This window comes from Hyaena hyaena, unplaced genomic scaffold (assembly GCF_003009895.1).
Source record: "Hyaena hyaena isolate Hyena2069 unplaced genomic scaffold, ASM300989v1 scaffold_102, whole genome shotgun sequence".
In the NCBI taxonomy this organism is placed as follows: domain Eukaryota; kingdom Metazoa; phylum Chordata; class Mammalia; order Carnivora; family Hyaenidae; genus Hyaena; species Hyaena hyaena.
The window spans coordinates 1,185,882-1,257,802 of NW_024080734.1; the positions used below are offsets into that span (position 1 = coordinate 1,185,882).

At 46.7% G+C, this 71,921-nt stretch overlaps 1 protein-coding gene across 2 annotated transcripts; it reads left to right on the forward strand.

Annotated features, from left to right (window-relative positions):
- The first annotated feature begins 37,050 nt into the window (after window positions 1-37,050).
- Window positions 37,051-58,830, forward strand: LOC120234074 (gamma-aminobutyric acid type A receptor subunit pi). 2 transcript variants are annotated; one of them, XM_039235718.1, is made up of 10 exons: window positions 37,051-37,181; window positions 41,717-41,813; window positions 42,490-42,608; window positions 46,627-46,694; window positions 47,468-47,685; window positions 49,679-49,761; window positions 53,179-53,316; window positions 54,177-54,329; window positions 54,826-55,013; window positions 56,707-58,830. In XM_039235718.1, exons 2-10 carry the CDS (start codon window positions 41,761-41,763, stop codon window positions 57,007-57,009), a joined length of 1,323 nt encoding a protein of 440 aa, XP_039091649.1. In that variant the 5' UTR covers window positions 37,051-37,181; window positions 41,717-41,760; the 3' UTR covers window positions 57,010-58,830. The 2 variants fall into 2 exon arrangements, with proteins under 2 accessions (XP_039091649.1, XP_039091651.1); XM_039235720.1 differs by lacking the exon at window positions 56,707-58,830 and adding an exon at window positions 55,226-55,365.
- The last annotated feature ends 13,091 nt before the right edge of the window (window positions 58,831-71,921 follow it).

Sequence of the window (71,921 nt, forward strand, 5' to 3'; positions counted from 1 at the left end):
ACCATCCTCTGAGTACAGACTGGCATTACAGGCTCATGAAAATGTGGACATTTGGGAGAACGGGCTACTTACATATGGGCTGAGGACCGTGGGATTCCTATCACTCAGGATGCAATTAAAGAAACTATCTTAAAAAGTCCCCCATGCCAGGTTTGGCATAAACAGGAGGTCCCCCGGCACTATAAAGGACAAATCCAGTGAGGAAAATTCCCAGTGCAAACTTGGCAAATTGATTGCACGGGCCTGTTACCATGGTCCCAATCAGGTCAATATAATTGCATTACTGTTGGTAACTATTCTGGGTATACATGACATGTCATTTTGCACACGCAATTCAACAAAATACCATTAAAACATCTGAAACAATGTTATTATATTATAGCCCTCCAATACAGATCCAGAGTGATAATGGCTCCCATGTTATAGGTAAGCCAGTAAAGGCTTTTGCTGCTTCTTATAACATTGAATGGATTTATCATGTTTCCTACTATCCAGGAGCAGCTGGACTAATAGAACGAATGAATGATATGTTAAAACAACAGCTGAAAGAGCTGAGCAATGGCTCTTTAACAGATTGGAAGCAACACTTAATAGAAGTATGAAAAAATTTAAATAACCGACTCACTGGTCGAAATAAAACTCCATTTGGATGAATGAAAACCCCTAATTTACAAGTGATCAGGGTAAACAAATGCCATAGCTCAGTATCACTTCACTGAAAAATATCAAATGAAGCCAAACTCCCCTCTGGGGCCACACCTGACTCGGTGGGTGTCGGCTTACACACAGTAATAGAAATAAGACTAAGGGCGCCTGGGTGGCTGAGTCAGTTAAAAGTCAGACTTCCGCTCAGGTCATGATCTCACAGTTCATGAGTTCGCGCCCCACATAGGGCTCTCTGATATCAGCGTATAGCCTGCTTCGGATCCTCTGTCCCCCTTTTTCTCAACCCCTCTCTCTCTCCAAAATAAATAAAATTTAGAACATTTTTTAAAAATAAATAAGACTAAATAGTAAGTCAACAAACCAGACCCACAAGCTGCCCACCAAACGCTTCTGGATTAATCACGTGAAGGTCAGAGTTAGCCTCAAAAGGAATACAACTATTAGGGGGAGTCATTGACCCTGATTGTCAGGGAGAAGTAACAATTCGGGGAAACTACCCCTACTAATTCGGACTTAATTCGGACATAATTCCATAATTATGACTGGATTGGACGATTACTCCTATTGCCTATAATCACGGCATGAGCTGAGATGGAACCCTCCCTCTCTGAGCACAGTGAAAGGAGACCAAGGATTTATGCCTAAGGACTCCTGGAATCCAGGACAAAGTCTGGGTAACTAAAGCCCCAGACAGAATTCATACCCCTGCAGAAGTTGTGGCACAGGGAGGAGATGCAACAGTAAAAGTCATGTATCCTGGTGATGAAAATTTATACCGTGTGCCATTGACCTATGTCTGTGCCCCATGTGAATCATGGGAGCTGCTTTTGATGATCCACATCACAGCGGCTTTGACATCCCCTAACTGTGTACTTCAAGTACAGCCCAAGACGATCTCTATTCCAGTGATGATGGTCGTTAACCTTGACTTGCTGGCCTACTGCCCCCTGGCCACAGGACCGGGACACTGGTACCACAGTGGACTGGAACCCTTCTCACAGAACCATGCTGGATGCTTTCAGAATCTGACAGACCAAATGCAATGACAAAATAATAATTTCACCATTTGTCTCAAGGATTCAACTCCAGCTAATGGTGGTGGATACGTATGTATTAAACTGCAAAAGAGGGACTCCACTGAATTTAAAAGGGAATCTATTCTAGTAATTGTGCATAACAACCCCATAACTCCTCTAAAGGAAAATAATTTGTGGTCACATTTAGCGACTAATGTATTGAACATTAGCTCTTTCTGTCTGCATAAGGGAAACAATCCACAAAAAAATAAACATACAGAATAGGGCAACCATAGATTATATGTTAATATTGCACCATTTAGGATGTCAGAAATTTCCTCAAATGTGTTGTTTTAATATTACTGGTATTTCCAAAACCGTTAATGATCTCAAGGATGACATGAAGCATGAAATTGACAAAATTACTACTTCTCCAGGAATGTTTAATTTGTTTCCACATTGGGGAGGTTTCATGAAAGACATCCTGCTCAGGGCAGTCACTGTAGCAGGCCTGACAAGTCAAGGACCAAATGTTCTGTGTAGAACTTGTGTGACCCATCATGCATTTCTGCCCAGAGCTGCACATATACAATCATGGGGGCGGTGGGGAGGGTGCTTAGTTGGCTTGTGCTCCACGCATGGCCTGGGAATCAGAATTGGCCCTTCTGTTCCTGACACCAAGCAGGATTAACTTGCCTCATCTCCTTGAGCCAGACCAGGCTGGCCCCCTGGAGTGGATCAGGGAGAGAAGAGAAATATGCAGATGCCCAGGCTCCTAAGATTGTGCGATATAATAAGAGACACAGAGAAACAACCAGCTTGCTCAGGACTGCACTTAGGTAAACTTAATGACTAACCATAGATCACACATGGGTAGCGCATATATTGCCCTGGCGGGAAGAGTTAGTCAAAGGCCTCACCTGAGGATGCTCGACCCAGGACCCTTAACAAGGTATCCAAACGGGCTATTCATAGAAGGGCTTTCCCAGGTAGGAGGTTGGATGTTGTGAGTACCCATTTTTTTAATATTTCCTTGCCTCTTTTCCATTGGGCCTTTTGTTTATTTGTACCTTGTAAGTATGTATGGTTAAGTCATATTTTAAGTTTATTTGTACCTTGTAAGTATATGGTTAAGTCATATTTTTTTAAGGTTATTTTGAGAAAGAGAGGGAGAGCACAAGCAGGGGAGGGGCAGAGAGAGAGAGAGGAAGAGAGAGAAAATCTCAAGCTGGCTTCGCACTGTCAGCACTGAGCCTGACACGGGGCTGGAAGTCACAAAGTCAAGATCATAACGTGAGCCAAAACCAAGAGGCAGACACTTAATGGACTGAGCCACCCAGGCATCCTGGGAGTACCTGACTTGATGTATTGACCCTTCTTTGATCTTCTCTGTACCTCTTTCCCTCTTTATGTTAACTATAATTGTTTAATTCTATATATTCCCTGTCCCTTATAATTAATATAGTTTCCCCCCACAAAACAGAAAGTGCTGCTGTCGTGAGTTACATTTATTCAGAAATGATAGGAATATAAATAATAACCCCATTTTGCAGAGGAGAAGAGCTCAATGAGGTGAAATCATGTGACCAAGGTCGTTAATAATTAAGGGATACAGAATTATAACAATAATGATTGTAACATTTACTCAGTGCTCATAATGAGCCAGACACCATTCTGAACGCCTAATATAAGTCATTTCATTTAATCTTCATAAATAAAAAAAAAAAAATCATTCTCTGCACACCCCTGACCTGACCGCCTCTGACTCGGACAGTACCTGTTGCACTGCGTGGGCGCCCTGAGGAGTTAGCAGTCCTGGAAGGCTTTCATTCGGAGGTGGGACCTAGAAAGACCGGCAGGCAGGAGGAGGGGACAAGCCCGGAAGCGGTGTCAGGAGGCGAAGACGTGTTCGCAGGACACGGAGCAGCCCAGGACAGGGCAAGTGGAGAATCAGGCCCAGGCCCCAGGGTGGACGGCCTCGATGCCAGGCTAAGGAAATGCGCTTTCCCTGGAGGTGGCAGAGAGCCTCCGTGGGGCTCGGGCCCGGAGGAGATGCTGAGGGGACTGCAGGCTGGAATGGAGGGAGGGAGGGGGGCCTCCAGAGAGGCCTGAGGGGGAACAGCTCCGGGAGGGAGGGCGTGGACCTCAGGGAACCTCCTGGAAAAAACAAACACGGGGAGTGAGTGGGTGGGTGAGTGGGGCCATGTGAGAGACCCGGAGCACGATGCAGAGGACGCGGTGACAGGTTGAAGCGGAAGCACGTGGGGCCCAGAAGCACCCGCAGGCTCCCCGCGGGGCAGGGCCACTGGGTCCCGGAGGCGGGAGGCTGGTGGGCCCGGTGCGAGCGGTGGGTGCTGTTCGCCGTGGTGCCGCTAGATGGCGCAGGCGCCCCGCCGAACGTGCCGCGGGACCCTGGGCTTGGCCAAGCCTCCCGTCCAGGTGGGCCGCAGGGGTGAGCCCCTGCCCAGAAAAGCACTCACCCCGGCGACTCCTAACCCCCAGCCACTGCGGCCCTCGGGAAGTGCCCCCCGCGCTCCCAAGGGCCCAGTGCCTGGTGTCCTGTTCTGTTACTACCGCCTTGAAATTCTTCATAATGTGTGAACAAGAACAGCCGCGTTTTCATCTTTGCACCAGGCCCTGCAAATTATGCACCAGGTCCTACCCAGAACTTTCTGCTTACAACACTTTCACATCCTGACCCATTTATCGGTCCCACGCAGCTGTGAGGTGAGGATATGGTTCCATTTTATAGACCTAGAAGCTGAGGCTCAGAGGGGTCATGAGACCCGTCCAAAATCACACACTGGTTGTGTATGAGCCCGCTGGAAGCGGCTTCTGTGACCTCAAGTGCAGCGCCCCTTCCTGCACACATTGGGAGCTGCCCAGGGCAGTCAGGACCCTGCATAGGTCCAGACAAAAGCCTCTGCCCAGTGCCCCCAGGCGGCCTCCTTCAGCCCCACTCAGTGTTCAGAGATGAGGCTGGGACAGAGGGCAGTTGTGCAGAACCGTCCCCAGAATCTCCATTTCTTCTGGTGACTGAGAAATCCTGGGCAGCCTGGAGGAAGGGTCAGCCCTCCCAGTCCAAACTGTCAAGGCTGGGGTCTGCCTCCTGCAAAGACACGGTCCCCGGGCCATCGGAAGGATGGGCCCATCAGCAGGCTGCGCACATGACAGGGAGGAAGGGGTCTGTCCTGCCAGTGAAGAGACACCCAGAGCTGGAATCCCGTCCCCCCTACCCGGCATGGCCCAAAGCAGGTGGCCTCTCTGAGCCTTGCTTTCATCAAGAGTAAACAGGAAAAAAATTCTCAGCGTTGCTGCAAGGATTAAATACTTCAAGCGCCTGGCAAGTTGCAGGTACTCAGTAAATATTCCTGTTTGCATTTGGTTTTTGTCACAAAGGCAGCTGGGTTATCCACTCTGGAATCTCCCTCTTAGGGGACACGCTGATGGGTGGGAGGTTTGGAGGGCTGGAGGGAGGGGTCGGAGGACTGAGAAATGCAGTCTGACCTGCCAGACCGGGCACCCGAGGGGAGCTGACCAACTATGGGTCTAGAAGGAGGCCTGCTCTGCTGGTAGAGGCCTGGGGAGGGCAGAGGGCAGGAAGAAAACAAGATGATCGTGATCCTTACACTGTGCAGGTGGTACACCCCTAAGCTGGTTTCAAAGTCTTTTCACGTTGCCGGGTACTCCTCCTAGCTCCCCCGAGAAGCCAGGAGGGCACTCATCACCCCCACTTTATAACGAGTGACTTGCCCGCTGTCAAGAGAGTGGCGCAGGGGCTGGACCCAACCCTCTGGGTTTTGATTCAACGTTCACACTGGTACTGCAGCATCAGGCCCACCCCACCCCCACCCCCTGGCCATGGGACGATGGAGCAGAAGAGGCAGAACGAGCCTCTTGTTTCTCCATCTGCCAGACCCACAAAGCTAGGTGTGGGAGCTGTGGTTGGAGACTGGGCACTGGAGAACAGAAGAGTCTCCTGAGGCCAGCCTGTGCCCTCCCCAAAGTCCACACTAAACCAGAATGAGAGGCTGTTCCCGGAGCCTGTGGAGGCAGACAGGCTTGGGCTCAACCCCACTGCTGCTGTGTGCTTGCTGTGTAACCTTAGGTAAGTGACTCCACCTCTCTGAGCCTCTGTTTCCTCATTTTATAAAGCAAAGATGATTATAACTGACCTCACAAGGTTAGCATGGTGTGGGGGAAAGTGAGTGGGTTTTATAGTAGGTCAGACTGGGTTCAGATTCCAGCTCTGCTATTTATTAGCTAAGTGATCTTGGGCAAGAATCTTCACCTCCATTAGCCTCAGTTTCCTCGTCTGAAAAAGGAAGATAAGACCTCCTTCTAAGTCTTAGAACTTGAATGATGTAGGACCATAGACCAGCAGGCACCTTGCCTGGCCTGTAGTCAGGACAATAATGTTAATGTCCCCAGGACAGAAGGAGGGGAGGCTGGGGGTAGCTGCAGCTTCATTTCATTAGGAAGGACACCCCAGGACTGGGCCTGGCACCTGTCCCAGCACCCATCCATCCTGAGCCCGGGGCAACTCCTCTGGTGCCCGCAGCGCAGTCAGCTCAGAAATATTCCTGCTGTCAGCAGGCCATCTTTTGGGAATAATAGTTGACATTCAGAGAGAGCAGGACATTCACCAGGCGACATCAACAATGGACAGACTGTGAGTTATTTGAAACCTGGATCTTAGAGACAGAGCCCTTATAGCCCCAAGAGCTCAGAACCTTTGAGATGCTCACTTGTTTCTCACAACGGTCTGACACCAAACCCTAAGTAAAAACAAAATCTCAGCAGCGAGGCGAGGATGGGAATTGCAGATTGCTGAAATGAGTAGGGCCTCTATCACATTCCCGCGCTTCGTGCAACTGCTTTTCTCCACTAGGCCAAAAGGGTAGCAAACATGTACCCTGGAGTCACGTAGCCTGGGTGCAAGCCAGCCACGTACTGTCTGCCTGTGCCTGAGTTTCCTCACCTGTAAAGCAGAGCTGATAATAACACCCATCACAGCGTTAAATTTAGGAATTAACACATTAACTCAGGGAGAGCCCTTAGAAGACCACCTGGCACGTGGTAAGGGCTCAGTTACAAAAAATAGAATAATAATTATAATACTTATTATACCTAGGTAATAGTAATTGTCATTGTTTTTGATTCTATTCATTTGTGCTCCATAAGAAGGCTGCCACATGATGTATCCAGTATAACCCCAACTACTTAGCAAGGCCAATAAGGCCATTCACAGCCTGCCCCTCCTCCTGCCCACCTCCACCTGCAGACCCTTCTTTCCCAGCAGTCTATATTCAGCTAAACCAAGCTATGGGCAGCATAATTTGCAGTGTTTCCTACGTCCACGCCATTGTGCACACTGGCTCTTTCCACCCAGTCCAAGGGCAAACCTCACCTCACCCTTCAAGACCCCATGTAACTGTCACCTCTTCTGAGAAGGCTTCCCAGCCTTGAGCATGGCTGACCTCTCCTTCACTGCACATTCCACATCCAAGCACCTGCTCCATGTTGCTGTGTCCGTGTCCCCCGGGATTGCAAGCTCCTTGAGGAGAAGGCCCACATCACACACACCCAGTGCCTCATTCAGCACCAGCACATAGCAGGCACTTGGGAATTCTTTGCTAAGTGAGCACCTCTCTCGCCAGGATCACCGAGGTTTTAATAACTTGGAGAGGAGCACTTAACTAGGATGTTACTACCGAGTTGACATGAATGGCCAGTACCTGGCACCTTTTCTTCCTCCATTGGGCTTTCCCTAGAGCCAGGATGCCCCAGGCTTCAAAGTTCATGTGCATGGGGGACAGCAGGAGGCGGGTCTTTGAAAACACCCGGGAGTGCTTCCACTTCCTGCTGGTCATGGCCCTGGGTCCGAGGCTTGGTTCCTTATGGACTCTTGGACTATTGGTAACAATCCAGAAAGCTGGATCTTGACACCCCCACCTCGTGCATGAAAATAAAGCCCTAGGCTGAGACTACATCATGCAAATGGTAATCAGGGAGGAAGCAAAGAGGGGCTAGATTTATAACGAGCCCTTGTGCACTGAGCAGCCCTGACCTGAAGGTGTTGGCCAAAGTGATGGGGACAGACTGGGGAGTTGTTTCTCAGATTCTCTGGGCAGTTCTAGAAAACAGCTCTACTGAGAACACCTCCACCCTATTTTTGGACATCTTTCTGTCCCTGTTTATGTTGTGTGACATCTAGTGGCCTCCCCTGTGGAATGAGAGCAAGTACTGGTTTTTACTGAATACCTTCTCTGCACTAAGCCACTATACCAGGTACTTTACACACTCCAATCCTGATTTTCTCACAGCTAGTACATGCCAGCGGGAGAAGGCACACGCAGGGCTGCCTGCTTCCAATGTTTACACAACGGTACTTTCCCCCGAATGTCAACAAGTGATCTAACAGCCCACAGCATGACCTCGTGGTTAAGAGGATGGATTTAGAACCAAGCCAACGTCGGTGCCAGCTCTGCCACTTATTAGCCATGGGGCCATGGACAAGAAACGTAACCTCTCTGTGCCGCAGTTTCCTCATCTGTAAAATGGAGGTAGGGCGGCCATGGAGATGTGCTGGTCAGACTTCCTTCAAGAGAACTTGCCTGACCACCTCATGCATAAGGGTTCAGAGTCAAGCAATAATGTCGATGGGGCCATCCCACTCCACCCTCAGAGAGAGGGCACCCGGAGGTGGCTGCTGTTGGTCCGGGCCATGCTAAGCCAGCGTCTGAGCATGGAGGGCAGGCGTATTCGTTCCAGCCCATTCCTGCGGGATACCTCATGCTTCTGAGGAGGAACTTTTGCACAGAGACTCCCGTCACGTTGCTGAAAATTTCTCAGGCGGTCAGCCCCGTGCTGCCTAGCCTCTCCTGGCCTCTCACCTTGTTGCAGCCCTCAGACCTACAGCAAGCCTCTCCTCTATGCTTTGCAAATATCCTGCCCTCTAAGTGGCTGCACAGCTAACCCAGTTAGCACCTTGGCCTGTGCTTCTTCAAGGACTGTAACCAGCACAATAGCAACAACAGAGCTGGAAGGGGGCAGTGGGTTACTTCATGCACACTTTTCAGGACAGTGGGCACACCCCAAGTGTGAGCTACGACCATTGCTCCAAACGACATGCACTCACAGGTCTGTCTCATGCTGAGATTTCTGTGGCGTTCCCTTACACACCTAAAGAAAATAATGGAACCTTAGAGATGTGTTTCTCCTTCCTCATAAGCCAATTTCAGCCAGGCTACCCAAATCACCTCCCTCAGACGCACATATGTGCAGGAAGTCACAGAGAATTAATTCAAGGACTAGCTCACACTTTTGACCAAAGGGACATTGGCCCTACTGCTGAATCAACACGTTGGACAACCCAACCTAAGGCTGACCATTTCCCCTCTTGGAACTTGGCCAAGGGGGATTGGTGTAGGTGATCTCCATGGGTGGTCTCACCCAACCGCAGCGTTCTGGAGTGAGAACATCTGCCTGACCACGTCACCACAGACACAGTCCCTGACATTAGCCATGTTTTTTCTTGTCACCCACTCTGTTCTGAGAGGGGTGGCTCTTGGGTGTGTGTGAAGGCCCCCAGGCCAGTCAGGGCTGGGCCCAGCTACCCTTTCTGTCTTATGGGGACAATGACCAACAGACAGAAGAGAGGATAAGGCAAGCCACCCCCACTCACTATGGCCTGAGTCAGACAGAGGCCCAAACAAGGGGCACTGATCAAATAAGCATCCTAAAAAAGGTAAGCTGAGGACTCTCCCAGAGAAAGGGTGCCCTGAGCAAATTCATCTTTCTTTTAAGACATATTAATGCTAATGGAAAGGGTCAAAGTCAAATAACAAGGCTTTAATAAACTTACATTTGTTGCCCATCCACTGGGAACTTCACATGCATTCTCTCATTAAGCCTCACAACAACTCAGTAAGCTGGGTATTATCCCCTCTCACAAATGAGGAAGTGAAGGTCCACTGAGGCAGAGGGATTTATGCAAGTTCACAGGGCTACACGTGGCAGCACCGAGTGAACCCAGTCTGGGTTCTGCCTCCATGCCAGCTCTGCCAAGCGGGAACAGGGTACCCACCCCAGGATCCATCTTTCCTGGCAGCCAGATGTCCCCTGTGCCTACCCTGCCGCCCTCATTGCCACTCACCCCAACCAGGCACTGTAGGGTCATCCCCCTCACCCCAAGGAACAGGCTCACCCACGGACTCAGGCTGCTGTTGGAAATTCCTTGTAGAGAGGCACGGTGTGAGGAAGGCAGACAGACAGACATCTGTGGGGTCACATTCACAGACAGACAGATCATTGCCAGGAGGAAGCCACATGCCTTACCTCCCAGCTCATCTGACTGGCCTCAGACATAGCCAGATGCTGTCACGATTGTATCCCAAAGGCCCTCGGGGGCCCTAACGACAGCTGCTACAGCACAGCCCATCTGGAAGGGCTCTCTTGGCTGAAAGCTTAACCCTCCTGAGGACCCTCAGGGCCAAGGGATGCCATACCCCCATGAGAGAGATGTTTGCGAGAAGAGGGTCCCCTCCGCCGAGGATGAGTCAGGGCGCCCTAGAGGAACCCCCCTTTACCCCACCCCCTTCTGCTTCCCAGGAAGACAGGGGAGGGCGGGCAGCACTGGGAAGACGAGAGGCCAACATTCCCCAAAGGGAGAGACCATGGTCCTCTGGGGTTTCAGGAACTAAGAAAGGAATACCCAAACACCTACCATATACCCCAAAGCAAGAAAAGGGGTTCCTGGATCCCAGGGGCTTGGGTGAAGGCCCAGAAAGTGACCCCACAGAGCTGAAGGGGGAGGCAAGGACGCAGGGGCCAGGCTACCGTGGGTGTGCAGCACCCTCACCCAGCTCCTTGTGGGTTCCCAGGAAATGAACAAAGGCCCACACAGCGATCCGGGAGGCGTCGGTTTGCAGCTGTCTCTGACCGGAGGCCATTCGTGAATTCGGCACAGTCTCTCAGCCCCCCAGACAGCCTGGGGGTGTTGGCAGCTGACAGAGAGACTTTTACCTCAAGATGGGTCTGGGCTTCCCTGGAGAAAAAGAAACTTGAGCCGGCTGGCTCCTGGGGCGCTCTCCTGGTGGCCTCGCCCAGATGAACAAAGCCGTTAGGTCTCAAGTATGGGGGCCACAGCCTGCTATGCTGGAAGCTCCCCAAGAATCAGGGGGGCACTGCCCTGCTCCGGGCACCACCTTTGCAAGAGAGTGCCTCCCACTGCGGGGGCCCTGGCTCTACTGGCTGACTGGCTGCCCCACGTCAACACCTTGGACCTTCCTCAGACTGGAGCACCTCTCCTTCCTGCCTCCCTCCAGATTCAGGTCTGGTGCACGGGACTCCTGCTCGCCCTCCTCTGCCCTGCTCCACCCCCTGGACATGCCAAACAGGGGCGTGCTCCTGAGGCCATGTGAGTGACTGACCTTTCTCCTCTACCTGGGGAGCTGAGTGGAGAACCCATCATCATATCCATCCCCTGTAAGCTCTGTGACCTTGGACAGGATATGAAATTCCCTGAGCTATGGCTTCCTCATCTATACAGTGGGGATCACAATACCTATAGCAAATGGTTGCGGTGAATATAAAGAACAGGCAAACCTGGAGAGGCAGAAAGCAGATTAGTGGTTGCAGGGGGCTGGAGGGAGGAATGGGGAGTGACTGCTTTCATGGATCTGGGGTTTCTGTTTGGGGTGATGAAGATGCTCTGGAACAAGGTAGTGGTGATGGTGGCATGAACTCAATGCCACTGAATTGTATACTTTTACATGGTTACAGTTATGTGATGCATACATCACCACAAGAAAAAATGAAAAAACGGTTAGTATGAGATGAAATGAAATGTTGATCACAGAACCTGGCACATAGTAGGTCCTGAACAGATTTTAATTTTCTTCCTTCAGATCATCACATGGAATTGTACACAAACACTCCTCATGCCCACGGAGGGCAGATCGCCTTGCTCCTTAGACACCTGCTCTGAGACACAAATAGGATGACTCTACATGTTTTCCACTGTCCAGTGGAGAGGGCGCCCGATTCCCCCGCCACCCCCACTCCTGCTGGTAACCTCTTTTACCTGGTCCACCGTGGCCATACCCCACCCCAGGAATGAGTCCTGCCAGAGGGTGAAAGCCTGCTTTGGTACCAAGGCTGAAGACTTCCCTCAGTATCCCCTTCTCTGTTTCCACAAAAACTGTCGTCCCGGAGACATAAAACTGATCATTGTTGGGACCCGGTTTTCCAAAAGTCTCATGTTTCTGCACATCTTGTGAGCAGGGACATCATCTTAGCTATGGAGAATCTTTCCAAGCCTGTTTGCAAAGCAAATGACCTCATAAGATAGATATGGTCCCCCTCCAAAGCTAAGGGCAGATAAGCTTACTGTCCACTATAAAAGAGCCAGGTTCCCTGAGCTCAGGTTTTCTCTCCTATAATGCAACCCATGGTGCGTGCAAGTGACACCTGGCCCTCTTTCTGTCACCCTGAGGAAAGTAGGGGTGGGCATGAAAATGCACAAAGCAAGGCCCAGTTAGCACTTCTAACCATATGACTGACTTGCCTTTCTCTCCCATGAGGTTCTATGCATTTTGAGGGTAGGTGGCATGTTTTATTTATGTTTGTATTTCACAGAACAGGTACTGATAAATGTGTGCTGAATGAATTAATGAGTGGATGGATGAATAAGTGGAGGGATGGAGAGATTTTTCTCTTCCATCATCCTGACGGTCTTACTTTACCCTGCCCTTCCCATTCCCATGGCCTTCCTAGCTCCTGATACTATGTCTGGTATTCCATCCCCTTACCTTGCTAGCCTGAATAAAACCATATGATGAAGATAATAGACTACAAATACTCTGTCTTAGGGCCTATGATCTGAATGTTGGGGGGATCCTGGGATCCTGGATCCTTGCCCAGGCCCAGTTACCAGCCCTGCCCTGCCCTGCCCTGCCCCCACCCTCAGATTTGTCCTATGTTCAGCTCCATTCTCATCTCCATGACCGAGTGGTGACCTGTAGTTCTAATGTGCACAACAAGACATAGGCCGAGGCCACCAAACCACACAATGCCGGTCACCACTGAACCAGCAAACAAGCTGTTTGTTTCTCAGGTTCATTGCTGTTAAGCTGAAAGGGGATTATAGCACTGGGCACATAGCAGGTGCTTTGCTAATATTTATGTTGAATGCATGAGCCTTCCTTCAAACTAAATTAATTGCCTCCTTCTTATATTGTTTAAGTCAGCCTCCTGAGCAACAAAACTCAAAAATATAACCAAAAGGAGAGGAACCTGAAATGTCACTCTGGACATTCCTTTTGGCTCAGTGTCAATGGGACAAACACAATCTCCAGGAAGGAGAACAATGGCATTTATTAATGTGACACCCAGTCCCCACCTACCATAAGAGCCACAGCCTCTATGTATAGCTTCATCACACACTATACACAATGTAGAAGAGATAATTATGAAAGTGACCTGCTCTACATGCACTTGAAATTGCAAACAGCTACTTCCCTTTTCTACAGCAAGGCAGAAGGGTTAGCCATTTGGCATCTTGCCAAGGGAGGCAGGAGTGAATAGTTACTTAATATAAAGGTTTTGGGATCCCTTTTCCAGGGCTCTTGGATTCCTAAGACACAGGAACCTTGCGTTCTATACTGACCAGTTTCCCCCACCTCAGGTCACCTGAAGAAGACTAGCCTTTTTTTTTTTTTTTTAATGTTTTATTTGTTTTTGAGAGAGAAAGCACACTTGAGGGAAAGGCACAGAGAGAGAGAGGGGACAGAGGATCAGAAGCAGGCTCTGCACTGACAGCAGTGAGCCCGATATGGAGGTCGAACTCACCAACCGTGAGATCAAGTGACCTGAGTCAAAGTCATATGCTCAACTGACTGAGCCACCCAGGTGCCCCTAGCCTTTTTTTTTTCTCTTTTTTTAAGAATAGTATTTAACTAGATACTTTCCATTACATCCCTAGCAGTTAAACATGCATTTCTTTATACTCCCTTCACTCCAGAAGAGACCTGTGTCTGTCTATAAGAACTCATACAATAAGGGGCATCTGGGGGCTCAGTCAACTAGGAGTCCTACTTCGGCTCAGGTCATGATTTCACGGGGCCTAAGTTCCTAAGCTCCACATCAGGCTCTCTGCTCTCAGCACAGAGCCTGCTTCAGATCCTCTGACTCCCTCTCTCTCTCTGCCTCTCTCTCTCTCTCTCTCAAAAATAAACAACATTAAAAAACTTTTTGAAGAATTCATACAATAAGATAAAGGCCTCTGGAAAAACACAGGCAGCATTTACAGAAATAAAAGAGAAGCAAGATTGGTGATAAACCACAAAACTGACTGCACATTTGCCCAGGGGTGTTGCAGTTCAAAAAAGCTCCGAGATGTCAGCAGCTGAGCCGCTGAGCTGGGCCCAGGGCGGAGGCCGCGGTGTGGTGGCCACGGTGCGGTGGCTGCGATGTGGCAGCCACGCTCCAAGGCCAGACCTCAGCATCACCAGTCTGGCAACTTGCTCCTGCCAACGCTCTGAGAGACCCCGAGGGGACCAGCTCACACTCCCACGCTCACGAGAGGCTCGCGGACAAACTAGGATTCACCCCACTTTACGAATTCACTCTGAGAAAGAGAACTACAAGAAAAACAAGAAGAAGGAGAACAGGGGCGCCTGGGTGGCTTAGTCGGTTAAGCGTCCGACTTTCGCTTAGGTCATGATCCCACAGTCTGTGGGTTCGAGCCCTGTGTCAGGCTCTGTGCTGACAGCTCAGAGCTTGGAGCCTGCTCTGCTCCTCCACTGCTCGCTCTCTGTCTCTGTCTCTGAAATAAAAGAAAGACATAAAAAAAAAAATTTTTTTTAAAGGGGGAAGCCAAATTATAACAGAACATCCCTTCTTGGTGAAAAGCCAAGAGAAATGAGGTGGTGGCGTGGGGGGCCCCAGGGGCACCCAGCGCCGTGCTGAGGCCTCATGACCTATCCTTTTCCAGCAAGAGACAAATCTTTCCAGTGACCTGAAAACACTTCTGGCAGAGTCCAGCCTCCTTCCCTTGGCAGGTCCCAGATGAACACTGCCAAGTTCTTTGTGTGCGAGCTCCCTTCTTCGAGGCTCCAGGCTGACCCTCCGTCTGGGTAACTCTCATGGTCTTCAGAGAGCACGGGATCCTGCTGCAGTCCCATCAGCGTCCTCCATTACAGCTCCATACCCAGGTCCCTTCTATTGGAGTTCGAGCGTTCTCTGTCAACCTCTCGGATAATGTCTAGAGATGATTTCCTCCATTCATCTTGTGTGGATTGTATTCTGTAACTCTCAAAGGGCTACTGCAGTTCCAAATTACCAGGCAGGGGTAGGGGAGCATCCCCTCTCTCAGGTATGGACAGTTTGTCTGCTCAGTCAGTAAAGACAGGGTTTACAGAGTGAGACAGGCCTTGGCCTCAAGTAGGTATTTTCCACGGCTTACTTGCATATAACCATAATAGTTCCAAACACCAAAACAACCCACTGAAAAGTGAAGGTGCTACCTGGTCTTGGGTAGATACAAGTGACTGGCTTTCTCCCACCACTCTGATCTCGCAGTTCCGTCCAAAGAGGGGGCTGGCCTCAGGCGCAAACACCAGTAATGATGACTCATCAGAGTAGCAATATTTGGATTCGATTTCCCGCCCGCTTCTGGAAGTGCAGACGTCTGAACTCCCCGAGCGCATGTCCATTTTGACCGGTTATTTTAACAAGTTCAAAGCAGATCATCATGGCAAAAACAAATGTATGCAATTGCTCTCTGGTCAGAGAAAACGACCGTGGGGACACTTTCCTTATGGTGGGACTAGAGTTGCCGCATAAAATACAAGACACCCAGTTAGATTTGAATTTTGAAAAAACATCAACTGATGCAATATTGTGGGCATGCTTATGCCATAAAAGTAGCCGTTGTTTGCCTGGAATTCAGATTTAACGGATGCCCCATATTTTCATTTGCCAAAGCTGGGAATGCTATATAGGAACGAAAGAGAAAAGTTTTAATTCATCTTCTTAGTGAGTTACATAGTAAACACAGCTGCAGAGACGGCCCCACAACAGGAGCAAAGGCTCCACACGGAGGCAGCGGAGTGGGGGGTCCCAGCTGTGAGGGGCAAGAATGGCCGCCTCCCTGTTTTGCAAACTTCTCTGACATGAAAGGGCAGCAGAGAGAGAGCCTGGGTTAGTTATTATGCTGCGCTCCACTGAAACCCTGCTAAGGTGCTCTAGGAAGAAGCCTGCCTTTGGGGTCCCGCCCGGGTCCTTGGATGGCGAGGGCAGCAGTGCAAGAAGGAAGATACTTCCTTCCCTCCTCCCACCATCCTGCTGTTGCTTCCTGGGTTCTTTTTTAAAATTTTTTATGTTTATTTATTTTTGAGAAAGAGAGACAGAGTGTGAGTGGGGGAGGGGCTGAGAAAGAGGGAGACACAGAATCTGAAGCAGGCTCCAGACTCTGAGCTGTCAGCATAGACCCTGACGCAGGACTCAAAGTCACAAACAGCAAGATCATGACCTGAGCCAAAGTCAGACACTCAACCAACCGACTGAGCCATCCAGGTGCCCCTCGTTCCTGGGTTCTTGAAGACCGATCTTGAAGAAGCTGGGAAAACATGGGTGGCAAATAGTAGCCTCTCGGGGGAGGGATGTTGCTTGTTTAAAAAAAAAAATTCCCTAACCAATTCTACCAACGCATCCTCATCCATCGGAATCACAGCCTCCTCCCCTTCTCCCGTCCTCAAGAGATCCCGCACTTACTCTGGCATTGACCATGGGTGGGATCTCACTTACATTTTCGGGGTCTCAGTCTTCCCACCTTTAAAACAAAGGATGATCTTTGATCATTAGAAAACTAGGAGGAGGAGGAGGCGGGGGGGGGGGGGCGGGAATCTTTAGTCTTGAAATCCACAAGAAAAATAAAATGTAATGGAAAGATGTATTAGGACCCTCCAGCTCTAAACTTCTATGGATCTATGTCTGCATTTTTGTATTGGCTAGAAAATGTAGGCTCTGTTCTTGTTAATTATTGCACACTGTCCTTCACGAGACAAGATGTACGTTCAGCGCTGCCTTATGTTTCAGCTCCAGGGACTGAAGCTGGTTGAGTCCTCTACACTTTCTTACCCGATCTGTACAGTTGATGAGTGTGGCAGGCAACCACGATTAGTCTGCAGCCCCTGCAGTGAGGGTTTCCTCACCTAAACCCTACTGCCACTTGGCCCCAACCACCAGACCCCAGAGCTCTTCTCTAGTGCAGGGGCCGCATTCCCACGCTCTATACGCCAAGTGGATGGCTCTCTCTCTAACCCTTTGTTGGCCCCCAGTTGTCCACCGGATAAAATCCAAACTTCTTAGCTCCTTTAAATAAGTACCAGCCCCATCGTGTGACACTCCACCTCATGTCCCCCACCTGGTGTTTTCCTGGGACACGCTTTCCCCTTCACAACCACTGGCCTTTTGTATACACTTTTCCCTCCTTCCAGAAGGGCCTTTGCTATCCATCCTTCAAGAACTCGTTCAACTGTTACCTCCATGGTGAAATCTTCCTAGAGTTCCCAGATAGATCCACCCATTCTCTTCCCTTCTCCCAGCACATTGAGCATCTCTCTCTGTAATACTTCCTGCCCTGCACAGAGGGTTGCTTATAACTTTCTTTCCTCCAGCTGACTATGAACCCCTGAAGGGACAGGCCATGTCTTATACATCTTATACATCTTTATCTCCCCAGCACTTCACATGGGGTTTGGCCCAGAGTAGGTGTTAATAATTGTTGCCTGAATCGGAGAATGAAGAAACCAGATATAATTCAAATAGCATTTTTCCTAGCCTGTCAGTTAGTTGCTCTTCATAATCTATGAAGACACACATTATTATCTTTGTAGCTAGAAGAGACAAGGTAGTCATGGCAGGGTGCAAGTGTAGGATGATGTCAGCACTGCCTGAGTGGGGGCAGGGAACCTGCTTTAATTCTGGGCTCAGTCCCAGAGTCCCAGCCTCATACTGGTTACAGGATCCATGGTGTTGGAGTCAATCCTAGTAGAAGCAAGGGAAAGGGGATGAGACCAAGATGTCATTTGATTGTCCTAAAGCTCTGCCTAAGCCTCAACCTGGCTGCTGGGCACAGAAGGCGAGGGAGGGTACTAGCACTGTGTGTATTGTGGTGGCTGTCCCCACCACATGGCCTTTGGCCAGCCCATAGTCCAGTCGTTTTCCCAAAACCCAGAGATGCCTCTCCAGACAACATGTCTCTTGAGTAAATGGAAAATGGAGTTAATTGCCTTTCCCAAGAGCTGGTCAAACAAGAGCCCCTGAGGGGTAGGGAGATGGGGCCCAAATTGTCACATGGAGCCTGCTGAGGTGAAGGAAGATTTACTGCAGCTAATACAATGGCCCAGAGAATCACACTGAACAGGGAGGGCTCAGGTTATGCTCCAGAGAAAATACGCACATACACGCACACACCATCACAACAGCCCTCTCCTTCACAGGAGCATTGGGGCTTTCACTTCAGGGTTCTTTCAGGTCAGCTCACATCTGCCCCTCCATGGTGGTCCCTTTGGGAAAAGTGATCCTGACTGTCCCTACCTCCTGGCCATTTTCGTGAGCTCAGTAACTATTTACAGGTAAAATAATACCTGATAGACACTAAGTAGAGTCTGCCTATAGAGACATCAGTCCTTTCCCAGGGTCGACATAACCTATTCCAAACCTTTCCCTTTCCCAACTGACTTGTCTATTTTTTTAACATTTTATTTATTTTGAGAGAGCACAAGCAGGGGAGGGGCAGAGAGAGGGGGACAGAGGATCTGGAGAAGGCTCTGTGATGTGGGGCTCAAACTTACAAACTGTAAGATCATGATCTGAGCCAAAATTGGACACTCAACCAGTTGAGCCATGCCAGGCCTTGACTTGTCTATTTTTTATCTAAAACCCATCTCCCTGGTACCCGATGGTGCCTGGAGCCATTTACAATGTTCCTGACTATATGTACAACCTTCAGTTACCCCACTTCACTACCTGACAGGACCATTTCCCTCTGCATCTTTCTCCAAGTTCTCTGAGTGTGGGGTAAGGCTTCAAGGAGGGCTGGGGCATTCTCATGTCAAATTTCACCTTGGCCTGGGAACGGCCGTGTCAGCTTGGCTGAGTTCCTTGAACACTGGAACTGTGAACTCACCTATGAAGTGGGGACAATATCACTTAGCAACGAGGAAGTCTGGCACTTGGGAGACCTTTGGTGCCAATCCCCTTTCGTCTCCTCTCAGCAAGTGGCCTGGCTGCTTTTTGTCTTTCTAATTTCCTGACACAGGATCTGTAGGAGGGAAGAGTATGGGAGCAGATGGGGAAGGGTACACATGCCTTTAATGACTACCCACCATCTATAAACAAGAGGAAGCTCCTCTCTTATTAAAACAATCTAGCCCCCACCCTGAGAAGCAGGGAGGTGCCAGGCCCAGTACCCAGCTTCTGTCTTTAATAGCACTCTCCACCCCCACTCCTTAACCCCTTCCTCACCCAACTACACCCAGAGCATGTAAGACACCAACATTACTCTGGGAGGGAAATGACTCAGAATTACTCCATCCACTCAACAAACATTTCCTGAGCCTGTGCCAGACTTTGGGCTTGGCTCCGGAGATTTAGAGATGACACAAGGGTCCCCTGACCTCCCAAATTTCCCAACGAGTGGCTTTATGCACGGGCAGGGATGTATGTGGAAGGGGTGGAGGTGCAGATAAAGAAGTGCCCAAGTGTACGTAAACTGTTACAATGTAATGTGGTGAATGTGGTAATGCGGATGCATACAAAGTCCCATAAAGAGGGGCGGCTGGATGGTTCTGTCTGTTAAGTGTCCAACTTCGGCTCAAGTCATGATCTCATGGTCTGTGAGTTCAATCCCCACGTCAGGCTCTGTGCTGACCCCTGGAACCTGTGTTAGATTCTGTTTCTCTCTCTTCTTCCTGTTCCACCCCCACTTGCTCGTGTGCGCTCTCTTGCTCTCTCTCTCAAAAAAAAAAAAAAAATTAACCCACAAAGTGCCATAAAGGTAGAGTCAGGGGAGCTCCACAGGTGGGTAGGGTGGAGCAGACAAACTCAAGGGGGCTGCCTGGGCTGACACACTGTCTCAGAAGTGATTATCAAAGAGGGCCTCAGTGCCAGGAACTGGGTAGTGAAAGAGGCGGAGCCCAGGAGAGGGGTGTGGGGAGACACAGGGCACACTGGGCCCAGCACAGGATGGCCTGGAGCGCCGTCTCAGAGCCGCCATTTAGAGCGGTGACACCTCAGGCACACACACCAATCCTGGGGCCGCTCATACAAAATGTGTTCCCTCATGTTCACCCAGTAAACGTCCCATCTATAAAACAGGATTGATAATTTTTAGCCCAGCTACCCCAGAAGGCTGTTGGGAGGGCACACTGAGATCACAGAGATGGAAACCTCCACCGACTGTACAACCCTGTACTGACATAAGGGTTACGACGTGGCCTGCTTCAGTCATGGTATCCATTTGAGGAAGCATTTGGTGAAGTGTGGTGACTTCTCCCAGCTGCAGGGGACAGCTCTAACTGAAGCTCTCAAGAAAGTCCCTTCTCTCCAGCATCATGTCACCAGGACTATTATGACAACTATTAGAGACAGCTTCCGCGTCGGGGGAATGTGGGAACAAGCAAGACTCTGAGTGACAGAAACAGCAGCAGGATCGGGTACATAAATAGTCAGGGTGGGAGGGGAAGACCTAAGACCCATTGCGTCTTAGCATTCCACCCGAGAGTTACTGATGACCAAGTCTCTGCCCCTATTATAGAAAAAGGGAAACCGAGGCACAGAGAGGGTGCAGGGTCACAGGGCTCACCCGCACCAAATAAGAATCATAACAGCCACCATTACTGAATGCAGCCCTATAATTGAGCACCTACATATATTAGGTCACTTAATCCATACAGCAATCCTATGATGTAGATACTATAATTATCTCCATTTTATGGATAACAGACTCAAAATGAGCCAAGCGGCTTGTCCAGGTTCACACGGTTACTAAGCAAGGGTTATGACTCGTGTTTCCCTGTTGCCAAGACAACCAGAAGTCCACAGGTAAAGGTATCTTTGTGGGAAGAAATACACTGTTTAATTAATTTGTTGTTTGTTTGTTTATGGGTGGGGAGATTTGACGGAGCACCAAATTTGGACACAGAGCATGGGCCAACCTTTAATGATCTCTGTTTCTTGGGAGTGAAAACGTGTGCTGCTTAGCTGTGGCTCAGCTCAAGCCAGGCCCTAGAGAAAGGAGTTCAGTTAGAGGCGCCCTAATGCCTGAGCCGTCCTGCTCCCTCTCTCTCATTAGCTGACACCATCAATTCAAGGTTAATGCATGCCAGGATTGGGAGCTAATTATTCCACCATTACAGATACAAATTTCCCCTGGAGAACAGCCAGAGATGGAAGTCAGACAGAAGAGGAAGAGGCTTAGAAAGGAAAGAGGCTGCCTGGTCCTCACAAATGGGAAAATGAAATGGCATCAGCTGGAGTGGGCTTCCCCAGCCATTGGAACCTGCTCTCCAGAAAACCTCAGTGTCATCCCTGGGTCGGCTCCCAGCAGACCACGACACCAAGCCCCATGCATGTGGCTGCAGAGGGTTTCCAGCCGTCATGGAGCCCATACCTTCTTCTGCCAGCATCAGTAGTCCCTACAAGAGCCGGTAGGAAACCCTTTAATTCCAGAGCCACAACAATTAATAACACACAGTTCCTGACTTCAAAGAGCTTTCAAGAGATAAACATGCAATCAGTAAACTCTTGCACTTTGCTACATTACAGGGGCCGAGTGCTCTGAGACAGAGATTCAGTCCAACTTGGAGGTTCTTGGAAAGAAAACGCATTTGAGGTCTTAACAGATGTCAGCTTTCAAGAGGGGGAAATGGGCAAGGAAGGGTATCCCAGGTGAAGGTGGCAGCAAAAGCAGAATCGTGGTGTGCAGAAAAGGCAGAACATGATTGGTGTGGCTGGGACACAGGGTACATCATGTTGAAAGTGAGCTTGTTGTGGGAGGAAGGTTAGGGAAGTCATTTGTGAGAGACCACTGGGGGCGTGGAATGGATTAATATGGAATGTAGAACCTTTCTAGAGGCAATAGGGAGCCATTGATAGCTTTTGAGGCAGAGAGTGACATGACCAGAATTGCATTTTAGAAAGAGGGCTGTGGCCATGGGTAGTAGATGGGAGAAAACAGGCAAGAGGATTGGTGGACGCTCTCGAAAGACTCCAAAGGGAGAAGTAGGGATTTGAATTAGTGAGCATGTTGGCAACCTCATAAAGATGACCTTTGAGGATGAGAGATACTTTCACTCATTGATCCAAATTCATTCAGTGTTCCTTTCACCCGAGGACAGGTTGAGCCAAAATATTTCTAGTAAATCATCTTGCCTGGGCACCTCTGTTTTTGCCTTAAAGTATCCTCTGAAATGACCTTCCCACTGGCCAGACAAAGCTCTTGGTTGAGAAGTGAGAACAGGAAATGGACAGCCACAGCCCAGGATGGGGCCTGCTAAAAGAGCCATGCCCAGCATGCTACCGAGCAAGGAGAAGGAGTGGCTAGCTGCTGTGTGTGTCAGAGGACAGCACAGAGGGCACTGGGAGTGTGTGAGCGTGTGTGGGGAAGGTGGGGGTACGTTTGTATGTGAGTGGGGGTATTTGGAAGACAATATGCGTGTGTATATATGTAGGGGAAGGAGATTATGGATATCTTTGTATCTATTAAGGGCATAGATATGAATGTCCATGTGTGAATAGGGTGTGTGGTGTATGTGCATGTATATCTTTGTGTGTGCATGTGTGTGTATATGGAAGGTGTGTATGTATGCATCTGTGTACAGTATATGTGTGTTTGTGTGTGTGTGTGTGTGTGTGGAGGGTCAGCAAGCAGGAAGACCTCCCGGAGAGGCCAGCACTGAGTCTGGAAGAATGAGGAGCAGTTCAGTGGGTGGGACAGCAGGGCAGGTGGTCCAGGAAGAGGCAACGGGGTGTGTGGCGACAGGGAGGCGTGAGCAAACGTGGTATGTTTGGGGCATGGTGACAGCAGAACAAAGAAGGGAAGAAGCAGAAAGGATGGAGCCAGTTTGGTGCCACAGCAGAGGGTCCTTCCTGGAGACCTCAGCACCTCATTGGCGTTCCAGGTTGGTGCCTAGCCTTTTGGTGAAATGGCAGTAGCAAGAGGGTGGTATTTCTTGGGTGGCCCAGGAAGAGGTCTGGCAAGGCCATAGCCACAGCCACACCTGAACTGGCTGCATGGATGTTTACAAAACACATGCATGTTGGAGGGATTAGAAAACCACATCGTGTCCTCAGACTGAGCGTGGAGTGACACAGGTATAATACTCAAGGAGCGAGGGTGGGAACAGGCCGGGGCCTGTGGCTAAAATGGGCTGGGTTGACTTCTCTAACCTCGGAGGTCTGGTCTTTGAGGCACCCCCAGAATTAGCTGCTCCTTGTGAGCCTCACCTCTCTGCCAAATCGCACCCCTTGTCTTCCACCTGCCTCTACTCTCTCCATGACCCTAAGTCAAGTGTCTCTAACATCTACCCCCTTGAGCAGGAGAAAATTCAGCACAATCGACTACCACATCCCCAAAGGAACTTCTTGTTCAAGGCTCTGACTAGGGCAGATCTCCTTAATAAAAGGGTATCCTTCTTCAGTCAGGGGGAGGAGAATGTTGAACAGGACCCTGAGGGTTGCCCATGGGCTGAGGGAGCCCAATCGAGGAAGGGGCAGTGTGACCCAGGAGGTGAGACATTCTCACACAGCCCACTTCAGCTCAGGGCTCAGCCAGGCCTGGTGGAGGGGACGCGGGCTTGGCAGCCAGCCACTCGCTGGCATTCCGGCTCTTTGGCTCTGAGTTTCCTAGGACAGGAACCCTAAGGGGACAACAGTATTGATGTCCTAGGGCTCATTCAGCAAATCTGTCTTCCTACTATGTGCCAGGCCCTGGACAACATCAGGGAACAAAACAGATGAAGACGCCTGCCGAGGGGGAGCTTTCATTCTGTAGTGAAGAGACCAATGGAAAATAGGCAATAAACACAGTAAATGACTGGGCTATGGAGGATGGTAGAAAGAGCTACGATATAGAGGAGAGAGAGGAGCAGGGCAGTGGGGTGGAGAGGCGGGGGTGGAGAGCGGTGAACACCGTGATATGAAACACGGCTGCCAGGGTGGAAGCAGTTAGACAGAACCTGCATGCACCAGGCAGGGGATGGTGCGGCTGAGAGCCGGAGTAGGGGTCTGATGATGCCAGGGGATGGCTGTGCCTGCCACACGCCGGCTTGTCAACCCTTCAGAATGGTGACCAGGCTCCCAGCCACTGGCTCAGTGTCTCAGGGACGGGAGGCGGGTCTCACGGGCCTCATTCTGTCCACTGGAAAGCGTTCAGTGTCTTCTAGCCACCCTGTAACCATCCTGGAGACTGGTGTCCCAGGCATTTTTATGTCTCTGTACTGCCCACTAGAATCATGGTGCTCCTCTAACCTGCCTCTACGGCACTTTGTGTCCTCCCCAGCCAGTACCTTGAGCGCCCCTGCTTCATCCCCATCCCAGGGAAGATGAGTCCTCCTCGGGACCCTGAGCAAAGCAAACAAGCCTTAGAGATCATCTCATTTGACCCCCATCCTTTTACATCTGGAAGAGACAGGCCCAGGCCAACCTCTTCAGTTGAGGCCCGCATCGGCACTCCTCTGGTTCTTGAGTGGGGCCCCTGGCCTTTCGTTTCTCCAACTGCAACCTTTCCACGAGACAGCTGCCAGAGTGATTCTTCTACATTACAGATTTGATCGTGTCGCTTCACTGCTCCCGTAAAACAAAGTCCAAACTCTGGAATATGGCACCCCAGGACGGCCACCAGGCACCCTACCTACTTGCCCACCCTGCCCTTGCCGCACTGAGCCACGGTACCAGGCCCCCTGCCTGTACTCACACTTTCCTGCCTCTGATATCTACTCGCCCTTTGAGATGCCCTGGGGTGTCACCTCTTCTGTAACCTTCGCTGAAGCCCACTTCTCATCTCAGACAGAATCTGGCCGCACTTTTCGCATGTCCCATTGCCTTCACTTCTACCACTCAAACCTCCAGTCTCCATTTTTGGCGGGACTCGATACCATGTTAGTTTTTATCCATCAAGTATACTTTCCTAAGGTTTCATGTTACGTTGTGGTTTGGGGATTTTTGTTTATTTGTTTTTGAGAGACAGAGCAAGAGCAGGGGGAAGGGCAGAGAGAGAGGGAGGCACAGACTCTGAAGCAGGCTCCAGGCTCTGAGCTGCCTGCACAGAACCCGATGTGGGGCTCGAACCCACGAACCATGAGATCATGACCTGAGCCGAAGTCAGATGCTTAACCGACTGAGCCACCCAGGCACCCCTCGTGTTACTTTGTTTTGTTGAGGACTCAGGTACTTCTCAGTTCTCACGTGCTGGAGTCTGACAGAATTGCAGTGTTTAGACAGCACAGTGACGGAGCAGTGCTAAAATGTAGAAGAATCACAGCCGGCAAACCATGGCTTATGGGCCTGATCCTGCCCACTGCCTCCGTTTTATATATAGTGTTATTGGAACACAGCCACGAGCATGTGTGGATGGATTGTCGAGACCTATCTGAATTACAATAGCAGAGTGGAGTAGCTGTGAGAGACCACAAGGCCTGCACAGTTGAAAATGTTTCCTATGTGTCCCTTTTCAGAAGGCATTTGCTGGCCCGGAAGCTCGTAAGGGCAAGGGCCGTGTCTATGTTGTACCTGGAACATGAGAGGCACCTCATAACCACTTTCGAATCCGTATCGAATGTTGAGCGCCAAGTGAGAAACAGGGCACATGTCCCATCATGGGGGTGGCAGCAAGGCAGACCAGGGGGTGTGGGTGTTCGGGAAGGAGGATTTGGAAGCAGCCACTGTGGAGGCGGGACCATGATGGACGCTGGGCTAGCTCCTGCCTCTCTCCTGAGAGAGGAATGGTTGTCCGGCCTCAGAAAGCCCTGGAATCTGTGGCCTGTGAAGAATGGAAGCCTCCTCCCACCCAAGCAGGTTTGGTTTTGCAGCGGACCTTGGGCGGGCCAGTTTTGAGAGAGCCTAGGGGTGAGGTCCGCTGCCCCCGGTTAGGACCCCACTCCAGCAGGAAGTCCTGGGGGCCCCTGCGAGGAGCCGTCTGCAAAATAGGGTAGTGACAACCCTGAGACTCTGCCTCCTCAAGGAGGCAGGGAGATGGTGAAGGAAAGAAATAAGGAAAGTTGATAGGAAGACCTCAGGGAACAAGTCTAATGGAAATTTGTATTTTTTATTTAAAAACAAAATTTTTGGGGGGCACCTGGGTGGCTCAGTCAATTACGCATCTGACTTTGGCTCAGGTCATGATCTCAAGGTTAATGAGTTCAAGGCCTGCATTGGGCTCTGCACTGACAGTGTGGAGCCTGCTTTGGATTCTCTCTCTCTCCCTCTCTCCCTGCCCCTCCCCCACTTGCGTGTGCGCACGCTTTCTCTCTCTCTCTCTATTTCTCTCTCTCAAAAATGAATAAACTTAAAAAAAGTGGAGTGGAGCAGGTCTACAGATGTGCAGGTCTCGGCCCCAGACCCACAGCTGGAGACACAGGCCTGCAGAGGTGAGTCAAGAAGGAGACAGCGCGAAATGGGAGAATGTGGGGGCAACAGTGGAAAGGACTCCTACGCAGGCAGTGGGGAGAAAAAGGGCACTGCTTAGGATAAAGGGACTGGGTGTAGTCTCTTACATAAGACATGCCATGCTGCAATGAGAAAGAATGAAATCTGGCCATGTGTAGCAACATGGATGGACCTTGAGGGTGTTATGCTGAGCGAAATAAGTCAGGCAGAGAAGGACAAATATCATATGTTTGCACGTATAGGAGGATTAGGAGGAACTTAATTGAGGAACAAGGGGGAGAAGAAGGGCGGAAATGGTGGGGGAAAGGGAGAGAGGCAAACCATGAGAGACTCTTGAATGCTGACAAAAACTGAGGACTGATGGATGTGGGGGGGAGAGGGGGATGGGCATGGAGGAGGGCACTTGTGGGGATGAGCACTGGGTGTTATGTGGAAACTAATTTGACAATAAACTATTTGTAAAAAAAAAACAAACAAAAAAAAGAAAAAACATGCCATGCTGGAAACGGCTCACTAAAGTGGTGGAGAATCGGGGCACCTGGGTGGCTCAGTTGGATAAGCGTCCGACTTCAGCTCAGGTCATGATCTCACGGTCCATGAGTTTGAGCCCCACGTCGGGCTCTGTGCTGACAGCTCAGAGCCTGGAGCCTGCTTCGGATTCTGTGTCTCCCTCTCTCTCTGCCCGTCCCTGCTCATGTTCACTCTCTCTGTCTCTCAAAAATAAATAAACATTAAAAAAAATAATAAAGTGGTGGAGAATGAATAGAATGGATTCTTTTCCTTATTCATTAATTCATTCAGCACCTAAGTGCTATGTCCAGTCCTATGCTGAGCATTAAAAATGGATGCCGCTAATTTCCCTAGAAGCTCATCACCTGGCATAAGGGCAGGCAAGGTACAGACCATGTTCTCTATGGTGTCTGGTGCACTGGACACGTGAGTGCAGGCGCTGTGGTGTAGCAGTCAGCAGAGAGGAAGGGGGTAAACCTAGTGGGGACAAGACGTACTCCACGGGATCTGCTGGGATTGGCTCGAGGGATACTAAGAGGGCAAAGGATGTTCCTGGCAGGGAACAGCATGTGCAAAGCTGGGTGGGAGAGGAGAAGGAGGTGAAGGGGAGAGAGTGAGAGAGAAAGAGAAAGAGAGAGAGAGAAAGACTTGGAGAACTGTAAGTGGTTCCATGTGGATTGATAATTGTAGAGTGAAGGAGAGATGGAAGGTGAGTATCTTTGTGGCCAATCCCTGAAGGCTTTGAATGCCATGCCCAAAGGGCTTCGCTTAGAAAAAACACCACTGAAGGATCTTTAAGCAGGGAAGTCACCTGATAGGAGGAGACTTTGAGAAAGACTGTTGACCGAGAATGGGTCTAGAGGAGGGAAGCCAGAATGGGACAGCATCCCTTCCTTTGGGCCTCCCTCTAATGTCGCTGCCTCAGGCAGGCTTTCCATGGCCACCCCATCTGAAACTGAACGCCTACCATTCCCCGTCCCTTTAGCTTTATAATTCTTCATAATGCTTATCTCTACCTGACTCAGCATCTACGTGATATGCATTTATTTATTTTGTTTGCATCTCCTCACTAGAATGTATGTTTCTGGAAAGCAGAAACTGCCTGTTTTGTTCACAGATGTGTCCCCAACACCTAGAAGAGCATCTGACGCATGATAGGCTCTCAAATTCTATCCTAACTTTTTTTTAAGTTTATTTTTGAGAGAGAGAGAGGGAGAGAGAGAGAGGAAGAGAGAGAAAATCCCAAGCATGCTCTGCACCAGTAGTGCAGGGCTCAATGCAGGGTTCGAACCCACAAACCATGAGATCATGACCTGTGCCAAAACCAAGAATTGGACACTTAACCAACTAAGCCACCCCGGCGCCCTAACCTAACTTTCTTAAAGAATAGAAAACTTAGCTGTGGCAGCAGGCGGCTCACACACGGGTTGGCCCTGAGGGTGGCGATGAGCCGCTCTGAAGATCAGTGAAGTGAACCCACACCTGTGACAGTCTGTCTTCCAGGGCTCCGGAGCCCCCTGGTGGGCTGATGGCACTGCAGAACCCTGCCATCCGGGTACTGCAAGGATCCCTTCTGTGTAAGCTGTCCCTAATGCCTTGGGGCCAGCAGCTTTCTGGTGCCGGCGTGTCATGTCAGCATCTTGTAACACAAAATGCTACCCGGGAGCGTGCAACTGGCCACTGGGTCTGAAATCACGGATAAAAGATATTTATTAAGCACCACCTGTGTGTCCTGCATAATGCAAGGTATACTACCTGTGCTGATGCCACAGAGTAGGTATTATTATCCCTGTTGTACAGATGAAAAACTGAAGTTCAAGATGATTAGGTGATATACCAAGATCACAGAGCAGGAATTATCAGAGCCGAGGTATCAGAACCCACTTTTTGACTCCAATGCTTGTGCTCTGTTCAGCTCTGTCACGTAAACTGAAATTGCTCACCTCAAACCAGCCCCAGCTCCCTGGGCTCTGATGGCCTCACCACAGTCTTCTCATTTCCCTGTGGTAAACAGACCCTCGGCCCCTCTCATCCAGAGGGACTCCTGGTCTGAGGAAGAGGCCAGGAATCCTGGGTAGGCAAGGGCAACTTGGTAAATGAGAAGGAGCTGCTGGGGAGAAAAAACTTCTCCTGCATCCTCTTGCGAAGGTGTTTGGGGGCCAGGGAATTAAAGGGACAAAAGACAGATTAACAAGAGAAAAAACAGATTTTTATTTACATTTATACAGGAGTTCACAAAGGAATGTGACTCAAAGAGGCAGTTAGAATTGGGCTTATATGCCATTTTAATAAAGGAAGGGGTGGGGTGAAGGACACTTCTAGAAAAAAAAAGTGGCCTCTTAGAAGTGGGGGGTGGGGAGAGAGAGCATTTACTGGAAAACAAATGACTTTCTGGAAAGAGAAATGAGCCCTGAGGAGAATAAATGGGAGATATGACACTTTTTGTGACCATGCTTATTCAGGTGTGAAGTGGAGGCTTCTTATCTGGGGTGATAAGAATCAATATTTCCTAGCTGTTCTGGGGGAAGGGCTTTGCGACAATTTTGAATTCTTTATGAAGCAGTGCTTTTAGGCAGGTAAGAGATTTCAGGTGCTCAAGTGCCTTCCCGTGATAATAATTTTGATTCCACTGGACCTCTTCAAAGCAGTGAGAGGTCACCCTGGGCGAAGAAGCATAGGTAACCTCCAAGGACCCCTGGAAACTGACCAGTGAAACATTTCAACAAATTAAGGTATCGTCTATAGCCTGACTCGCTGGCAGTGACATAAGGGTTTGTTTTGAGTTTGGTTTTGTGTTTTGAGTACAGGGAATATGGTAAGGCTGGATGTGCCCACATGATCTTTTACACGAAAGTGACAGCAGAGGTTTGGTGAGAGAGCTTGCCCTCTCCTGGCCCCACTGAAGCTCCGTTGCTAGCCTGGCACACACTGTCTGCAACAAACCTTTCCTCCAGCCACCTTCCTGGGAATGGTTTTTCAGGGTACACAGCAGGGGCGTGGATGGTCTGTCCTCATGACACACGGCTTCCCAGCAGTCCAGCCCACCTCTCTCCACCTGCCCGATGGCCAACAGTGCCAGTGATTGTGTTTGTGGCTTGGGAGTGAGCGCTGAGGTCTGTAATACTTCAACACAGCTCTGGCAGCCTTCTAAAGGTTCCAGTGAGAGCAGCTCAAAAGAAGAGGTTGAGAGAAAAAGAACAAAGCAGCCAGGCTTGGAGGGAATGAGTGAAACCTCCCTGGCTTCTGGAATTCGCAGACTGTGGAAGTCTGGCTGAACCCCAGGAGACATGAAAGGTCAAAGTCTAAGCCGGGGTTTATGTTACTGTAGACATGACAGCTTCTAAGTGTTTGAGAGGGCAACGCTCCTGGAGAGGCGCGGGGCCAGCCCTCAGCTTCTCCTCCCCCTCAGGACTCCTTCCCCTAAACCAGGTGGCTCACCCGCAGGTGTCCCCTGGCCCCCTTCTACCTCCCTTGCCTTCCTGACACATGGCCAACTCCTTCCCATCCTCTGGGGATCAGCTTCAATTTCCCATCTCAAAGGGACATTCTAGGGTCACTCTAAGTTGGCCAGCCCTCTCTATAATCCCTGTTGGGATAGTCTGCTTATTTACTTAAGAGATCTTTTTTAAAATGTTTATTTATTTTTGAGGGTGAGGGGAGCTACAGAGAGAGGTGGGGACAGAGGATCTGAAACAGGCTCCAAGCTGACAGCAGAGAGCCTGATGCGGGCTCGAGCTCATGAACCATGAGATCATGACCTGAACCCGAAGTCAGACACTTAACCGACTGAGCCACCCAGCCACCCAAGAGCTCTTATCACAAGTTGTAGTTAAATATGTTTCTTATTTATTGTCTGTCTGCACTTCCAAACTCCGAGCTTCAAAAAAAGGAAGGACCAGGTATGAGTCAGCAGTGTTCCACTGAACTTAGCACCTCTGAAGGGGTAGGTATCCAGAACTGTGAATTCACTGCATCACTGAGTGAATGAAATGGCACCTCTGCCCTACAGCAACAGTCCTCAAATGTTAGAACCAGCAAGAATTACCTGGGGAATCTTATTAAAATTCATATTCCTAGGCCATACTTCTTGAGATTCCAATTCAGTAAGTCAGGAGAGGGACCCAGGAATGAGCATCTTTCAAAAAATTTTCATCTAGAGAGAGTGAGAACAAACGGGGGAAGGAGCAGAAGGAGAGAGAGAATCCCAAGCAGGCTCCACACTCAGCGCAGAGCCCAACACAGGGCTGATCCAACAGCCCTGGGATCATGACCTGAGCCGAAATCAAGAGCTGGATACTCCACCAACTGAGCTACCCAGGCGTCCCAGGAATGTGCATCTTTAATAAGCACCCCTGGTGAAGCTGACACAGGCACATATGGGCAGACCGGGCTGTGAGACCCGCAGCATGGCTTTGGCTCCACTGCAGACGCATGGCTGAGAAAGAAACTTTCACCACTTGCCATTTCTTTTACTTCCTGTCCATTAAGCACATAAAGTCCAAAAGTGTATGCCCTGGAGCTGAGGGAGCTGCACTGAGAGGGTGGAGGGGTGAAAGGAGAAGGGCATGTGCTTATTATTATTAGAAATTAGAAGCAAACACTAGAGTTAATAATGCACTGTGATTACCCAGCATATCGGCACCATTGTTTGCATCCATTCATTGGCTCAGCAGACTCACCCACCATATGACCTGGGCACTGACCTTGGTCAATACCAAGGGATTGACCTGATGAATAAGACCAGGGGATGTGCTGATTAATAAGACAAAACACTTGAAATCAGGGAGCACCCAGGTGGAGGCAGCAAAACCCAATAAGAGTAAGAGCAATGTGTGAGGACAGCTCTGGGAAAGAGAAGTCAAGTTGCTCCACAGAGAAGGTGGCATTAGAACTAGGCATGTTCATCTGGGGCTTACATGGCCAGGAAGGGGGACTAGTATAGGGCCAAGATCAGCACCAATTAGCAATGACCCCAGTGTAGAATCCATTTGGGAGCAAGCAGCAAGAAATATGTCTGGAGACATGGAGAGCATTTTCCAAGATCAGCCTTGACCTCCTCGGGGGTTTTCAGATGCCAGCCCACAAATTCCATCCAGGCCATGTCAGGGTCTTCTCTTGCCTGTCCAGGATTTAAAATTTTTAAATTGGAATATTTTAAGGCAAAGAACGCTCCTGCTTCCTGCTGCTCTCACCATGCCTTACATTCAACCCTCTTCTTCCATCAAGTCAGCTGCCCAGCCCCAGGAGGCATTTAGGGCTGCCCCTCTTTCAAGGAGAGGGGGTTCAACAGAAAGAAGAAATCAGAGTAGGAATTTGGTTCCCTGTGCATTTTTATGAAGATTGGTCTGGTGATATGTGGTAGACAAACTATAATTGGAAGATGAAAGAATAGCCAGGAACTTCCTCAATGGCCTGGCCCAACTTTCCCCCTATGTTCTTGACTGTATACCCTCAATATACTTAGAAATCACACACATGTCTCATGTCTCATACCTAATACAGTATGGGTGTAAATAATGATTCCATACTCAATTCCAAAGTATGGGGTTTTCCCTCACACCAACAAGCAATTCTTTGACATCAGCTAGATGTCCTATAATCCAACTCAATTCTGACACTATCTCCCCTGAGGGAGCATCAATCAGATCCAACAGGTTAAGGGCTCAGTCCCACCAGACTGCCCCACCCCCAACTTCAGATGCCAATCACAAGTGCAGGTTATCTGTCACCTGTGCTCTGACCAACCAGCATGTAGATCAGAGACTAATGACCTTGATTCTAACGAGCTTGGGCTCGATTAATTTGCCCACAGAACTCAGAAATATTTTGCTTACTAGATTACTGGTTTATTATAAAGGATGTAGCTCAGGAACAGAAGTGATGCACAAGGCAAGATATGGGGAAGGGCACAGAGCTCCCATGCCCTCTCAGTGCCCACCACTTTCCTGGTACCTCCATGTGTTCACCAGCGCAGAAACTTTCTGAACCCTGTCCTGTTGAGATTTTATGGTGGCTTCATTACTTAAACATGATTGAGTCATTAGCTTATGGTGGTTGATTCACCCTCCAGCCCCTCTGGCCTCCCTGGAAATAGTGGGTGAGACTGAAAGGTACAAATCACCTGGTGGCTTCCTCTGGCCACCAGCCCCCACCCTTAGGTGACCCAAGTGCATTCCAAAAGTCACCACATTCGCATAACGAAAGACATAGCTATCACTCTCATCGAGGGGAAAATCACAAGGGCTTTAGCTCTGGGCCAGTAACAAAGACAGAGATCAAATACATATTTCATATGATAAATCACAATACCACAGTTAAGACATAGAAAGAAGAATTTAAGTGAATGAGCCCAGGATAAAATGACACTACTTTTAAGGCTTTCCTTTTGTTAATGATACCAAAAAACCTTTTCACTGAAAGGAATTATTACGAATGCTAATGTTTTTAGTGAGTGCGATGGGATTGATGTTTTATTATATTTGTGCTATCTTCATATTAACATTTTGCAGTTCAGTATTTAGAAGATCCGGTTTTAAGTGCAAATTGCTTTGATGCTTGATTCTTATTGCTTTCAGAACTGAAAAAAGATACCTCAGTAAGGTACAGACATCCAAATGAAAAAAGTGTTTCATTGGCTGTGCTCACTAAAATATTAATGTTTCAGTCTTCCTCACCAATTACACAAAGGCTTTTGTTTGAATCCAGCTAGTAAGTTTCCATCTTCTCTTGATGTCCATCGGTTGTTCTTGTGTGTTTTATGTTTTTAACCAGAAGAGTTTGAAAACCACTCAAACTCTTCATTTGGAAGATGTTTAATTAGGTTGGGCATTAGGTAGGCCAAGCATCAATGCTACATTTTCTTGCTGTTTGCCTCTGTTTGCATTATTAATGCTATCTTCTCAAAGTAGTTTCTTCCGGCGGGACTCGTTTTTAAGCCATGTGTCTATATCTTCAGGGTTTATTTAGTGAAAACAAATCATAAATTCATTTAACCTGGCCAACCAGTGCTGCAGAAGGTCAAGTTGCACAGAAAGCAGAGGCGTGAGTGCCAATCCCTCCAAGTTGAGAGCCCCTGCTCTGTCTCAGGCCAGTGTGGCCAGGTTGGTCAGTATGTGACCTTGGGACGTGACCTCAGACGGCCTGACTGACAGAGCAGGGAGTGGCCAGTACCCATCACATAGTAACTACTAGAAAATGCATTGTCTTTCCCATTGCTTGAAGTTCTAGAAATTCTAATACTTTCTGGCCACACTTCAGAGGCTCATCTTGCACAGGGCCTGAGGCCTACAGGCCTCTTTTGGGAGATACCAGTTTCTGACGTGAGGAGATGCAGACAAGATAAATGAGAAGGTATCTGGGGTGGGGATCCATCAAGTGTTGATGGGGGAGGGGGGCAAGGAATAAGGAGATCCAGGATGTCTAGAGTTTCCAGCTGGGCCGGCAGGTTGGTGGGGTATTCAGTCTGACAGGCAGCATTTCCTGGGAAGCTCAGGTGCCTTGTGGCCTTGGTCCAGCATGGCCTCCCAGGCCCGAGGAAGATTCGAAGGCTGGCTCTGTCCCCTGCTTCACTTGAACTCTATTCCTCTGTTCTCCCCTGCCCCCACCCCAAATCACTGAACAGACATCAAAATCCTAAGACCTGGGTTCCAGTCCATACTTAGCAGCCATGTGACCCTGGGCACAGCTTTCTCATCTGCAAAATGAAAATAAAGGAATGAACCCTGCTTGCTTCACAAGATTATAATGCAGCTCATAGAAGACAAGGCACGGGCACATGTGAAGGCTCTGAAAACTGCAAAGCACCATATAAACGGATGGCATTATTAAGATCTTTTGGTATCTTGTGTGCACAGTGATTGATGTACCAGGCAAGGCACATTCCCTCACTCCGGACTTTGTTTTTCTGGGACACATTCTAGGAGGGTGTGTAGCTAGGTGGTGTAGGAGGCGAACACCGGCATGAGTAACTTATGGGCAGTGTGCCCGCATAGCTGAACATCCTAAAATACCACTGACCTCAGGTCTCCTGAGACTAGAGGTGGCCCGGATGGTGAGAGGCTGCTGGGGGGTCTGGATCCAAGGAGCAAGGCCAAGGCCATTGGGAGCAGGACTTGGCTTCCATGGGAGCTCCCTACTCTGCGCATTTATTCCTTCAGTCGCTCTGAAAGAAATTTAAGAAGCTGTCACGAGATTGAATCATTGTTTGAAACTGGGAGATAAAACCCCTTATCATGGCAACTTTGGTAACTTGAGGTTTGGCTTGCTCAGACCCCAGGTATAATCAGTCTGTTAACATATTTACTGGATCCCCACACGGAAGGATAATACAGACGCACACAATGAAAGCACTAACAATCTGATTGGGAAGTCTGAACTCAGGATAAATGGATAGCAGATAGATAATAGATGACAAATTAATGATAGTGATGAGAATTATGATAAATTCATGATAGACAGAGATAGATACTGGGATGGAGGGTTGGACAGAGAAGTACAAACCTGAGAAGATACTAACATCAAGATAAGAGCAATTTAGGGAGTCCCTACAATGTGCCAGGTACGACCTGCCAGGTAGCTTCAGATATGCCCTCCCACCTGTCAGTGCTGAATTCTTCAACAACTCTGAGAGACACCATCCTCTCTGTTTGTCAGAAATGGAAACTGAGGCCCACAGAGGCTTAAGTAACTTGCCAGAAGCCACCCAGCCAGCCCGTGTCCTTTCATCTAAGTCTCACTGTTCCTGAGTCACAGGACTCCCCACTCCCACCGCCAACCCCGGCTCTGAATTGTCTTTGTTACCTGTGAGCCTTTTGTTCTATGTGGGAACATCTTGGAAACTCTGAGAAAAGCCACAAACCACTTTCCATTCATGGAGAACCTGAAACCAGCTCCTCAGCCGTTCCTGTTTCAGCCGCCTTCAAGGTTCCCAGGTGAGAGTGAGGCCTCTCGGGAGAGATCAAAGAGCTTTCTCTTCAGGCCCACAGAAATGTCCGCAAGGCAGGCCAGGCTCCGGGGCACACTAAGCAAACAGGTTTGGAGCCCGGGGCTTCTATGGGGCCTTGCACGCCGATGCCCACCCACTCCGTCCTAACTCCTTGTACTCATGGTAGCTTCATTTGCTCCCTCTCCTACCTCTCTCCTGTCTCAGCACCTTGTCACCTCCAAGACCAGCAGGGGTCTGGACAGGAACTTGGCCATGGTGTCAGGAAGGCAGGAGGGCCTCAGGGCTTTTTGCCACAGCCTCTGCTCTCTCCAGGGCCCCTCCGTCAGACGGACTCCCAGCTCCTGGCACTCTCAGGGTGCAAAGCCAAACCTCTAGGGAATCCCTTGTGCCTTCCCATGGGGCTGGAGCCAGGAGTAAGTTTCGGGGCCACTAGCTATGGTGACAGGGAGAACTCAGGGCTGCATGCACACTGTTGAAGCAGTTGTGTTAGGAGGTTTGACGGACTATGGAAGATGGCCGCTCCTAAAGGGACTTCACAGGGAATTAAAGAACCCTCTGGGTGAGGGACAGAGATGGTGAAGGAGGAGAGATCGAGAAATCTAGCCAGTCCCTCCCACCCCTTTCTGGGTTGCTTGCTTGGCCTCCTATCTTCCATTCCCTGCGCCCCTAGGTCTCTTTTTGAAACTTCCCAGCCTTGAAAGCATGATGACCTCAGATCTGCAAGTCTCCTTTGACATAGACTAGGCTTTCTGTTGGTTCCAAAGGTGCTCTTAAAATGCACAAGGAATCAGAATTTTAGAAATGGTTAAGTCCTATCTTCAGGATGGGAAGCTGAGGGCTAGGGAGGTAAAGTGGCTTGCCTAGGGTCATACATGCTGCTAACTCCTGCTCCATGACACCAGGATAGAGGTGTCCTCAAAATTTAGAACCTGGGACTCATCTTTCAGGCATGCTGGGTGCGGTCACCCACTGTATTTGCCTTTCATGGGTCTTTGATCTCAAGATTCTTTTCTGGCTGGGGTCCAGGAGCTCAGCTGAGACACCAACTCAGAACCAAACTCCTGGCAGCCTGTGGCCATAGCAGGAGCTGGGTGATTCCCAGAGACTTCCAGGACCAGGTCAGAGCTCCACCCGGGGGAGGGGCTGCGGGAGGCCCCGCCCACTCACCTGCCTAGCCAGTCCCGCAGCTCTGTCTCACCCATGGAGAGCGCCACTCCATCCGAGAGTGGCCGAGTGGCCGTGTGCCTGCATCCAAGGAGTCAGGGCTGAGGATGAGGAAGCTCTCGGGGACCCAGAAGACCATGTCCTGCCTGAATGTCCAGCCGGAAGGCCTGAAGGATCTGCCATAACAGAGCCTCCGCAGCTAGCTGGTAAGAGAATTGCTGGTCTTTCCAGTACTTGGAGGGAGGCGAGGGAAGGAGATTCAGATACAAGCCGTGCTGGGAGTGTGGGGAGGGGCCGAGGCCTAGAACTTGCTAAGCACCTATTCACCGTTATCTGAAGAACTACTGATTACTATCCCATTTCACAGTGGAGGCAACTAAACCTCAGGGAGAAGTAACAGTCTCAGAGCCAGCGGCAGAGCCAAGAGGACACCCCATCCTGCCTGACCCTAGAGCCACAGGCCCCCCCTTGCTCACCGTCCTGTGGGCCGGGCCCCCACCACACAACTTCATCTGCTGTGATTGTCTTAAGGAGGGCCCAAGGCAATATGCCTTTCCTCACCTCAGCCTAACTTGGGCTCCACTCCTGCTCCCCAACACATGATTCTGTCTGCGCTGAAGTGACAGAAGTCAGGGAGCCGTGCCTGCGTGAGAAGGAGGCTAGGGCATGATACGTTTGGGGCTCCCTGTCTGCGTGGTGGGGATTCTGGGAACAGGAACAGAAACCTGCACGTATTGCAATTACCTCTGCTCAGAGCCAATCCAGAGAAAGCTGCCATCTTCCACATAGGTGACCCTGGAGCCCTGTGTGTGACCCTGTCCTTCTGGGGGTGATGCCAAAATGAGTGCCCTCAAGAGGACACCATAGACAGCTCACGCCACGGGTGGCAGCAGGGGGTATAGGAAGAGATTGAGCTTTGGGTTCTCATGGTCAAGGTGGGATCAATGAAGCCCCACAGAGGCAGAAGGGAGAGGAGAATGAAAACTAATATTTATTGAGTGCTTTCTGCTGCCGTTTGTCAGATAGGAAAGCCCAGACTTTGAAAGATTAAATGACTCAGGTGTTTTCAACCCAAAGCTCAAGCTCTTTTCTACAAGTAGAGGAGGGATCTTGGCAGAAAGCCCCTTAGAGTAGGGGAAGAGTTCAGAGGTGCCCTGCTCAAGAGCCTCTGGGAACATCCTGAATACCATGCTTCCCAAGGTGAGAAGGGCTAGATACAGTGGGAATCTCCGGGGCCCCTGTGGCTTTGGGGATAACCCTCGGCGCCCTGCCCTCTGGCTGCTCAGTGGATGGCTCTGCCAAACGCCATTCCCAGCATCTGTATCAGCCTTGGTGGCCGTAACCTTCATTCAGGCAGGTGGATACACAAGTCATCACTTGATGATTGGCTCCTTTGCCATGTGAGAGGTAAAGGCACCAGCACGGTTGCCATTTGGGACACACTGCGAATGCAGCACTCTACCCCAGAGATGGATGTGGTGCAAGAAGTACCAGAGTCAAGTGGAATCTAGTTTAGTTTGGGAGCTGGGGCCCTCTTTCCAAATGCAGTGCAAAGAACAGGGTTTTGGAAGAAGACCTAGATTCAAGTCATGGCATTTAACTCCTATGTGGCCTTGACCAAATCCCTTCACCAATCTGAGATTCAACTCTAGAAATTAACACCTACTGGGTCAGATGGTCATGAGAATTAAATGCGATTAAGCACCAGGCACAGCACCTATAGCACCTGGGAGCATCTAGAGGGGTTTCTCTCCTTCTCTTTTCCTCTTTAATAAAATGAGTCATGATCACCAACCTGACAAGATAAGTAGGGTCAGATGGAATCACATTTCCAGGTCTGGTGTGGGCAAAGCTTTTCAGGACATGAGATTCCTTGGGGCAGATTCAGAAGCCCAAGGCTCAAACATTCTCACTTCCTAACGCAGGGCTGGGCACAGGGAAAACACGATTCAATAGGGGTCTTAGAGTTGAAGCTAGATCATTCCCCAACTTGCCTGATAAAGTTCAGTTTCATATGGGGAGAAGAATTTAGGAATACCCCAAAATGAGAAAGAAGCTAATTCAGACTAGACTAGGAAGAAGTGACAGATGGCCATGGGCTAGAGGGCAGAGCCTGAGCATAAGTGGGTAGGAAAGTGTTGGTGGGCAAGCCTCCATATCCTTGCCCGGCCTCTGGAGGGCCCCACCTTCCTTTGGTCACCTGGCAAATGTGAACACATTCTTCAAGAATCTAATGGCCTTCTCTATGACTTCCATCCTGGCACTGCCCCACCCTCTGCCAATGGAGCTGGTCACTCGCTTCCTTTGCACACCATGTATCCTTTGCCTCGGCCCCTATTATAGAACAGTCACAGGGAACACTGTGTCATGTCACTGCTTATCCACCCTCTCTCTCACTAGACAGGAACTCTGGTGGATACCTCTTACATGTCTGATTGCCAGAAGGAGCTTGGTAAGGCTTTGGAAAATTGAATGAAGGGATGGAGGGCATGGGAGCCACTCCACGGACCCTGTTAAACTTGATGTTGGCGACAGGGGAATGGACAGGGACTGGGAAGATAAACTAAAGGAAGAAAGTTTGAGTAGGATCATTGGTGTATTGATAATGTCGATTTATCAAAAGATGAGTGAGAAGGAAGGGGCTGAGGTAGAGAAATATGAAAGAGTGCAGAGTTCCAGGAGCTTACGCATGTGCAAAGATGTTCATTACTGGTTTTGTAGCAGTAAAAAAAATGCGGAAATAACTTAGTACCATAAGCAGCACATGTGTCCTATAAATGTTGGTGTACTGATCTTATGTCATACTCTGAGCCATTAGGAAGAATGAAGCAGATCTGTCTCTGACATTGGAAAAGAGCAGTGTGTCATGCTGTAGCAGTTAAAAGTGACTGGGTCAGCGTGCGTGGATTCAGGTCTGCCCCTTACTTGCTACACAACCTTGGGGCTGCTTCTTGTCCTCTCTAGGCCTCAGCTGTTTGGTTTGGGAAAATGAGGAGAATGGTAGTAATGACTTCAATGAGTTATAAGAATTTCCGAGATTCTTAGCAGAGTACAAGCACGCATGGAGTATATAATAAATGTTTGCTATCATTATGAAGCAAAAAAAGTAAGCAGTGAAAAAGTGCATGCCATCACCCCAATTTTACCTTTTAACTGTTTTATTCATATTTCCAGATAAAACAACTGTTAAGAGACAATTGATTGTCTCTGAGGTGTGAGTCTAGAGGGAAGCGAGAAAGAGACTTTTTATTTTATTTTTTTTTTTAAATATTTTTATTTATTTCTAGGAGAGAGAGAGAGACAGCGCGAGCAGGGGAGGGTCAGAGAGAGAGGGAGACACAGACTCCGAAATAGGCTCCAGGCTCTGAGCTGGCAGTCAGCACAGAGCCCGACGCGGGGCTCGAACCCACGAACCGCGAGATCATGACCTAAGCGAAAGTCGGACGCTTAACCGACTAAGCCACCCAGGCGCCCCGAAAGAGACTTTTTAAATAGACTATATTTTAGAGAAATTTGGGGTTCATAACAAAACTGAGCCCCTCACCCCCACCCCACGCACAGCCTTCCCCACTCTCACATCCCCCACCAGAGTGGTATGTTTGTTAAACTGATGAGGCTACATGACACACCATTGGGACTTCAACTTTCAACTCTCTACATGTCGATCTTTTCTCATTTCCACAACGAGCATGTATTCATTTTGGAAGTAAAATATTATTAGTTAATGAATGGCCGAGTCATACCCTCAGCCCCAGAGCGGCTCTTGAAAGTAGCCTGGTTGACGCAGGCTGCCCCAGAGGAGGGGAGGAGCCACCCCGGGACTGCCTGCCTAGGCACACGGCCGGAGCCGCACCCGAGAACCCCCGCTCTGCTGTCGCCAGCATGACAGGTCACAGGCTCACCTGCCTGGCTCCCAGCTGCTCTACTCAGAGGAACATCTGACAATAGCTCCCAAGCCTGAGGAGGCCAGGCCCCTGGGCCATGCCTTCCCTGACGGTCCTCACGCATACACGATGCTCACCCAACCAGCTGGACGGCCTAGGAGCGCCCAGGGAGCGGGTCTGGGAGGCTGGGAGAGCAGCCAATAATACCACGTGGTGCGAGGCTGCCAGCCCTGGACTCAAAGGCTCCTCTGACGTTCACTAGCACAGTGACCTTTCTGTGAGCCTCTGTGTCCTCATCCCGGCTTGGGATTAACCTACCCACCTCACAAAGGCGCCGTGACATGACGTGACAAGATCTGTGGGAAAGTGTCTAATGTTTTCCTTGCACGTGGATGGTGCTTGGGAAGTTTATTTGTGTGTTCCGTTTATTATTGGGAAGTTTTCATTTCCTGTCTACGTGACCTGCTTAATAAACTTAGACCCTCGGATAAATGGCACGGTTGGGGTGAGTGCATAGTTGGGGGTGTCCTTCCTGGCGAAGTCAGGATAAGGAGAGGGTAAGGCATAGTCTTGGAGCTTTCCAAATATGCAGCCCAGAATGGACTGGCTGCATTTCTGGGGCTGGTGAGCCACTCTCTAAATGAGGTGTCAGCCTTTATTTGGGTTGGATTTAACATATGCGCTTCCAAAATGAAGTCATATCCCAGGAGTGATAACCAAATGGTGTGGAGTGATAACATGTGCTCCCCACACTTGATGAAAAACTGCTGCAGCTGATGACCCACAGGATGGAGCTGGGCTTGGGGGAGGGGAGCCCTCTGGGTCACCTCTCCCACCTTGCCCATCTGTTTCCCCAGGTGATTCCTACTTTGGCCCCTCTCTGCTCGAGTGCCCCGTCAACATGAAATACAGTCTCCATTTGACCTTTGTATGTCTGAGTCTCTTCACTCCAAGGTGAGTTTGCTGACTGTGACCTTGGTCTGAATTGCTTTGAGCAGGTACTTGAAGTAGGAAGGTGGCAGGTCTTCCTTCCTACCAATGGCAAGGCAAAGCCTAGAACATCCACCTTGCTAACACACAAGACAACACACTTCCTGCCACTTATTCAAGCCTCCAAAATGGTCATACGTGGATGAACTATTGTGTTTTTTCTTTTTTCTTTTTTTAATGTTTATTTATTTTGGGAGAGAGAGAGAGCATGTGCTCATGAGAGAGGGAGGGGGGGAAAGAGAGAGAAAGAGAGACAGAGAATCCAAAGCAGGTTCTGTGCTGTTAGTGCAGAGCCCAATGTGGGGCTAGATTTCACGAACTGTGAGATCATGACCTGAGCCAACATCAAGAGTCAGGCGCTTAACCAACTAAACCACTCAGGCACCCCCACTTGTGTTTTTTCCTAAAGACACTTGGAGGGGTTCCCAGATTACCTCAACATTCTGAGGTATGGCAAATGGGTAATAAAACGGAATGAGATAAGGACACATTAATTCAGCAGCTGAAAATTAGAGATTTCTCTCTGGGAAAGTCACCATTGGTTCCTGGGCCCAACACACAGACATACGTGCAAACACAAGCTCAAGTTTATGTGCATACATGCTTATCCACAATAAACAGCACCCATTTTCTTTTCCAGGATGTGTGTCCAGGGGAATCAGTTCAACACTGAGGTCAGCAGAAGTGATAAGCTCTCCCTGCCTGGCTTTGAGAACCTCACAGCAGGATATAATAAATTTCTCAGGCCCAGCTTTGGCGGTAGGTCATCCTTTCTGTCCAGGACATCAATTCAAAAGAAGGAGAACAGAGACAGTATGCAGAGAAGGGATTCGGGAGATTTTAGTTGACTTCATTTTCTGGTCTGCACCCTGTCAAGGATTAGCAATGGTAGATGAGGACAGCCAGTGATTGTCACACTATTTTGAAGAGCGTACTTTGCCTCTCCACCTGCAGAAATCCTCTTCCCAGCAGAGGAGGTTACTAGAGCCTCTGATGACCTCTTATACACTGTCTTCCTTCTACCTCTACTTCCAGTGTCATTATTTAAGGACCACGCCATCTAGTCTTCCTGCCTCCAGCCTGGTCACTCACGGCTAACCCCCAACTGTGGCACCTTGATGACCTGCCTGGGTCCTCTGCCTGCTCAGAACACCTGCCTATGTCCCAGCATCCTCAGCATAGAGCCCAGGGCCCTTTACATGGCACACCAGGGCCTTCCCAGCCCAGCCTCTTTCTGTCTGCCAGTCTCACCTGCCCCAACTTCTCCCGCTATGCCCTGCTGCCAGCAGTGTGCCCCAAACAGTCCCTCACCTCCTTGGCCTCCCTGGTCTCCTGCCTGTGCTGAGACTGTTTATCTGCTGAGAACAGCTTCTTCCAAATCCCCTCCCTGGCAAAATGCCAATTTTCTTCATATCTCTGACTGAAGTCTTCCTCCTCTGAGAAGCCAGCCCTGATTCCTCTAGGCCTTGTCCCCATTCTTCATACCTTACTTTGAACATACTTCCAAATCCTAGCCATTGTCTGGCAATACCATCATTGCCGCTGGTTTTACACCTGTCTCAGCTTTAGGCTGCAGCTGCTTGAGGGAGTCCTGCTTTATTTACCTCACTAACCCCAGCAGCAGCTCAGTGCTTGGCATATAGCCAGAGGTCAGTTAGTACTTCCTGATGGAATGAGGCTAGGAGGGAGGGAATGAGACCAATCACATACCTCCTCACAGAGTCTCAGTCTCTCAGTGGTCTCTCATGTCTCCTTACGCAGAGCAGAAAGTGCTGGAAAGAAGTTTGGGGTTGAACAAACCTCCATTTGGCTCCTGGCTTTACTGCTTGCCAAGCACCTCAGCTTTCTAAGTCCCCTCTCTGTAGAGTGGGGACACATCTTCTGCCTCACAGAGAGGACTGATTGAGATGAAGTGTGTGAACAGGAAGCATGGCGCCTGCAGCATCATCAGGATGCAGTCTATTCTAATCCCCTTTCCTGCCTGCTCCTCCCCTCACACGACAAAATTCTCTGGTCAGATCCAGGACTAGGGGGTTAGTCCACGGGGGAGCCAACACCAAAAGGGAATTATCCGTGACAAATATTTATTGGGGCGATATCTATGACAGAATGTGGGGTGGAAAGAGAGGGAAGCTGACCCCGGGGGAAGGAGAGAGGGCGGGAGGGAAGGTTGGACAGAGGTGTAGACTACAGTACAGTTCTACGTGTGTGTGGAAAGGCCCCAGGGAGTCCTTGAGCCAAATTTCCCAACAGAGGAGTCTCCTATCTCCATGCCTCCCAGGAACGGTGTGCGTGTGTATCCCTGCCTCACTCAGTCCCTGATGGGGTGTTGCCTTCGAGAAGCATGGCCTCCGAGCAACGCACGGATAGGTTTCAGAGCACAGCAGCTGGGCCAACTACACCCATCTCCGCTGGAGATCAGAGAGACCATTTTCACGGCCACACAATTAAGATTTGAGGTCCTTACGTTAATAAACCTAGGCAGGCTTCAACCTCCCCTAGTCTTTCCAGGCCCAGAAGAACACTAATGACAAGAATGTGAGTCTGTACACACTGGTTAGGTCCAGTGTCTCTGCCTCCCAAACCCCAAACGATTAGGCCCGGATACTGCCCTTCTTGTTGCCTGCTCGTAGGTCCACAAGAGGCAAGATTCTTGGGCAATGAACCTGGGGTGGACCCAAGGAGTGTGAGGCCCAGATCCACCTGGGGTGAAAAGGGGGTAAGCAGTCCTTAGTCAAAAAGAGGGGAAGGCACAAGCCCCAACACCTTGGCAATCTGTCTCCTAAAGGAACCTACATTTATGTGGCAGTCTGGAGTTCCGTGGGGTGGCCATGTTTTCTGTAATGTCTGTCCACCCAGTTCTAGGTCCCTGAGGTCCTTAAGAGAAAAGACCTCCATAGGGTTTTTCAGGGACTGAGGTAGACAGAGCACAGGTTTGTAAACAAGCCCTAAGAACACTGTCCAGGAACTGGCTTTGACCTCTTTCCTAGGAGGAAGCTGCCCTCTGGTGGCACAGCTTACTTTTATAACTCAAGGGGAAGAAAGCAAGTTCTGGTCCATAAAGATGCCAACTGAGGCAAAGTGGGGACTAGACTAATTAGAAATAAAGTAAACAGAAAGTACAGTGGGGTGGAACTTTCCTGTGTTTTCTGTTCTCCATGTTCCTCAGGGAGAGCAAATAACGCTGCCCCACTGCGCCTATGCTCCAGGCACTTAAAATAGAGCCTGTAACTTTCCCAAACCAACCCGTAGTAGTAGGCACTAGTAGCTCTATTTTATAGGCGAGAAGCTGTAGCACAAAAAGGCTTAGCAATTTGCTCAAGGTCACACAGCTATGAAGCGATGGGCATGGGATTCAAACACCCTGGAGAAATCCAAGCTCGATTTCTGCCTTGAGGGGCAGAAAGCCACCTAGCACCATAGTCCTTCAGCACCTTCCACAGTCTGTCCTCAAAGATCTCCCACTCTTCCACCAAGTATTAACGCCAAGCATTTGCTTAATTATTTTTAACTGCATTCGTTCTAAAACTCCATTTCCAAATTCCCACCTATAGTCTATGACTTGGTTTCCTTCTGTGAATAAGTAGGTCGCTTTGTCTGATTCCTACCACTTAGACGGTTTTAAGCGCTTCTGTGAGTTCCACCTCCCTTTTTCCTGGTTAATGCGGTGTTGCAGTCCCCTGACACACCCCTAGCTATTTATTGCAAGTGAATGCTGTCGTAGCTATTAACTTGGTGAGAACAGTTGTTCTTTTTCCAGAATTAGCGAGGATTAAGGAGGAGAAGGCGGGTAGGCAAATGCCATTTATTGAACCTCTATTCTGTGACGGACACGATCCTGGGAGCCTCGTACAGATAACTTAGTGAGTGCCTCCCGGACATCTGGCTGGGCAGGTGCTTCACGTGTGTCCCCCTTGCCACTGTCCTGCAGAGAAGCTGCCACACGCCGAGTCTCCTTCAGCCCTCTCCCCGGCCCTACACTGTCATTAGCATTCTCCCTGCTTGTGGGTGAGAACTCTGCAGCTCTGAAAGGGTCGGTAACTTTTCCCAGCTGCAAACCGACATCTCTCACTCCTGCTCTTTCTTCCACGTCTCCAGTCAGCAGGCGTACACTGCCCGGGCCTGGCTTCGAGAATGGTGGCTCTGAGGCCTTGGTCTCTCGAGCTGAGACTGGCACTCTCAGAAGTTCGGCTTGCAGCCCAATATCTGTATACCAGATCGCACAGGGAAGGTTCTGGAATTCTAAATAGTTTAGGCTTTTTGGAGGGTAAAGAAAGAGTAGCAGAGCATCAGGAGGTGAGCAAGAGCTCAGCCATGAGCAGTCTTGAATGCCATCTTGTGGTAAATTTACTTAGTTGAGGGGAGGAAAAAATGAAGATCTCTGTGCAAATCGCCAAATCTCTTACTACGTTTCTAAATAATCTGTCCCCGAGGGAAAAAATCCTCCAAGTAAGAAGTAGCAAATACAACCACATCCTTTAAAATCTGCACTAATGAACATAGTGTGGTCTCTCTTACACACTAAGCTATTTATATATTTGTACCTTTTTTATACAAACATTTTTCATACTTTTTTCCCCATTCTACACAATGGTTCCTCCCGACAGGGGGAGGATAGAAATTCACCTTTTGCTCTACATACTCTAGAGTGGTTAAAATTTTCCAATAGTGAATGTTACTTTTGTAATGTTATAATTTTTAACACATTGTACTAACGTAGTGTGTTTTGTGTTTCTATGTAAGTCCTTCTGGTTTTTTTTTTTTTCTTCATTCTCAGGAGAACCAGTTCAAATAGCACTGACTCTGGACATTGCAAGTATTTCTAGTATTTCAGAGAGTAACATGGTAAGTGCGGCCCCTTCACCTTCCCCCTGAGGAGACCTTCTCCTTGTGTTTTATGGGGATACACCTTCTAGCTACTCAAAAAACAAAACAGAGACTCACAGCCCCCGTGCACTTGGAATGGCAGAGGCTGGAGACCCATCCCAAAACTCAGGACAGTGGAAGATTCTTGCAAAACAGATCTTCTGAAAAGGAAGGAAAGTGGATTCAAAGGCCAGGAGGGAAGAAACGAGGGAGGAGAGTGGGTACTTTTGGTGAGGGAGGAAAACTGGAGAGAGAATCAAAGGGCAGCAGGGAAGCCTGAATATCACACCGAACTTCCCAGGGTGGAAGCTAAGCTGAGCTGGTGAAAACCAACAATCGCATGACTTCTTTCCGCCGTCCTCTCAGTAAAGACAGGCTGACACAAGAAGCAGGTTGCCACTGTGCATTCTGGGTAAATCCTGGACAACCTAAGCACTTAGCTCCCCAAAACCTTCAACAGATTGTTGGGGCTTTTGTGATAGAAGGTGAGTAAGTTAAGGCCCTAAACATGCTCCTATGGGGCTCCCCTTTGGCTGTGAGAGTGATTGTCTAGAAGAGATAAGATGCTTTGTTCTCTTATTGCTAACAGGCTGCTCCCTCATGAATAAGACTTCGTTCACCAATGTCTAGTATAGGATGTGCTCTTGAGCTAAGTGGAGGTGGGGAGGGGAGTAAGACTTGACCACTTTCCTTCCATTTTCAAAGTCTTTCGCCCCCCAATCCATTTCCACTACCTGGTTTCCCCCCCTCAGGACTACACAGCCACCATATACCTCAGACAGCGCTGGACAGACCAGCGGCTGGTATTTGAAGGCAACAAGAGCTTCACTCTGGATGCTCGCCTCGTGGAGTTCCTCTGGGTACCAGACACTTACATTGTGGAGTCCAAGAAGTCCTTCCTCCATGACGTCACTGTGGGAAACAGGCTCATCCGCCTCTTCTCCAATGGCACGGTCCTGTATGCTCTCAGGTAACTGAAGGGGCTGGAAGGAAATGGCTGGAAGAGAACGCATAAATATATCCTGGGTACTCCTGACCAGCTCTCAGAGAATTACCCCAATGTCCCACCTTTCTCATGCCCCTGCCTTCCTAGATTCTTGGCCCTAAAACTAAACCCCCCCCCCCCAGTCCCCCAGTTCAGTTTGGCTCAATAAGCAACTACCGAATGATTGCTCTGGGCCAGGCCTGGCTCCGGACACCAAGAATACAGAGCTGAATGAGACATGGTCCTGACGCAGGTGGATATGGAAAGGAAGTTGGGAATCCCAGGGAAGTAGGGAATAGGTTAGTGTTTGCAGTGATATTAGAGACAGAACTCTGAGCTGAGTCTTAAAAAGTAAATGGAAGTTAGCAAGAGAATAGGGGGAACAGCAGGAGGAAATGTAAACATTTTCCCTTTCATGGGACCCAGTGGAGCTACAGTTGCTGCAGGATGCATCTCGACTCAGTCTGTCACTTTTGTACAGAGAGTCAAAGGGCAGTGCCCCAAGGCCTCTGTCATCTGCAGCCATGGCCTCCCTTGGTCTCTTCTCCAAATCCCCGAGGCTAAAAGCCCCTTCCACCCAGTGGAAGTTCATCAAGAAGCTGGTTGGCTAGAATAGGGAAGGTGTTCCCTAGGTGCTGCAAGGGGCAGCCCACAGGCAGAGGCTCCTGTCAGGGACTGTGTAAACCTTATATTCCCACAGTCCTTGGGGAGAAGGTCAGGAGCCCAATACTCTTCAATCCCAAGCAGGAAGCTGCTGTTAGGAAACAAAGACTGAGATAACCAATAAACTGAATTTTTGGATTGCTCATCTGACATTCCTCAGCTACACTGAATTATGCAAAAAACAGCCACAATCCCAACCCTTCTTTCAAGAAGCTAAACTAGACCTCTCCCTTGACCTCCAGCTCCAGTCAACACTAATTCTTCCCGTGTGTGTACGTGCGTGTGCATGGATGTGTCTGTCTGTATTTTGCACATAACGTAATCTGTCCTGTGCAATGATTACAAATTATGGACAACATTTAACAGCCTGGCTCTAGAATCAGACCCATTTGGAGGTGAGTCCCCGTTCTGTCCCTACTGTGTGACCTTAGGCAAGTTGCTGGACTCTCTGAACTTGGTTTCTTCAGCAGCAAAAGCAGAATGATTTTTCCTACCTCATAAAGCTATAGTACAAATTCAAAGGGATAATGCACGTGAAGCACTTTGCCTGGGGACTGGCTCAGGGTAAGCGCTCAGTAAATAGTAACTGCTCTTACTCTGTCTCCCTTAAGAGAGTGGGAGCTTCCTCAAGGTGGGCACCATGAATGCATCATTTCACTTTCCCCAAGAACCCAGGACAGTGCTCAGTAACGGTGCTTAATAAAAACATGTGACCCTGAAGAAAAAGGGAGATAATGGTGGGCAACTTGAAATCTCCACTGTGAGGGCTTTATTGAGGCTTAATTGAATGTCCCTAAGAGCCACAGTGCCTGGGACCCTCCATCATCCTCCACTTCCTCTGCAAATGCTGATCCCCTCCAGGAGGCAGGGTCCTTGAGAACTGCACAGAGGACCTGGGATCCAGCCCCAGCTTGGCACTAAGAGCTGTGTGAGCCAAGGCAAGCCCTAATCTGTGTCAAAAGGTGATGGTAGTGTTGGAATCTCTGTTCTAGCTCCTCGTGGGTTTGTCACGAAGATTAAATTTTAAAACTGGATGCAAACGCACCTCAAGCCACTGAGTGATTCTGTTCTGCAAGATATCGCATATTTGCCCTTCATTGCTAACATTCCAGCTTCCTCAGTGCTGTGCCCCAGCTTTTACCACATCTCAAAGGTGTCACTTAGCACAGAAAAGCTCAGGAATGTTTTGAGTGCAGGCTCCAAGTCACATGTCCACTGTAAGGGTCAAGGTGAAAGTGCTCTTGGAGCTGCCCTTAACAGGGAATGCGTGCTTTCCCTCACAACACTCCTTTTGAACCCATTTTTCCTTTCCTAGAATCACAACGACTGTTGCATGTAACATGGACCTGTCCAAATACCCCATGGACACACAGACATGCAAATTGCAACTGGAAAGCTGTGAGTATATATCCTGCAGACCCCTGAGATGATTTTCCTGGGTGGCTTAGATCAGCTTATTCCTGGAGAGAGACCTATACGCAATGGCCTTTCTTTTCTTGGTGTTGATTCCAATTGATTCAGCCCTTCGGAGTGTTTATCCAGAGAGATTTAGAGACCTTTCAGCAACAAACCTTACAATAGAACAGCCTTTGGAGAGGGCCACTGTGCCTTTGGAGAGGGCCACTGTGCACCAACACTAAATATTTCCGCCTTAGAGTAGACAGGACAGCCGAGGAAATGGGAGTCAATTGGATAAGGAGTGGGAATCAGAATCTGAGAAGGCACCAGAAGCCCAGAAAGAACACAGCAGAGGTTAAAAAGGCTAAGTGTGCCAAGAAACCACTGGCATTCATTCCACCTGCTTCCAACTTTGAAAAGAAGTTGTTTGGGCTGTGTGTACTTTAATGCAGTGATGCCCATAATGGGCATCCAAACTGCAGTCTGAGGACTTATGATGAAGAATGAGCATTTATTCTAAGTTGATGTGTGTCAAATGGCATTGTTGAGTAATCTCCTTTGTTCTGAAATGTCCACCAAACTTGGGAAAGTGGTATCTGTGACAGATGCCCTGGGAAAAGAATGGCTCAGAGAGGAGTTATCGAGGCATCAAGGGATGGCTCGTGTGAGGTGGAAACACCACAGTCAAGCACTGGCAATCAGTGAGCAGTTCTTACATGAGGACACACGTGGTCCACATCCAAGAAGCACAACCATTATGAAGCAGCAGTCATTTTTCAGAGGTAGACATTTAATTAAAGACTCAGACAGGCAGATTAATTACCTTATTGATTAAATGCATGCAAAACCTACTTAAAGCAATACAGCTATTTGGGGGAAGAATAAAACTTGAGGATATCAAAAAGAGAACTCATTTTCAACCCCACATGGAAAAAGTAATTGCCCTCCATGTATGGCTGTGCTCATCTCAAATCCCTGGAGTGAGATTCTCCTGGAAACTCCAGCGCTCTGCTTGCCCAAATACCATCCCCAGTGAACAGAGGAAGCTTTCACTGAGTGTTTATTAGCAGTTGTTTGGGTACAGAAACCTCACCGAGGTTTTTTTTTCCTGAACACCATCCCCAGAAAAGAACTGCTACCATCCCACCAGAGCAGTGATAATGCCATGATTGTGAGCATTTTAATACTTGTAAAGGTAAAGTGCCCAGGTAGAAGCTTGTATGAGCCACTTTTTATTTTTAGCTATTTCTGTGTTTCTTTGGACTCCTAGGCATATTTGGACAGCTAACTTCAGTATATTTGGGAGTGCTTCTAAGAGAAAGCCCACAGACCATTTTTACCTGGAAATTCTCTAAGAGCCCATGACCACTTCTCTGCCCTGTGGAGGGAAGATAACCATTGTTAAGCAAGTGGATACTACAAGCTAAGACTTAACAAAATGCGAGTCCCAATACTGGCATCCCTCTTCTCGGTAGCCTAGGAAAATGAAGGGAGTACAGTTCCATGTTTAAGACTGCAGGTACTGGGGTGCTTGGGTGGCTCAGTTGGTTAAGCGTCCAACTTCGGCTCAGGTCATGATCTCATGGTTCGCAGGTTCCAGCCCAACATTGGGGTCTGGGCTAACAGCTCAGAGATGAGCACAGCCATACATACAGCTCAAGCCTGCTTCAGAGTCTGTGTCTCCCTCTCTCTGCCCCTCCCCACCTCCAATAAATAAACATTAAAAATAAAAAATAAAAGATTGCAGGTACTAAAATCACTGGGCTTTTCCTGTCACTAGCTGCGAATCTGGGTGAGTAGAACTAACCTCTCCAGACCCCAGTTTCCTCATCTGTGAAGGAGGAAAAAATATTATTATCTGACTCAGAGAGTTATTTTTTAACAGCCTTGTTTAGGTAACAGGAACATATCACAAAATGCAGCCCTTTTAAGTGTGCAATTCAAAGATGTTGGGCAAATCTGCCCAGTTATGCAACCATTGCCACATTTCATTGTTGAACATTTCCATCAAACAAAAAGAGCCCATTTATAGGCTCTCCCATTGCTGCCACCCCACCCCCACCCCGAGTTAACCACTAATCAACTTTCTGTCTCTATGGATCTGCTTTTTCTGGATATTTTATATAAATGCAATCAGTGCACCATGTGGTCTTTTGCATCTGGCTTCCTTCACTTAGCATGTTTTTGAGGCCCATACATGTTGGAGCATAGATCAGTATTTCATTCCTTTTTATTGCTTTGTTCCTCGTTATTCCATATGAAAGAGTACAAGCAATGCAAGTCCCTTTGGCTTGGTTCCACTCCGCAGTTATTAAGAATAATGCCACGGTGAACATTTGTGTACACACTTTTTGTGGACCTGATTTGATTACTCTTGGGCAGATGCTTAGGAGTGGAATGCTGGATCAAATAGTAGATTTATGTTTGAGCTTTCAAGAAGCTGCCCAACTCTTTTCCAAAGTGGTTGGATGTTCCACTAAGATGTTCCAGCTTCTCCATGTTCTCATCATTGGCTATTGTCAGTCTTTTTCATGACAGCCATTCTTATGGGTGTGAAGTGGTATCTTACTGTGATTTTGATTTGCTTACCCCTTACGGCTAATGACGTGGAGCCTCTTTTCATGTGCTTATTAACCACTCATCTATCTTCTCAAAGGGGTATTTTGAGGATTAAATGAAATGGTAACGTTGTAAAGCACTTAGAAATGTCATTGCTCACTAAACAATAGATATCATCATCATCATCATCATCATCATCATCATCATTGTCCATGGGTTTTGGGTTTAGACTTTCCTGAGTTTGTTTTTAACTTGCCCTGCTATCTTGAGAAAGTTAAGCAAACTCTCTGAATCTGAGAATTTTCATGTATAAAATAGGCAAGACATTACAGTTCCTCGATTCTAAGGTACAGCATTTATCGAATAACATTTTAGGGGAAAATGTAGGCTCTACTTTATATATATGTATGTATGTATCAACTCTAACATCCATCCCAATTTCAAAAAACGTAAAAAAAATTTTTTTAGTGAAGAAATATAGAAATGTTTACCTTGCAAGTCTGTGAGAACATTAGAGACATAATGTGTAAAAGACTTACCATAAATGTTTCATAAAAGGTAGCTATTATTACTATTATGGACTATATTAGTAAAACTGCTTTGAGATTTATCAAACGCCTATGTTAACAGACATCAATAAAGTGGCTAGCAGCAGATTTCTTGTCTTCTGTTTTTGTTTTTGCATTTAAGCCAGTATGGAAATAAGAGCAGACCAATTGTGAAGTTGCTGAGAAGACTTCCAGAGCTGCTAGACTTTCCTGAAAGATAAACTCCTGTTGTCCCCGTATTGTAGCATTTTCCAGACAAGCTCAATCTGTTGCCTCCCGACACTCACCAGGGCACTGTTTGACTTGCCAGGGGGTTACGATGGGAACGATGTGGAGTTCAGCTGGCTGAGAGGGAACGACTCTGTGCGTGGGCTGGAAAACTTGCGTCTTGCTCAGTACACCATACAACGGTATTTCACCTTAGTCACCAGATCGCAGCAGGAAACAGGTAATTTGGGGGACATGTGTCATACAAAAGCAAAATAACTGGGTTTCATTTTGAGTCAAAAATACCACCTCTTCTCTACTTTATCTCTGTGCAGCCCGGGAACACCCCCGCAGTGTGGTAGGGTTTGGGCCTGGCGCTGATACCTGCTACATGCCCAGTACTGACATGGCCCCCAAAGGGCTCCCAGTCTAGTGAGGTAGATGTTAAGGAAGCCAGCAGGTAAAATGCTACAGGAACACTGTGATGGAGAAAGGCACAAGAAAAGGATCATGGGTTGGAATCCTACATGGCGATGAGAAAGAATGAAATCTGGCCATTTGTAGCAACATGAATGGACCTTGAGGGTGTTATGCTGAGCGAAATAAGTCAGGCAGAGAAGGACAAATACCATATGTTTGCACGTATAGGAGGATTTGGAGGAACTTAACGGAGGACCATGGGGGAGAAGAAAGGGGGAAATAGTGGAGGAGAGGGAGAGAGGCAAACCATGAGAGACTCTTGAATGCTGAGAACAAACTGAGGACTGATGGATGTGGGGGGGAGGGGGTGATGGGCATGGAGGAGGGCACTTGTGGGGATGAGCACTGGGTGTTATATGAAAACCAACTTGACAATAAACTATTTGTAAAAAAAAAAAAGAAAAGAAAAGGATCATGGGTGGGAGTTCCAGTACCCCTATAAATCGCATTCTATACAACAGCAATTTCTTTTATTGAAATTGTAATGACAGTTCATGCTTACTTAGGTTTTGGTGTATAACAGATAACTTAATGTGAAAATAGCTAAGTGAAACGTCCTGAAGGGAAACCACTCTACTGGGTGAGCAGACATTATTTCCTATCTCTTATTTACCCTATCAGGAAATTATACACGACTGGTCTTGCAATTTGAGCTTCGGAGGAATGTCCTGTATTTCATTTTGGAAACCTATGTTCCTTCCACTTTCCTGGTGGTATTATCCTGGGTTTCATTTTGGATTTCCCTCGATTCCGTTCCTGCACGAACCTGTATTGGTAAGCAGCTCCCACAGGAGATTTCTAAGAACTGGTGTAACAGGTCCTTTTTTGTTTTTTTACCTCCTATCAGGCTTTTTTTTTTTTTTTCCACTGACATTCACAGGGCAGTTCCGGAAGTTGGTTTCTTGAAAGATTCTTTTACAGAAAGAAAGAGACAGAGAGACAGAGACAGAGGTACTGCATTTTTAAACATGTTTTACAGTGATAAGGGAGAATTATGATTGGGATGGTCTATTGCCAGTTATCTTACGTACTGAACACCCCCCTCCAATGGGAAGACAGAAGATGCAACATTTAGAAGACCATATCACTCCTTTCCATTCAAAATGGACACATCAACCCTGCTCTAGACGATCGCAGATTTTTCAAAATGAGCTCTTCCATTTCTGAGTCCTGTCCCCCTTGCCAAGTTCTGAATGGTGTCAGTGCACCAAGTAAAGGTAAAAGGTTCACTGGCCACTGATGTGGGAACATCGCCTACCTGTCTTCCCAGGAGTGACCACCGTACTGTCCATGACAACGCTGATGATTGGCTCCCGCACTTCTCTTCCCAACACCAACTGCTTCATAAAGGCCATCGATGTATACCTGGGGATCTGCTTTAGCTTCGTGTTTGGGGCCCTACTGGAGTATGCAGTTGCCCACTACATCTCCTTACAGCAGATGGCAGCCAAAGATAGGGTAAGGATTCTGAGGGCCTTGTATATGATTCATCACTTGCCATGTGCTGGCCTGTACAGGTGGCCCCGACTGGTTCCCGTCCCCAGGGATTCTCCTCCCTGTTCGGGTGGAGAAAAGTCATGACACCTTTTGAAAAAGTCTGCTCTTTTTGTCAAGTACAATGGGATATTAACATGTTTAATTTTCTCACAGCAAATCACTGTTATCCTTAGGCAACATGGAATCACAATCAGAAGAACAGGCATCCATGAAAAGCCCATTATCAAACCAAACATGATCAGCTGCTTACCAGTTTCATATTGATATGTATTTACTATTTAAGGATTTTGTTGCATTTTTGTTTTCTTAAATTATACGAATAATGGTTTACTGAAAATGTATGAAAAAATTAAATTGCAGCAAATTTCTCGATTAGCATGTTTTTCTGCTAACAGGGAAAGACTGCCATTATATGAATTAGCAGTGAAACACTGTGGTCCAGCTCTCAGAATAATAACAATCATTATTATCAGTTGAACATTTACATGTGCCAGACACAGTCACAAGCCCTTGGCAAATATTAGATCCTTTAAAACACTCCTAACAACCTAGGAAGGCTCTCAGAAATGAATCAGAACAGCCCGACATGCAGTTGCCTATTCCCTTATGTTTGACTTATGAGTAATGATTCACACAGTCATATTCCCCAAGTACCAAAGGCAAATGATCCTATCGCCCAGCCAAAGAAGAATATGGATTTCATTTATTTTACTCTCTATAGCTTCCTTAAGGCCCCCCCCCCAAAAAAAATCTGAATTTGGTAGATTGGCAAAAAGGGGTTGGAGAATTACTAAGATCCTTCATGGAAGACACCAGAAAGCCCTTATTATGCTCTGTGTATAAGAATAGCTTCACTACAAAGTAGAGGCTATGTGCTAAACATCTCATTTGCTCCACCCAACAGCCTATTAGATGGCTGCCATTGTTATTCCAAATTTACTAGTGAGGAATCTGCTCCTCAGAGAAGTGAGATTCAAGACCTCACAGCTAGTCAGTAGCCTGGCCAAGGATCCAAACTCCACTCTCTCTGACTTCTCTACACTCCCCACATGCTATGCCATTCCAGGCATGTTGGAGGATACCTCCCTAGAATGGTAGGAAGCATCACTATTTCTGTTTGTGTGGCAGAGACTTTTAGACACTGCTGATTTCCGTTATCTCTCATAACTGATCGCTCCTCACTGAGACAGAATGGGACTCATCAAACAACTACTAAATGCTTTACATAATTTATACCATTTAATCTTCCCATCCATCTCATGAGGTAAGTATTAATATCATCACCATTTTGTAGGCAAGGAAACTGAGTTTTAAAGGGATTAAGATGACTAAAATTTCATAACAGTGAGAGGCAGAATGGAATTTGAACCCAGATCAGCTAACTTCAAAGCTTGAGCACTTAGCACACAGCTCTGCATATCAATAGAAGGCAATGGTTTTTCTTCCCCTAATACAAGCCGAGGACCTAGGGATAGATGCCTATAAGCAGGATAACAGGACTGCCAAGTCTGGCTTACCAGCCAATTACTGAGGCACTCAATGACAATTTCTATTAAACCTAATTATTCGATACTTAGACTTCTAATTATAAATACCTACTTATTTATTTTGCTAAGGCGCATCTTTCAAGCTAACCATGTTGTCTATGATCTAGGCGACGGCGAAGGAAGTGGAAGAAGTCAATATCACTAACATCATCAACAGCTCTATCTCCAGCTTTAAACGGAAGATCAGTTTTGCCAGCATTGAAATTTCTGGTGATAATGTTGACTATAGTGACTTGACCATGAAAACCAGTGACAAGTTCAAGTTTGTCTTCCGAGATAAGATGGGCAGGATTGTTGATTATTTCACAATTCAAAACCCCAGTAATGTTGATCGATATTCCAAATTACTATTTCCTTTGATTTTTATGCTAGCCAATGTATTTTACTGGGCATACTACATGTATTTTTGAGATATGCTGAATTGTTTGCATGCCATGGTTTTTCAAAAGAACAAAGTAATGATTCAAACAGTATTCGAAGCCAAGTGTGCGTGCTAACCCAATAGTGCTACAGGTGACTAGATAACATCTGAGAATTTCTCCTCAAAGAATATTCTCCTACCCATTATTTAAGCTGTGTAGAGAAGTCCTAGCATTATAGAGTCTTGTAATAGAAATAACAAGTCATTCCTTTTTTATCTTTACCAAAGACATCCCCATGGAGCTTAAGATTACAAACCTACTCAGGGTTGACTATTTGCTCAGTGCTCCCTGGTCTGCATTTACCTCATATAAAAAAGAATGAGAAGGAAACTATTATATGTATTGAGTAACCCTCAAGTGCCAGGGGTTGTTTCTAAATAAATCATACATGCTATTTGCTAAATCTCTGCAGTGCTTATAAAATGCATTGTTACCTATTTAGGGAGTAACACTTCCCAGTTTTTGTTTTTGATTAAAATGAAATGTGGGCCTAAATCAATTCACTGGAAGTCACCACACTAACTCGATACCAAGATGAGTTTTTAATACAGTGTTTCATACCCCAGCAGAACTGTCCCCAAATTCCAATAAGTTCTACCACTAAAAAGTAAAATGTAAATGAAGAAAACATTAATGGATCAACAATCTCAAACGTAAATTTGTTTGTAAGATATAATGGATTCCCCTGAATCCAAACTGAAAGGGCTCTAGGGCTTTACTCTCCCATTTGATATGTCTTATCATTTTACTATTATACGTACACCAGTCCTCAACAATGCTAAAGCGCTTTCCCCACATCAGGGATGGAAATGGAATATTTTTTTAAAAAATTTATTCCAAGTAGCCTTACTATGAACTGCTGCCATCAATATGTGCAGACTTGAGTTCATTTCTATCTGCTACTCTGACACTGAGGGCCATGTTCCAAGCAGCAGATCTCCTGCGTCCTTCCAGGAGGAGCACTTACCTCTATACTCTATTGACCAGGAAGGATGCTTATCAGATGATGAGCAGCATTACCCAGAAACAAGTGGCTTACAACAAGCTTGGCCTTGCTCGGAACCCTGATCCTTCTAGCTGGACTACTTTGAGTAGATATCCTGCACAAGTAGGAGAATGTTGGCCCAGAGTCCTGAACTTTTTGAGTAACAACGGGACTTGTTCCAGAATCTACCTGCAGGCTGCAGATGAGCTGTCTTTTCCCGGTCCAGCCACTCTCACTCTAACACAAGAAGCACATTATGTGCATCCTTGCTCCTTGGTCAAGCTCAGCCAACAGCATTATAAGCGGAGATTTGTCAGTGTGCCATGAGGGTGGGGCCAAGATGGCTGAACAGCATGGAAGGGTTTCTTTTGCGTCTCTAGTCCCTGAAATGTCAGTGTGCCATGCTAAAGGCTTCAGTTCAGCCTCAACCTGCATAAAAAGAATCTTGCCATCTTTAATTCTCTAGCTGCCTTTTCTAATGTATGCCTTTACCTTTTCTTTCAGAAATAAACCATGGCTTCTCTCTTTTATAACCTCCTATACCATAGGCTCTCGTTCTTTTTCTCTTTTTGATAATTCTCACATTTCAGTGTCTAGTGAGCTTTTAACATAATGTTCTAATGAAAACAAGGGAATTAAAAGAGGTGGAACATGGTTGTGTGATTCAATCATATTTGCTATTTTTTTAAAAAAAAGCTTAAAAGGAAATATCTGCTCGGAAACACCATTTAGATCTTACATATATTTTTTAAAAGCTGTAACATGTGCAACTGTGAAATAAACATACCATATTAGCCACCCACCAAATCGGGTGGTCATCTGTAGAATGCATATCATAAGATCCCATTTGGAAAAGGTGTACATCATAATACAAATTCAGTGGGTTCACATTCTTAACATCTTCATGTTCCTCCCACTGCAGACAGTACACAGACAGTACATTCACACACGCATATATACACACACACATACACATACCCCTACTATTTCCTACCCAGGAAGATAAACACTAGGAGCACAGTGGATATTTCTTTGAGATCACTCTACCACAACACTTGCCTTACGTTAAATAGCTGAGCCTGGTGATAGTGAAAGATCCAATTCTCAGAAAATGCCAGATTCCCTCCTAAGCCTTCTTCGTGGTTTTGGAATTCACTTTTCTTTTTTGTTGGATGGTATTTTTAAAGTTTGAGAATACACTTTGGGGAAACTTCTTGAATTTTGTACCACTCTAAAATTTATGTAGGCTATACAGCATTGGAGTTCTTGTAAAAACTCCTAAAATTTTAGATCCACTCCATGTATCCTACCTACCCAGATCACTCCCAACACCCACTTTGTTCAAAACACTTCTTGGGTGAAAATACCGAGACTAACCATATCAACTTTCCAAAGACATGGAACTATATAAGGTTGAGAAAATTCTAAGTCATGGAAATACGGTTTTCAATTACCTTGATGTGGGGAATAGCAATATGCTCAATATATAAAATATATATATGTTAGTATATGATATTCAATAGCAAATGACAGAGAATTAATTTCCAATGAAAGACAAGGAGAGATGGAGACCTGAATACAGCACAAAAGAGCTAGAGATTACAATAGACTACAAGGCGACAATGATTAGGCAATACATGGGGTACCATTAGGAGAAAAGTACAGTAGGGCTTTCAGTGCCAGGAATGTTCTGGGACATCCTATAGTTAGGGTGAGTTAGACAACCAGGATTGAGATGTGGTCCTTCTTCCATGCTATACATTACTCTTACAGAGTATTCTTCTCAGCTGCTGGCCCACAATTAATTTCGATCAGTCCATAGTACATATATTACCAAAGACCCTTGGTTCTTAATATACATTTTTTTGCATGGAGTCATACAGGGAATTATATGCCATTATATGGTCACTGTGCTTTATGTATTGTACCAATGACTTTAAGGAAGGAGAGAACATTTGAACATGTGTTTCATGTTTTTTTGAATAATTTAAAAATATAAAATATACATAATTTCCAATAATTTCTGCAGAGAATTTAGATATGTATACATAAGATTGTAGTATATTTGGGTTGAAAAATGTTGAGTCAAACTTCAGCCATCATACCTTTACCAGGGTTGTAGAGAAATGGGAAAAGTCAAAGAAAAATGGCAGAAGTGATTAAAATCACAAAAAATCCGGTCCAGGAAGAATGAGCTTTTACATCTTGAAAAGCAATGCTGAATAATGATTGTCATTATTAGATTCAAAGAGGGCTTTGTACAAGGTACATGCTGTTCCACTATTCACCTGAATAAGTGAACTGAAAAAAAAAGTAAATAGAAATGAACTTAAAAGAAAGTCTAATTGTCTAGAAGGAAGAAAATGTGCAAGTTTAATAATGAAATGTGGTTGAATAATGAAATGCTCAGATAAACTGCTAGTCTCCATCTGGAAGTTTCCCCTGAGAATAAACAATCATCTCCCTTCTTTGAATTTTGCCATCAACAGGTCTGAAAGCAGACGGCTCTATTCTGCCAAGTAATCTTGGGAGGCTGTAGATGCAAGGAGACACCTCTGGCCACAGAAAATTAAAATGTCATATCATGTATTACTAACAAATAATGTATGCCTAAGAATATTCCTGGGTGACCCACAAATATTCCTGGTGGCCCATGAGGTTGAGTTCCAAAATTATAGTTTCTTTTTGGAGATCTGTGGGGGATAGAGGGGAACACATGACTCACAGCTTTCGGTGACTTGGATGTGAAAGCGGCTTTTTGATTATCCAGTCTTATTCATGTTGTATCTTTCCAAAAATTAAAGAAACAATCACATTTGGAAAAGTGGGAAGGGAAACAGAACATAAAAAGTGAGTGAGCACCTAGCTGAGTGTTGATCCACTGTCTCTGTGATCCATCTCTTCTTTTCTAAGCCAGACTAGAGCCAAGAGCCAAGTGGACTTGGAGAGTTAAGTGGTCCATATCCAGCCTGTACAGCCAGCTTCCCATGGCACGAGTTTTATTAAAATCCTTAAGGAATAGGATTTCATACTTCATCACCTGGATCTCCATTTTGATCTGGAAGTGACTCCTTCTACTCAATACAGAAACTTGGCTAACAGGGGCACCTGGGTGGTACAGTTGGTTAAGCATCTGACTCTTGATTCCGGCTCAGGTCATGGTCTCAGGGTTTGTGAGTTCGAGTGCCACATCCGGCATCCATGCTGATGGCATGGAGCCTGCTTGGAATTCTGTCTCTTCTCTCCGCCTTCCCCCACACCGTGCTTGTGCTCTCTCTCAAAATAAATAAACTTGGCTAACATATTGTATAGAAAAAGTTTAACACACCAGAGCTGAGGATATTCTCTTTTAAAAGGTCTATTTCCAAGGTTGCTCCTTAGCTGGCATATAGGAATTTGGATTTGGGGAGAGTTCCCATTATTCCCTGATTGGTGATGGTGGCTCACTGTGCCTGCACTGTACAAACTATGTGGTTTATGCTGAACCCTGCTTCCCTTCTGGGAGTTTGGAATTTTGTATCATGCTAAGCAGAGGTTGCCTGTGTGACCAGTCCCCAATAAAAATCTTGGGCATGGAGTCTCTAATGAGCTTCTTGGTAGAGAACAGCCCATACATTTGCCACAATTCCATGCCAGAGGAATTGGGCACATCCTGGGTGATTGCACAGGGAGAAGTCTCTTGGAAGCTCATGCCTGCTTTTTCTCAGACTTTGCCCCATGCACCTTTTCCCTTTGTTGCTTGTAATACATCCCAGCTGTGAGTGGGACTACATGCTGAGTCCCCTGAGTCCTAGAGAATCAGTGAATCTGTGTGTGTGGTCCTAGGGGATTCCTGACACACATACTTTATGGACAACAGATTCCAGAATCGCCCCAGACCTACTGACTCAAGATCAGTATTTCTCAAAGCTCTACAGATGTTTTTGATGTGAAATCAAAACATCCATTTTGTTTTGATGCCAAATGCCAAACGCCTTGGTGGAAAAGACAATAGCTAATTGAAAGCTATATTTTCTAGGAAAAAAGAAGGAATACCCTGTGTCTGCCACATGGAAGGAAAGAGTCCAACTCAATATCATGACTGAATATGAATAATCTACACAGCAGATAGAAAGCAAAATTTTTCTGTTTTTTCCATGATGCTTCTACGTTAGTGCCAAGAAGGAACAGGACAGCTTCTATTTTTGACATGGCCACAACACAGCAAAGGGGCACCCGATGATAAATATGTGGCTAAAGGAGGGTGGGGATACAGCAGTTCTTCACCGCAACTTGCAGTTTTCGAGACAGTAAACCTTAAGCCTCGTGCCAATGAACTCAAGCTCTTCACGGGAAAGTAAAAAGTTAGACTACATGCAACCAACCACTCTGTCTTCTGCAATGAGCAGGCAGAGGCAGCTGGCTTGAATAATACCCTGTAGGTAGCTCTCAGGGAGGCCAGGGGTATGACCCCAAAGTTTCACTAAGAACTCTCAGAGTGACAAAGGAGAGGACTCAACTAAGAAGTAGGAGATTATCAAAGTTGTGACATAAAAGGGTATCTGCAGACTCACTTTCCTTTCTCACTCCTAGGCCTCTTTCGGTCTGGCCCAGCATCTTATTCTGCATCTATACCAAAGACCTTCCAAGTGTAACCAGAATCTGAATTACCTTGTGTTTATTATCGTGGATGAAGACACTTGTTTAATTTCCAAATTTTAGAAGCACTCTTGAAGCTGGCTCTTCAGGTTGAATACTTTTATGGGCATATTTAACAAATAAAAAAATGTGGATACGTCCTCATAACATACAGAAATGGGGCACAATTGATGAATAAATGGTCGATCTCAACAAGAGATTTCGGTTTAGGGGAAGTAGGCAAATATATCCCTGATGGATCTGCTTTTCAATAACAAGTTATTGAACCAATTCACCAAGATATATCTTGAAGAATCAAAATGCCTTCATTCATAAATCAAACCGTATCTAAGAACAAAAGGAAAAGCGAGAGGATGACAGTGGAAAGTGATAACCACAAATATCACCAATAAAAGTTAGACTAAGATGCCGTGGCATTTAAAGCCACAAACCTTAGAATGTAATAGTCAAGTGAATTTCCAGAATGTAAAATAGTCTCAGGAGAAATGATCCATTTAAAAGGATATGAGATGTACCTTTTCTGGGTTTGTGTATTTCTTAAATCCTAACAAAACATTCTAATCTGTTTCACAGAGGGAATCAAAAGCAAATTCTCAACAAGGGAAATAGAACTGCGTTTCCTCTACTCTGATAGTAATTTAAATAACGTATTCAGTTCTCGTTTTCCACAAAGAATCCAATTGCATACCCTTTCACGCATATCCCAAAAGATTAATCCAGTTTAACTTAGCATAGGAGCCCAGGAAGGGGAGTCAAGAGATCTGGGCTCTACCATAAATCTCTATTTGTCTAAATTACTAATATGTTAAATGAAACAAAAATATTTGTCCTTTCTACTTCACACGTTTGTAATAGGGTTAAACATGAGATTATAAATGTAAAAGTATTTTGGAAATGTAATTGAAGCAGGTCCTAATTAATTTAAGACATGATTGTGCACATACTATATATCCCTAGAAAATTAGAACTGGGATGTAGCTGGGACATCATGATGTCCAAACAGCTAATATGACATACTAGTAGATAAGGGTCAAAAGCATGACAGGGTGGATCTGAGATCAAACATGGGACATGGCCAGACCTAGAAGACATGTCTCGTAAGCACAGCCTTCTTTTCGCTGATTCCACTACATTCTTGGGGCACCTGGGTGGTTCAGTCAGTTGAGCGTCTGACTTCTGCTCAGGTCATGATCTCATGGTTTGTGAGTTTGAACCCTGTGTTGGGTTATGCTGACAGCTCAGAGCCTGTAGCCTGCTTGGGATTCTGTGTCTCCTTCTCTCTCTGCCCCTATCCTGCTCATGCTCTGTCTCTCTCTCAAAACTAAATAAACATATCAAATAATTTTTTTTCATTTTAAATTATTTAAAAAATAGTCTCAAATGATTCTGTGCACACAGTTTCATGCTCTGTCTGTGCAGAAGCAGCACTGAAGGATTACAACATCTATAACAAGTTACAGCCCCATCCAGATTTAATAGCATTATCTGTGGCCTAAGTCTTGAAGATCTCTTTCAACTTGCCCGGACTGTTCTACCCCCAGAAATGAGAGGCAGAGCTATCTCTAGAATTTTCACTACCCAATCAGATTCATTTTTTTTTCCAAGAATGATTTCAGAAATAATGTTTTTAGCCTACAGGACCCAACTTTCACCCCTTCCTTCTAAAAGTCCCGGCAGAAGAGATCACAAAAACTGGCATCCTGTCCACAAAACGCACTGCTGCCCCTGGAATGCGGTTGGCGAGAAGAATCCTATTTCATTGCTGTAAAGGTGCAAGATCTCGGATCGTGAATCCTCTCTGCACTGTGAATTGTTTTACAAATGCATTTGTATGTATAAGCAATGCCTTCCATTGCAATGAATCTTTTGCATTTTTAAAGGTAAGTTGTATGTTCTGACACTATAAATGGTAGTAAAGGTATTTCAAATTATCTGCCATTTGCTTACTGTATTAACCAAGAGAGTACATAAAGGGCAATAAAGTTATATCTTTATCAGAAAAGCATACAGTGCTTCGGTAAGCACTGTGCTATCACAGCACTGTTGTCTGTTCAAAGTTTTATAATGTTTTCCAAATAGAACATAGGCATAAAATAACTTTTATTCACTCTTCTGGGGGGAAATATTAAGAATAATCACCACCAGGTAATCCATCAGGGGTCTTCTCATTTTGCTTCTTCCCAGGTATTTTAGATAGACTTGCTGTTATGAGTCCCATAAAAGGATAGATGTCCATGGTGTGTACATGCATGTCAATAGGTATTATTTATTAAGTGTCAATCATTTGCTAAGCACTTAACCCTTCTTTGGCTCTCATCCTGCCAATAATCTATAAGATAAATGCTATTAACCCATTTTGCAGGTAAGAAAAATAGCAATTAGAGATTGACCAGCTGGCTCAAGGTTATAGTTGGTCAGTGGCAGACCTAAGGTTTGCATCCAGGTCTATTTGGTCTCAAGAACAATGCTTCATCCACTAAACTATATTTCCTCCCTCTTATAGCAAGTTGTTAGAAGTCTCCAGAATCTGGATCTGAGTTAGACTATCATAGGCATGAAACAAATGCAAATGATAATGAGAACATGTCTCCTCCACCTTCCTACCTTAGAAATATCCACTGAACTTTCCATCTCCAAAGGCAGTAACTCACACTAGTGATAGGAAGAAGCAAATAGACTCTGTGGGAAATCCAAGCAGGACCCAGGAGAGGTTAGCAGCTATGGCTCTGACCTGAGTCAGCTTGGGTTTGAGGCCTGGCTCTGCCTGTCCCTAGTTAGTTGTATGACCCCACTTAACCTTGAACCTTATTTCCCTCTCTGTAAAACAGGAAAAACATCCTCATAGGCTTGAACAATATGCAGTGTATGATATACTTAACACAGCACCGGGCAGATTCTTGCATGCTCCATAAATACTATCTATTTTTTATTGAAACTTTGGCTGTTAGGTTGCTGTATAAAAATAAAGGACACATTATTAGTTTAAAAAAAACTCACAGTTTCTGGTTTAACTGGAATTTTTGGCTCCTAATGGCTTTACACACCTTGATTTAAGAGGCTAAAAAACAAAGAATGGATGTCAATGGATGTTTCTACTTTCAAGAACAGATGCTCTTGTTTGGGCTCAGCTAACACTGAAGTCTAGTTGGCAGCCCCAAATAGAACCCATTTGATTTCTCCTGCCAGTTTAAGTAGGAAATTGGTGCTGCTGAGAGTGTGAAGTTTGAGTCTTTAGAATCTCTAATTAATATGTCAGTCCCTGACATGCACATCCTATCCTTTCTTATTTCTTACATAATGAAGTTATGGCTCTCATACCCACCATTCCTAAACACTTACTTTAAAAAAAAAAAAAAAAAGAAGTTCTACATAGGGATTACTGAAAATAAAGTAGCAACCTGGTTACATGCAGACCAGATGGTCCTCAATAAATGAGGGCCATCTCCTGATAGGTCTCTTGTCAAGGAAATCTTTTCTATTAGAACTTAAGTCTTTTCACGTATGACTTTAATCTAATAAAAAATGTAGATGTCCCTCTGGAAAGGTAACACCTTAAAACATTCACCCAGAATCCTTTTTGTGAGTAAAATATATTAGAGTATCTCCCGGATACTCTATGGAACACACTTTGGGAAATGCTGGATTAGACTCCTTAGTAGTGGAAATAGCAGGAAACAAGATTTGGGACTGGATATTTTTCAATATTACAGGTATTGAAGAAATGATGACGATCACAAGAAAGTAACTCTTTCTTAAAGCGTAATTAATGAGACATACATGGAAAAAAGATCTGGCCTTAAACTTTGAGATCCCAACATTTTACCTGGACCAAGATAAGAGATACTGGGTGCATCTGAGAACAGAGTCTGCAGCTGATGCAGAGGCAGCTTGAAGAAGAGTTCAGGTACAGGAAAAGGTAGACCTTCCCACATAAAGATGTGCACTTCGAAAAGAAGAATATCGTGCGTGGTGATGTGCAGTTAGGAACCAGACTCTACCCTTTCCTCCTTTCCCCCCAGAGACTTCAGCAGATGTATTCATTTGCTAGGGCTGCTGTAATAAAGTGCCACAGACTGGGTAGCTTACACAACAACATTTCTTTTCTCACAGTTCTGGAGGTTAGAAGCCCAAGATCGAGGTGATCTCAGGGTTGGCCTCTTCTGAGGCCTCTCTTCTCAACTTGTAGGTGGCCGTCTTCTCCCTGTGTTCCCACACGGTCTTCCCTCTGTGTGTGTCTGTGTCTTCATCCCCTCTTCTTGTAGGACACCAGCCATATTGGATTGGGGGCCACCCAGATGCCCTCATTTTAATTTCATCATCTCTTGAAAGTACCTGTCCCCAAATATACCCCACTCTGAGGTCCTGGGGGTTAGGAACTCAGCTATGAATTTAGGGCAGAGATGGGGGAGAACGACACAATCATCCCATAACACAGGCATCACTCCTCTCGCTGACTCTTTAAGGATGGGTGCCAGGTTCCTGGGTACCCTGCTCGATTTCCTGTAGTACCAATACAAAAAAGAAAAATGTTTAATTTCTGTGCTAAATTATCTATCGCTCCTGTTTCTTACTCAATTTTTCTCCAACTATTTCTGCTCTTATTCTGTCTCCCTCAAGCCAAGAGAGCCTCTGTGACTCAGGCCCTTTTGTACCTCCAGCCCCTTTGAGGGGAGCTGTAAGGACATGCCTTTTCTTTGCTGATCCCCAGAGCCCAACCTTAAAGGGTTTTTTGTACCATCCTACCCACTCATCTTTGCCAGACCTGATAGCTTCCTCAGCTGTCAACGATCCCCCAACCCTTGACAAAAATTTTTAACCCACAGACCCTGGAAGAGATGCCCAGGTGATGTTACAATGCAGGCAGTCTCCTTTCCCACCTGGGAAAACACTCACAATTTGTTGATTTGTTGACAGTACGCAGGTCTGGGAATAGTACTAAGTCAGCAGAGGGCTCAACACCCAACACAGGAAAGGCCATTGCCCTGCAACAACGAAGAACGGACTTCACCAGTTCACCTCAGAGCTGGGACCTGGCTGGAGGGCATGGCAAAGTGTTTGGTTTCTGTAAAGGAAGGCAGACTTTTCTTTTTTCTTTTTAATTACCTTGTTATGTGATAGAAGTCAGAAGGTAAAAGAAAAGTATGAAGAGTTGATTTTTTTAATATCTGACCTTCTGATAGCCTATATGTTTTAGGGACAAACTTCCTAATGAGACTTTTTATAATAAAGCTTTCATTGCTTTGAAAAATATTAACTTTTCCAGTTCTTCCGGGTAGATCAAACAGACCCTGCAGTGATAGTTACAATATCCTAAAGATTTAGCTTCTCAGTAATAATGGGTAAGAGCCTTAGCATTGCCACAGGCCAAAACTATATTATTTGAAATGAAACCTCTCATAAATATCCAACTATGAAGTCACTATCTATCAACTCCTGTTATATAAACAGGACAGAGCTAAATCTCCCATCTGCCAATATCGGAGCTGCCACAAAGAATGATTTTGTGTCCAGGTATCACAAATTAAACAGGCTCTTGCTCCGTCAGCCAATTCTAGGAAGCCAAGTTTGGTTTGGGTAGTCACCATGTAGTCGAAGAAAGGGGGCCTGGAAGGTCTGAATTCTTCATGCATTTCTCTTTTGCCAAGAGCTTAGACCACCCCCAGGCTTAGGAGCTGTCTGCTGGGTAGTAGAAAAGATGTGACTGATTTTTTTTAGAAAGAACACTGTAGCTACCAGTGTCCTACTTCGTAACTCTTCTTTTCCACAACTTTCTCCATACCTTTGTGACACAGGTAAGCCTTATACTTCTGCCCTCACCCGGCTCTGAGCACTCATTTATCCAGTTTACTGTAGTTTAGCACCAGAAATGTTAATGGAAGGTCTGTGGACCAAGCTTTGAGAAATGCTACTCAAAACAATAAGGAGCCACCAATAGTATGTACTTCTGCATTTACCTTTTCACATCTTCTGTTCCAGGGCCTAGAACACAGCAGTCACATGATGTATGTGTGGTAATCTAAACGTAAGCCAAGACTCTTTTTTCTTGCCTAAGATTTCTTTGAGCCTAAGATTTTTAAGTAGGGAAGTAACATGATTTAGGTTTTAGAGAGTAAATAGGAGGAGCTTAGAAACTGGAGAAAAGAAAACAGAGATCAGAGTCAAGGGGACCAATTGTGCCTCCTCTAATTAAAATTTTAAAAATACATAATAATAATAGTATATTAATAGTAATCAAGATTGACATAATTCTTATGATATGCCAGGCCCTATCATAAAAGCTTTTCTTAAATTAACTCATTTAATTCTCATAACAACCTAATAGGTGGGGACTATCATTATCCTCATTTCAAGGCCAAGGAACGGAGATTCACAGAAAGTAAGGTGCTTACCCAGAGTGACATGGTTAATTAGGGGGAGAGGTATCATTTCAGCAGGGCATCTGGCTTCCAAGTTCAGTGTGCAAATCACTTCCATGTGCATTGTCTCAAGTAGTCCTTACTTCCCACCCACCCAGCCTCCTACTAAGGCACTGGCCATTATGTCAGCTCCTCCTGCTGGACTGTCCTACTTAACTTCACTGGGTCTGGCCTACACTTCCTTGTTTACCACTATCAAAACTTAATTGACCTTCTCTTATTCCCAAGGGCTCTGGGTCAATTTACTGGTTTTCGTAGCTTACTATGTTGTAAATCATGCCAAGATGACTCATTATTCTTTCAACAACTATATATTGAGCACCCACTACGTGCCAGGCACGGTGCTAGGTGCATACAGAGGATGTACAGTGAATGTACCATCAAAAAAGTAGACATGTAAACAAATTCAATAACTATAAATCCTGATTAGTGCTCTTAATAAAGATGCTTGCATCTAATAGGACAATGACCCAAAGAAATACTTCTTTGGTGATGGGAATTTCAGATGCTATGACAAACCACATAGGAAAGATATTTTGGGATACTGGCGGCCTTTGGGATACTCTGTTGGGCCCCTGAATATATCAGCTTCTTGGTAAAAAATGAAACTGTCTCCACCATCCCCCAGCCTAGAATCTTTTAGTGATTCTTCTCAGCCTTCAGGATAAAATCCAAACCTCTTAGCATGATTCACATGTTCTCCAAGGTTAGATTTCTGCCCACTTTCCGGACTCAGTATTATGTTAGTTCCTTCCCCACCTCTTTCATATTCAACTTCCACCATACTCAAGACTAATCATCACATGATGCCCTATCTACCTAGGCTGCCTATCCCCCTTCCCCACACTTCACCTGAAGAACTCCTATTTATCTTTTAACATTCAGACTAGAGATACCTTTTGAAAAGTCTTCTCCACCCAAGGCGGTGCTTGGTACTGCCCCTTGGTGCTCCCTTAGTGTTATGGATTGAATTGTGTCCTCCATCCTCGATTTATATGTTGAAAACCCCAGGACTTCAAAATGGGATGGTGTTTGGGGATGGGAGTCTTTAAAGAGGTTATTAAGTTAAAGTGAGGTCATTTGGGTGGGGCCTAGTCCAATATGGTTGATGTCCTTATAAGCAGAGGAGATTGGGACATAGATACGCACACAGAGAAGACAATGTGAAGGCACAGGGAGAAGGTGGCCATCTGCAAGCCAAGGAGAGACGTCTCTCTCTCCTCCAGGTAACCAAGCCTGTGGTCACCTCGATCTTGGACTGCTTGTCTCCAGAACCACAAGAAAGTTAAGTTTCTGTTGTTTAAGCCATCCGGTCTACGGAAATTTGTTATGGCCCCTCTCGCAAACCAACAAACTTAGCATCCTTAGTGTAAACTTTAGTGATACACCTGCTTCATGGACTTAAGTCAAAAAAAACCTCATCTTTTTAAACATTCACACCCTCAGTGTTGACCTCAGGGCTGGGCGTGTGGTAACCTCTCAGTTAGTGTTTGCTGAGTGAGTGACAGAATGAATGAACCGCGTATTTCACTTATGCCGAGGGCATTGCCAATGCAGCATTACTTCTGAACGCTGGAGAGCAGGCTGGAATAGTGTAATCATCTGAGAGAAAGGTTGGCTCCCTCTCAGAGAGAATAAAGGGAACCAGCACTACAGTTCCCACTGCAGCAATCAGGATTTGGAAACACAGAAGGTTACAGAGGCAACCCCCGAGGCACAGATCCGTGGTGTTTTCCCAGGTCTTTCAAACACGTTTAATTGTACACATGGAAAAGAATGGCATCATTATTTAATCCAAAATACAATAACAACAATAGATTGCTCATGTAGGCGCATAAGTCCCCTGCAGAGAATTTAATGTGCATGTTGCCTTTACCCACATATACAGCCAAGGCGGTGGGAATGGGGGCCAGCCCATTCTTACGGCCTGGGAAGAGAGAACATGGATGCCTATGGTTGTCGTAACAGCAAAAGAGAGGAAAACAAAAGAAAGCCCAAGGGTAGAGCTACGACTTCACTTAAGACGAATGCGTATCTTTATTTTTGTCCTCGGCAATAACCCAAAGAAATATCTGATGCTGCTGAAAGACTGCTGTCATCCCTGGTAGGTACTCATCAATTATTATTAAGTATTGCACGGTTCAGGTCAAGATATAATATGTCTGAGAAAAACCATGGCACCTCCTTTTAATCTTGCGTAGAAAACAATTAAAGTATATAAAGCACATTATTAAAATATGTAAAATTTATAATTTAATTATAAGATTGCATAGCTTTATGATCTAATAGTTCTGCTGTATTTTGCATATTAGTGAACAATTGCTTTCTTAAAGCACACAGTAGAATCATTTACTTGATGCTGGAGAATAAGTTAATTATGGATTCCCTGTATATGACTAATGGATTTAATAATCACTTTACTGTAGAATTAACTTATACTTCCCTGTGCTTATAGCACTAATGATGATATTCATAAAAGTTATATTTTTTAAAAAATGTAAGATTGGCACAAAAAGAGAAACCCATGTACAACTTGGTTTTAGAGCCAGCAGTTCTAAATAGATAGTTCAGAGCCATCAAGGCCCTCTCCTTGTTCCATAATAAATCATACACACCCTCCCCCCCACCCCCACCCCCGCCACCAACCCTGCCTCCATTGGCTTTATTAAGGGAATTTATTTTATTTAAGGGAAGACGAAATGCTTCCCAGATACATTTAGCGAAGCTTCTGATTTTTTTAACCTCAGTTGTAGGTCACAATGAGGATTATTCACTTACATCTATTCCATGGTGCTCTGGGAAGCCCCATATGTACTAAGATCTCATTGGGTTGCCCAAGTCCCTCTTTTTGTCCTCAGCTA

Excerpts from the sequence above, each read along its gene's own strand:
- LOC120234074 (XM_039235718.1), top strand. The coding sequence starts at position 41,761 with ATGAAATACAGTCTCCATTTGACCTTTGTATGTCTGAGTCTCTTCACT. Across the intron at positions 41,814-42,489 it reads CTGAGTCTCTTCACTCCAAG|GATGTGTGTCCAGGGGAATC; the intron begins GTGAGTTTGCTG and ends TTTCTTTTCCAG. Across the intron at positions 47,686-49,678 it reads ACGGTCCTGTATGCTCTCAG|AATCACAACGACTGTTGCAT; the intron begins GTAACTGAAGGG and ends TTCCTTTCCTAG.